Source organism: Bubalus kerabau, chromosome 5 (assembly GCF_029407905.1).
Source record: "Bubalus kerabau isolate K-KA32 ecotype Philippines breed swamp buffalo chromosome 5, PCC_UOA_SB_1v2, whole genome shotgun sequence".
Taxonomy (NCBI): Eukaryota; Metazoa; Chordata; class Mammalia; order Artiodactyla; family Bovidae; genus Bubalus; species Bubalus kerabau.
This window is the reverse complement of record NC_073628.1, coordinates 63,316,843-63,377,790: the sequence shown is the minus strand read 5'-3', so window position 1 is coordinate 63,377,790 and position 60,948 is coordinate 63,316,843. Positions and strand designations below refer to the sequence as shown.

Sequence of the window (60,948 nt, the reverse complement as noted above, 5' to 3'; positions counted from 1 at the left end):
TAGTGCTTTTCTAGATATGAAGAGATGCAAGGATCTCTTCATATCTCATGAAATCAGTTCCTGTAAATCATATCCAAAGACCCATTCTACCAGATCCGCTGGAGCACAGACTGCCTCACTCCACCCTGAACTCCCTCAGGTGATGTTGAAGGTCAACGGCTGCAGCGGCACAGGGCCCAATCTCCCCAGAGGCAGATGGCTAAGGCCCTTGTCATTGTATTGTTCAGCTGTTGGCAAGTGCTTTGTTCTCTCACCTAAGAGCAGGAGACCCCGGACTCCACTCTGAGAAACACTGATGAAAGTTGCAGATCAAACTGAGATCTAATCATAAGACTGTAGTATACTCTCCTCTCCATGTTTTACCACCACATCAATAGGGCTCCCTTGTGATAATGGTGAACACAAGTGAAGAACTGCAGGATAAACACTTACCATAGCACCACATGGACCTGAGGATGCAGCCTTGGGTACAGACGGCCAGCTATAGAACTATAGTCAGATCTTCTACACAAAAAAAGGACGTGAGTTAGAGAAGAAATAGAAATATTTCTCTATATCATCTCCTACAAATTGCTCAGGCTTACATTTTATTCTTATATCTGTTATCCATTTAAGTTAATTTGTGAAGAGTGTAAAGTATATGTCTAGATTAATTATTTTGTATATGGATGACCAGTTGTTTCAGCACCATTTGTTTGTTGAAAACACTGTCCTTTCTTTATTGAATTGTCTTTACTGCTATGTTGTATAGCAGTGGTGAGAGAGAACTGTTTGTGTTCTTCCTGATCTTAGTGGGAAAATACATAGTTTCTCACCCTAAGTATGATGTTATTTGTAGACTTTTGAGATGTCATTTATCCAGTTCAGGAAATTCCATTCTAGTCCTATTTTTTTCTGAGAGTGTTTAAAATCAATAGGTCAAGTGCATTTCCTGCATCTCTCTGTAGGACTGTATGATTTTCTTGTCTGTTGGCATGATGGACTATGTTAATTAATTGTTGAATATTGAACCAGCCTTGTATACTTGGAATAAACTCTACCTGATCATGATATATAATTATTTTTATGGCTTGGTTTTATGATTTGGTTTGCCAATACTCTGTTGTCTGTAAAGAAACAAAACAATTAACAGTGTGTATTTTGTTAAAAGGAAGATGCCTTATATCTAGAAACCTAAAATATCATTTAAGTAAGCATGAAAATATAATATTAATATTGCTATATCTAAATGTTTTGTATTGGGCAGATTGAAATTATTTATAGATCCTAACTTTTTGCACACTGACTTTTTACACTTTTGTAAATCTATATTGCACACATTTTACTGACATATACACACCACTATATATAAAATTGTTGTTGCTATTTAGTCACCTAGTCATGTCCAACTATTTTGTGACCCCATGAACAGTAACCCACGGGGCTCCTTGGCCCATGGGATTTCCCCAGCAAAAATACAGGAGTGGGTTGCCATTTCCTTCTCCAGGGGATCTTCCCAGCACAGGGATTGGACCCCTGTCTCCTACTCACATTTCCTGCACTGAAGGTGGATACTTTACTGCTGAGCCACCAGAGAAGCCCTCATATATAAAATAGATAACTAATAGGGACCTATTTTATAGCAAAAATGAACTCTACTGAATATTCTGTAATGACCTCCATGGTAAAATAATCTAAAAAGAGTAGATATATGTATTGTTATTGTTCAGTTGCTAAGTTTTGTCCCACTCTTTGTGACCCCATGTACTATAGCATGCCAGGCTTCCTTGTCCTTCACTATCTCCTGGAGTTTACTCTAACTCATGTCCATTGAGTTGGTGGTGCCATCCAACCATCTTATCCTCTGTCATCCCCTTTTCCTGCTGCCTTCCATCTTTCCCAGTATCAGGGCCTTTTCCAATGAGGTGGCTCTTAACATCAGGTAGCCAAGGTATCAGAGCTTCAGCTTCAGCATCAGCCCTTCCAATTAATATTCAGTGTTGATTTCATTCAGAATGCATTGGTTTAATTTCCTAGCAGTCCAAGGGCTCTCAAGAGTATTCTTCAGCAACACAATTCAAAAACATCAATTCTTTGCACCTAGCCTTCTTTACGGTCCAAATCTCACATCTGTACTGGAAAAAGTATAACTTTGGACACCATGGACCTTTGTGGGCAAAGTGACATCTCTGCTTTTGTAAATAATCTGTCTATGTTTGTCATAGCTTTTCTTCCAAGGAGCAAGTGCTTATGAATTTCATTGCTGCAGTCACTGTCTTCTATGATTTTGGACCCCAAGAAAATAAAATCTGCTACTGTTTTCACTTTTTCCCCATCTATTTGCCATGAAGTGATGGGATCGGTTGTCATGATGTTCATTTTTTGAATGTTGAGTTCTATGCTAGAATTTTCACTCTCCTCTTTCACCCTCATCAAGAGGTTCTTTGTGTGCTGTGCTTAGTCGCCCCGTCATGTCCAACCCTTTCAAACACCATGGACTGTAGCCCACCAGGCTCTCTGTCCATGGGGATTCTCCACTCAGGAATACTGGAGTGGGTTTCCATGACCATCTTCCCAGCCCAGGGATCAAACCCAGGCCTCTTACATTGCAGGCAGATTCTTTACTGTCTGAGCCACCGGAGCTGACCAAGAGGCTCTTTCATTCCTCTTTACTTTCAGTCTTTGGGGTGATATCATCTGCATAGCTGAGGTTGTTGATATTCCTCCAGGCAATCTTGATTCCAGCTTGGGATTCATCCAGGCTGGCTTCTCATGATGTACTCTGCATACAAGTTAAATAATCAGGGTGACAATATTCAACCTTGATGTACTCCTTTCCCAACTTGGAATCAGTCTGTTGTTACATGTCTAGTTCTAACTGTTGCTTCTTGACCTGAACACAGATTTCTCAGGAGGCAGGTAAGGTGGCCTGATGTTCCCATTTCTTTGAAAGGTTTCTACATTTTGTTGTTTTCCACACAGTCAAAATTCTTAGCATACTCAATGAAGCAGAAATAGATGTTTTTCTGGAACTCCCTTGCTTTTTCTATGATCCAATGGATGTTGGCAATGTTATCTCTAATCATTCTGCCTTTTCTAACTCCAGCTTGTACATCTGGAATTTCTTAGCTTTCATGCTGCTTAAGGGTAGCTTGAAGGATTTTGAGCATTATCTTGCTAGCATGTGAAATTAATACAATTGTACAGTAGTTTGAACATTCTTTGGAATTGTCTTTCTTGGGATTGGAATGAAAACTGATCTTTTCCAGGCCTGTGGTTATTGCTAAATTTTCCAAATCTGCTGACATATTCAGTGCAGCACTTTAACAGCATCATCTTTTAGGATTTTAAATATCTCAGTTGGAATTCCATCCAGCTGATCTTTGTACATGTATAACTAAATCACTTTACTGTACACTTTGCTGTACAGGTGAAACTAATACAACATTTTAAATCAAATATTTGATTTGCAAGATATTTATGAAAACAGATAAAAACAAATATAAACTGTTTCAAAATCTAGAAGCAAACATTACAAAAGAGACAGCATCACATTTATAAACCAGGTCTAACTTCTTTAAGTTAATCTTTTCTTCTGTGACTTCGTTCATACTCTTAAACTGTAACAAATATTTTCTTGTCCTTACAAGGCAATGGCTACTATTACATATATGGAAGTAAAATACAACACTATGTTCATCTCCTCTTATGACAAAAATTGTTTCGCTCAACAAGGGGCAGCAGACAAATTGTTATCTTTTCTTGACTTAATTGATAAATTGTGGCAGCCAGCACAGCTGTTCTAAGCTCACACTTATAGAGTGCCAAGATCAACTAGGAAATCCTATCATGTACTCAAAAAGATGTATCAGTTCAGCTCAGTTCTGTCACTCTGTCGTGTCCAACTCTTTGCAACCCCATGGACCGCAGCACACCAGGCCTCCCTGTCCATCATCAACTTCAGGAGTTTACCCAAACTCATGTCCATTGAATTGGTGATGCATCCAACCATCTCCTCCTCTATTGTCCCCTTCTCCTCCTTCCCTCAGTCTTTCCCAGCATCAGGGTCTTTTCAAATGAGTCAGCTCTTCACATCAGGTGGTCATAGTATTGGAGTTTCAGCTTCAACATGAGTCCTTCCAATGAACAACCAGGACTGATCTCCTTTAGGATGAACTGGTTGGATCTCCTTGCAGTCCAAGGGACTCTCAAGAGTCTTTTCCAACACCACAGTTCAAAAGTATCAGTTCTTCAGCGCTCAGCTTTCTTTATAGTCCAACTCTCACATCCATACTTGAATACTGGAAAAACCATAGCCTTGACTAGATTGACCTTTGTTGGCAAAGTAATGTCTCTGCTTTTTAATATGCTGTCTAGGTTGGTCATAACTTTCCTCCCAAGAAGTAAGTATCTTTTAATTTCATGGCTGCAGTCACCATCTGCAGTGGTTTTGGACATGTCACATTATTTTGCAGATCCTAAAATAAATGGCATCCACATTTCAAGGTTCCAACATTCTATAAGTCTATATATTTAGTATCAGCTTTCAATCACAAATACAAAAATCTCAAACAAAATGATGCTGAGGGCATGTATATTCAGTGGCAGCCATAATTCCAAGCATGCTTCATGATTTTATTTTTCCACCATCCCTCAGTACATTTGTGTGGAGTGGGAATTATTCTAATTCTCCATTTTGAAGACAAGAAAACTAAGTCATGGCTTAAAAATTGTAGGGTGGCAGTAATATATGTGACTTAAGTGAAATGAATGATGTGAGTCAGACTGAGTTTGACACCTTGCAACCAACACATTTGACTCATTGCAACCAACTTCTCTGTTCTGAGAAGTACATTCTTGATCAAAGTGCTGAAGTACTGTTATGTCTTTGGTACAACAGTGCATTCTCAAGAAATCAAATTACATATTTAAAACCCATTCTGTTATAAAAGCAATATTCTATAATTCTACATTACCCTCCAGGTGTTTTTACAACACAAGCAAGACAAGGGTATATTTAGCCTGCTGAGCACACCAAACTTTACAAAATAACCATGCTCTTGCCAAAGTCATCTTGTTGCCTGACTCTCATTTCTGCTATTGAGATAGGAGAGAGTGGGCCTCTGGGATGGACACCTAGTATTTGTCAAGTGGAGTAAAATTCAAGTTTTGCTCTTACCCAGATACTCTGAGGACAAAGCTAGTGGTAAAGCTGAGCTCTTCTAAAGCAAAGAGATAATGTGCCCACTCCTGAGGTCAAGGACTATTTTCCTGTCTGCACATGCACAGGAAGGCTTCTTGGGAGTTTAAAAGGGAGGGGACTCCACCCCATAATAAGTGTAGACATGCATCCATAGGCCTCTCCAGTGGGATCCATCTTGGTAAAAGCTTGAGCATGCATCTTGGGAAGGATCCATGGATGAGTCAGGTGTGAAGAAAGAATCAAGATAATTGACCAGAGGTTAACAAAGACCCAGAAGGGCTCTCTTATATAAGTGGTTGACGTTGCCTCTGTACCGTGCTCCTCCTTGCTAAGTCACGTCAGTCGTGTCCGACTCTGTGTGACCCCATAAACAGCAGCCCACCAGACTCCCTCGTCCCTGGGATTCTCCAGGCAAGAACACTACTGGAGTGGGTTGCCATTTCCTTTTCCAATGCATGAAAGTGAAAAGTGAAAGTGAAGTCGCTCAGTTGTGTCCAACCCTCAGCGACTCCATGGACTGCAGCCCTCCAGGCTCCTCCGTCCATGGGATTTTCCAGGCAAGAGTACTGGAGTGGGGTGCCATTGCCTTCTCCATGCTCCTCCTTACTCCTCCCCAAGTGTGTACTCTGCCTAGTTTCTGATGGACTGTGCTCCTTGTCATTCAGGATGCTTGCACTCCTCTCCAGGTATGTGTCTCTGCCTAGTGTCTGACTTACTGCCCTCCTCCTCTTTTTTTTTTTTTTATTGTTTTTTTTTAATTTTTTTTTTATCTCCTCCTCTTTAGAGAGGATGTCCATACCCTTCTGAGTGTGTATTTCTGCCCTGCTTTTGAGTTGGATTAACAAACTATCTTCATCCATGCTGTCCTGTACATTGCTCTGTGTCTCTGATAATCACCTTTGTACCTGTTCGTATAGTGTTGGCCTCCTTGAAATATTCTTGCTTTCAACTAGGTGAAAGATACAGGATCACTTTGCTTCCAGCCTCTAGCTACTGGTGTTCTAGTGGTTAGGATTCTTGGTTTTCATCCAGGTTACCTAGGTTTAATTCCCAGACAGGGAGCTGAGATGTCCCTTCAGGACTGCTCACTGCTCTCTCTCTCCAAGATCATTATCGTCTATGTGGCAGATTTTTATTTTTCACATCTGATTGGTTTTGGATATGCCAAAATCTTCTTATTTTTATGATTGTCTCTGACCCTCTGAAAGTCACTTTAAGATGTGAGATCATGGTTTAAGTGTTTCATCTCTGGCATCTTGTGTAAGTTATAGCAATGTATAAATATAAACCAATCTTCTTTTATATGTTTACTGAACATAAAGATTCCTAGTGAGACGTAGAATCAGAATAAGAAAATGGTTTTAAGAAGTTTTTTTCGAAATGTGGTTCTAGAATCACTCACCCTAGAAATATGTATTTTTAAAAGGTACAGATTCATGTGTTACAAGACATGCTTTCTATAACAAAGTCTCCTTTTGTGAAGAGATACCATTTATTCTTGGCAAGCTCCCCAGTGATTCTAGTGCATATTATTTGTAGTTTGATTCCTAAATCATCAGACATGTTCTCTTATCAGTTGTGCTGAACACTAGACTATGAATAAATTGAACGCTAGTGTAGTTTAATATATCATTAATATAGTGTAGGTTAATATATCATCTCCATCCATTACTTGATATATTTGATATTGCTTTTTTAAAAATAGCATTTATTGCTTTCATTTAAAGATCCTAAATGTATGGATGTGAAAGTTGGACTATGAAGAAGGCTGAGCATCGAAGAATTGATGATTTTGAGCTGTGGTGTTAGAGAAGACTCTTGAGAGTCCCTTGGACTGCAAGATCAAACCAATCAATTCTAAAGGAAATCAATTCTGAATGTTCATTAGAAGGACTGCTGCTAAAACTGAAGCTCTGAAACTTTGGCCACCTGATGTGAAGAGCTGACTCATTAGAAAAGACCCTGATGCTGGGAAAGATTGAAGGCAAGAGGAGAGGGGGACCACAGAGGATGAAATGGTTGGATGTCGTCTCTGACTCAATGGACATGAGTTTGAGCAAACTCTGGGGGATGGTGAAGGACAGGAAAGCCTAGTGTGCTTCAGTTCATGGAATCATAAAACATCAGACACAACTGAGTGACTGAAGACAGTGAAGACCCTAAAAAGTTTATTTATTTAATTTTCAGTGAAAGTCACTCAGTTGTGTCCAACTCTTTGCGACTCCATGGACTAGACAGTCCGTGTAATTCTCTAGGCCAGAACAGTGGAGTGGGTAGACTTTCCCTTCTCCAGGGGATCTTCCCAACCCAGGGATTGCCCAGGTCTCCCAAATTGCAGGCAGACTTTTTACCAGCTGAACCACAAGGGAAGCCCATTTTCAATTTTACTTAATTTTTTAAAAATTAAAATAGAACGACTACTCACTCCAGTATTCTGGCCTAGAGAATTCCATGGACGGTATAGTCCATGGGGTCACAAAGAGTCCGATAGACTGAGCAACTTTCACTTTCACTTCATAGTTGATTTGCAGTGTTGTCTTAGGTTTGGCTGTATAGCAAAGTGATTCGGTTATACATATATACATCAGATCAGATCAGATCAGTCGCTCAGTCATGTCCGACTCTTTGTGACCCCATGAATCGCAGCACGCCAGGCCTCCCTGTCCATCACCAACTTCCGGAGTTCACTCAGACTCACGTCTATCGAGTCAGTGATGCCATCCAGCCATCTCATCCTCTGGCGTCCCCTTCTCCTCCTGCCCCCAATCCCTCCCAGCATCAGAGTCTTTTCCAATGAGTCAACTCTTTGCATGAGGTGGCCAAAGTACTGGAGTTTCAGCTTTAGCATCATTCCTTCCAAAGAAATCCCAGGGCTGATCTCCTTCAGAATGGACTGGTTGGATCTCCTTGCAGTTCAAGGGACTCTCAAGAGTCTTCTCCATACATACATAATATATATGGATAATGTTTCCAATTCTTTTCTATTATAGGCTATTATAAGATACTGCATTTATTTTCTGTACTACAGTAGAACCTTGTTGTTTATCTATTTTACATATATGTACTGTGTATCTGTTAATCCCCCAAACATAATGTACTCCCCACTTTGGTAACCGTAAATTTTTTTCTATGTCTGTGAGTCTATTTCTATTTTGTAAATAAGTTCATTTGTGTCAATATTTTAGATTCCACATATAAGTGATATGTATGTGTGTGCATGTGTTTGTGTTAGTCACTCAGTCGTGTCCAATTTTTTGTGATCCTATGGACTCTAGCCTGCCAGGCTCCTCTGTCCATGGAATTCTCCAGGCACAATTATGGGATTGGGCTGCCATTGCCTTCTCCAGGGGATCTTCCTGACCAGGGGTCGAACCTGTATCTCCTGCATTGCAGGCAAATTCTTTACTGTCTGAGCCACTGGGGAAGTCCCTGTAAGTGACATCATAAGATATCTGTCTGACTTACTTCACTTAATATGATAATCTCTAGATCCATCCATGTTGCTGATCTCTTAAGTGTCTTCTCTCATCACTCTCCCTTATTGCCATTTTCTCCCCAAAATCACACTTCCACATCTTCTGTTCCCATGCCTAAGCCTTCCTCAATTGCTTTTATTGCTCTTTAATGACAATTCCATATGGCTGTACATTTTTTTTTTTGCTGCAAACAGACTTCTAGTGTAAAGCATAATGAAAGTTAGCTCTCTTTGCTAAACCAAGTCTGTTAACTAAAAGTTAGATTAGTCTGAAGGAGGGGAAACTTCTCTAAATTCTTTATTGAGATAGGCAGTTTTTCTGTCCAAACATGGATTTTTTTTTTTTAACCTGCAAGTTTTGTGTGTGCTCACTCAGACCCTGTTAATTGAAATCTAGTATTAGTTACTGTCCTGAAATCTTTAATTGTGCTTTCTTTTTCAATCCTCAAAATATCCTTCACATGTTGGCTTTGTTTATTATATAGCAGTCATAATGAAAACCACCAAAAATAAAGCTTTTCCAACAGAAATGAAATGTTTCTTTTTCCTGTAACACAGACCAAAGTGATCTGAAATTTCTGTATGCAGATTACATAGGATGGTCATCCACAGGGTTGTTTAGGGGAAAAGGCATTTGAAGACTCAGTTTTTTAAACATTGTAAATGGATTTCATATTTACCTTGGGCTTTGACATCCAACCGAAAGATGAAGAAAGGGCATGAAGAGTTGTGTATAGGTTTTTTCTTTGTTTTGTTAGTGCATGACTCAGTCTTAGAAGCTCTGCACATCACTTTGGCATGCTGCGTAACCGTTAGAAGTCATGTCAGTGCCTCGTGTAACTGTGAGAAGGTCTGAAAAGTTTTGTGATTATGTTTGTGGGAGGAAGAAATGGGGTTGATAAATATCTGGCCGACTCTGCTTCATAGGTAGGATGCTTTTGGCAACTGAGTAAACAGAAGCTTAACAAATTTAAGATACTGGATTATCTTTATCTGCTTAACAAATTTTGACATTGGGCTTTGATGACTCTTCTGATTTTCAAAGCAAGAATTATTAAGCATATTTCAATTGATGCTTCAAGATTTAGCTTTAAATATCCTCCATGAAGTTATTCCTGAATAAGTTAATTCATAGAAGACATGCAATATGATAGACTGTGGAATAAACTCTAAAAACTCGATGGAAGTTGAAAAGAAATCATCAATGTAATTTTAGCACCATATGCCTCTTTGACTTGTAAATTCAATGCGTTACCTGGAGGTAGTCCCAATTATGCCAGCATTTTAATAAAATAAAGGATAATTAAAGTTTTCTTTGGGAAAAATTAAATCACCAAATGGTGATACTTTTATTTATATACTGTAACCGCACTATTGACATGAGATAGATGCTTACAATATATTTTTCAAATTTTATCAAGGTAAGTGTTTCATGCAACCATGATTCACTGATGTGAATATTTAAAGTTTGTGAGGGATAATTTGTAAAAATGTAACACAGTTCATCCAGAGGATTCAAATTGGTGCTGATCCTAGTATAACAGTACTTCTTTAATCTTGAGAGCTTCAAACTATCACTGAAGGAAAAACTCTTTTTCTTCTGTGAATACTCTATACTCTTCAGCTCATGGCAAAGCATACACACAAATCTTGATGAATTTTAAAGTAGGAAAACTTAACAGAGTGTTTTATTACAGCATGCAAAGCACTACGAATCCTCTTACTTTTAAAATAATTTAATGTGGTTGAAAACTAAAATATTTTATCATGAAAAAAGTGAAAAACTAGTATTTTATTTGGTTCAAATAATTATTAGCACAATCTTATAATTGCTTAAAAAGAAAGATGATATGGTTTGGGAAAAACATGCACAAACACACACACACACACACACACACACACAAAAGCTGGTTAATGTTTGCCATTGTTTTCTTTAAAAATAGTTCAGAGTTTGTGTATTTTTACTTGTGCATTTATTTATAAAAATATATATTTATGTATATATGTGTGCATATATATGTTTATGTATATATATATATTACATATATGTACATATGCATATGAAGAAGTGAAGTCACTCAGTCGTGTCCGACTCTTTGCGACCCCATCGACTGTAGCCTACTACGCTCCTCTGTCCATGGGATTTTCCAGGCAAGAGTACTGGAGTGGGTTGCCATTTCCTTCTCCAGAGGATCTTCCTGACCCAGGGATTGAATCCAGGTCTCCCGCACTGTAGGCAGATGCTTTACTGTCTGAGCCACCTATATTGTGTATATATATATTATATAGATATTTATCTTTATAAACTTTGTAATGACATTTCAAGTAATAATAATAGTACAAGAGAGGTGAATATTCTAATTTTCTAGTAAAAGTGGCAGTGACATTTCCTTTGCTTTATATATCATATTGGGACTAGACTCAGTCAGGATCCATGTGCTTTTCAACAATGTCTTCACATCTAATTGTATAATATTAAATAGTCCTCTATTATTCTGGACTCAAGTTTCCTCAGTGTTATATGAAATATTTTCTTTAGGACTAGGCTACTCTCTAAAGTTTATTCTGAACCAAATAATTTTAGTTTTCTATTAATTTTTATCCATGGGTTTCTTTCTGGAGAAGGAAATAGCAACCCACTCCAGTACTCTTGCCTGGAAAATCCCATGGATGGATAGAGGAGCCAGCTAGGCTACAGTCCATGGAGTTGCAAAGTGTCAGACATGACTAAGTGACTTCACTTTCACGTGGGTTTCTTTTAATACTTAAAAAAATGTTTTATTTTATGTTGGAGGATAGTAATTTCAATGTTTTACTAGTTTCAGGTGTACAGCAAAATGGATTCAGTTAAACATATACATATATCTATTCTTCATCAGATTCTTTTTGCATATAAGTTATTACATAATATTGAGTAGAGGTTCCTGTGCTATACAACAAGTCCATGTTGATTATCTATTTTATATATAGTAGTGTGGGCATGCTCAGTTGCTCAGTTGTGTCTGATCCTTTGCAACCCCATGGACTGTAGCCCACCAGGTTCCTCTGTCCATGGGATTTCCCAGGCAAGAATACTGGAATGGCCTGCCATTTCCTCTTCCAGGGGATATATAGTAGTATGCATATGTTAATCCCAACCCCTTAATTTATCCCTCCTCCCCAGTTCTCCCCTTTGGTAGACATGAGTTTGTTTTCTAAGTTTGTGAATCTGTTTCTGTTTTGGAAATAAGTTCATTATATCACATTTAGATTCCATATATAAGTAATATCATGTGATACATATCTTTCTCTGTCTGTTTGCACTTAGTATGATAATATTTAGGTCCATCCCTGTTGATACAAATGGAATTGATTCTTTTTTAATCACTGAGTTATATTCCATTGTATACTTGTTGTATATATGTACCACATCTTCTTTATCTATTCATCTGTTGATGGACATTTAGGTTGGCTCCATGTCCTGGCTGTTGTAAATAGTGCTGTAATGAAAACTGGGGTGAATGTATATTTTCAAAGTATGATTTTTCTCTGGATATATGCCCAGGATTGGGATTGCTGAGTCATATGGGAGTTTTTTTTGTTTTTTTTTTTTTTAAGAAATTTCCATACTGTTCTCCATAGTGGCTGCACCAATTTATATACCCACCAAAAATGTAATGCAACTCTTTTTTTTCCACACCCTTCCCAGCATTTATTGTTTGTAGAACTTTTGATGATGGCCATTCTAACTTTGTATGAGGTGATACCTCATTGTAATTTTGATTTGCATAGTCGTGTCCGACTCTGTGCGACCCCATAGACGGCAGCCTACCAGGCTCCTCTGTCCCTGGATTTCTCCAAGCAAGAATACTGGAGTGGGTTTCCATTTCCTTCTCCAATGCATGAAAGTGAAAAGTGAAAGTGAAGTCGCTCAGTCATGTCCAACTTTTAGCGACCCCATGGACTGCAGCCTACCAAGCTCCTCCGTCCATGGGATTTTCCAGGCAAGAGTACTGGAGTAGGGGTGCCATTGCCTTCTCCAATAATTAGTAATGCTGATCATTTTTTCATGTGTTTGTTGACCATCTGTATGTCTTTGGATAAATGTCTATTTAGATCTTTTGCACATTATTTGCTTGGGCTTTTCTTTCTTTTTTTTTTTTTTTTTTTTTCTAATTGAGCTGCATGAGCTGCTGGTATATTTTGAAGTTTAATCCCTGGTTGGTGCATTGTTTGCAAATATTTTCTCCTATGCTGTGGATTGTCTTTTCATTTTGCTTATGGTTTCCTTTGCTATGCAAAAGTTTTACATTTCTTTTCTGCCTAGAGAAATTCTTTTAGCTTTTGTTGTAAAGCTGTTTTGGGTTGTGCTGAATTCTCTCAGCTTTTGTCTGTAAAGAAAGTGAAAACCTAGATGTCCATCAGCAGATGAATGGGTAAGAAAGCTGTGGTACATATACACAATGGAGTATTATTCAGCCATTAAAAAGAATACATTTGAATCAGTTCTAATGAGGTGGATGAAACTGGAGCCTATTATACAGAGTGAAGTAAGCCAGAAAGAAAAACACCAATACAGTATACTAACGCATATATATGGAATTTAGAAAGATGGTAACAATAACCCTGTGTACGAGACAGCAAAAGAGTCACTGATGTATAGAACAGTCTTATGGACTCTGCGGGAGAGGGAGAGGGTGGGAAGATTTGGGAGAATGGCATTGAAACATGTAAAATATCATGTATGAAATGAGTTGCCAGTCCAGGTTCGATGCACGATACTGGATGCTTGGGGCTGGTGCACTGGGATGACCCAGAGGGATGGAATGGGGAGGGAGGAGGGAGGAGGGTTCAGGATGGGGAACACATGTATACCTGTGGCAGATTCATTTTGATATTTGGCAAAATTAATACAGTTATGTAAAGTCTAAAAATAAAATAAAATTAAAAAAAAAAGTCTCCCAGTCCTGTCTGACTCTTTGTGACTCCTATGGACTGCAGTCCACCAAGCTCCTCTGTCCATGGAATTCTCCAGGCAAGAATACTGGAGTGGGTAGCCATTCTCTTCTCTGGGGAACCTTCCTGACCCAGGATAGAACCCAGGCCTGCCACACTGCATGTGGATTCTTTACCATCTGAGCCACTAGGGAAACTTGTCTGTAAAACTCTCTCAAATCTGAATGAGAGCCTCAATGGGTAGAGTATTCTTGGTTGAATGTTTACCACTTTCATTGCTTTACATATATCATGCCACTCCCTTCTGGCCTACAGAATTTCTTCTGAAAAATCAGCTGCTAAACTTATGGAAATTCCCTTGAATGCTGTTTTTTGCTCTCTCCTTTATTCTTTTAATATCTTCCCTTTGTTTTTAATTTTTGTGAATTTGATTAATATGTGTCTCAATGTGTTCCTCCTTGGGTTTATCCTGTATGGGGCGCTGCACTTCCTGGACTTGGGTGACTATTTCCTTTCCCAGTGTTAGGGAAATTTTCAGCTATTATCTTTTCAAATGTTTTCTTGGGCCCTCTCTCTGTCTCTTCTTCTCCTGAGGCCCCTATAAGTGAATGTTGGTGCATTTAATGTTGTCCCAGCAGTCTCTTAAGCTCTCCTCATTTCTTTTCATTCTTTTTTTCTGTATTCTGTTCTGTGATGGTGATTTCCTCCATTCTGTCTTTCAGTTCACTTAAATATTTTCCAGTGATTCTGCTATTCATTCCTTTAATGTATTTTTCATTTCCGTTATTGTATTATGCAACTGTGTTTGTTTGTTCTTTATATCATCTAGCTCTTTGTTAAAAAATTCTTATATCTTCTTGGTCTGCACCTCCTTTCTCTTTTTCTGAGATCTTGGGTCATCTTTACTAATATCACCCTGAATTCTTTTCAGGTAGGTTGCCTATTTCCACCTCACTTAATTTTTTTTTTTTCTGAGTATTTATCATTTATTTGTCTGGAACATATTCCTCTGCTGTCTCATTTGGTTTAACTTTGTGTTTGCAGTGTTTGTTGCCCAGGTGGCGGGATTGTAGTTCCTCTGGCTTCTGGTGTTTGGCCCCTGATGGATGAGACTGGTCTAGGAGGCTCATGCAGGCTCTCTTTGTAGGAAGGACTGGTGCCTACCCACTGCTAGGTGGATCTTGTTCTTTTCCCTCTGATGGGCACTGTCATGTTAAGGGGTGTGCTTAGAAGCAGATATGGGTGCAGGAAGATTTTAAGCAGCCTTCTATTGATGTGTGTGGCTATGTTCCCTCTCCTGTTGTTTGTTTCATTTAAGGTATCCCAGCACCTAAACCTATATATAGGCTGTTGGATGGGGTCAGGTATTGATGTGAAAATGGCAGTGTCTAGGAGAGCTCACACTAATGAGTACTCCCTAGTACATCCTCTACCAGTGTCTTTGTTCCCACAAGAGTCACAGCCAACTCCTACCTCCCCAGGAGATCCTCCAAGACCATGTCTGGCCTGAGATCCTATGAAGTCACTGCTATTTCCCTGGGTCCCAGTGTACATGAGAACTTATGAGGACCCTCCAATGCCAGAGTTTCTATTTCTTCCAATCCCATGGAACTCTTTCAATCAAGCCCCACTCACCTTCAAAGCCAGATGCTCTGGGGCTCCCTCTTTGCCTGTAAGACCCTAAGGCTGGGAGCCTGATGTGGAGCTCAGAACTTTAACTCCTGTGAGAGAATCCCTGGAATACAATTATTTCCCAGTTTTTGAGTCATCTGCCCATCATGTATAGGATTTGATTGTATATTGAGCACAATGATGTTCCTTTCTAGCATCTTGTTATGGCTGCTTCTTTGTCTTTGGACTTAGAATATCTTTTCCAATAGGATCCAGTCTTTTTTGTTAATGGTTGTCCAGGAGTTAGCTGTGATTTTGGTGTTTTTCTAAGAGGAGATGAGCTCAAGTCCTTCAAATCTGCCATCTTGTCTCCAACCTTTTAGTTGTGTTTTAAGTAATTTCCATTACTTATTTAAATTAATCTTATTTTAAACTACTGTCTTATAAGAAAAGGTTTGAATATCTTAATCTTTTTATACTATAGGTTAGTATACCTTGCTTCTCCTTTTCAGGGGATACTGAACATATATTTTGTTAACAAAAGAATGTATTCTTTTGAATAATCACTTTAGGAATATCATTTTCATTTTATGGTATTATAAAAAATAGAATATTTAATTTGAGGTAATGATCATTGTTTTCAGTACTAAAGGTTAAGTAGCCTTTCTGAACTTTAGGTTTCTTATTTACAAAAAGTAATGCCTCCATCTTAAGGATATGGGGTATGTAAATGTGTGAATGTATTTTTATTATGTAATCTGCATATATTTTTAATAATAAAGTTTACTTATATAACATAAGATGGAAATTATTTTTAAAATCAGTTATATTATAACAGTTTAGACTTAATAGAATATTGCTAACAACACATAGGAATATTCCACTTAATTCCTACACAGCTCCCCCCATTGTACCTTATATTAGTGTCATGCATTTGTTACTGTTAATGAACTGGCAGTGATAATGTATCATTAGCCAATATCATTTTTCTGTTAAAATGTTCTGCCACACAATACTGCATTACATTTAGTTTTCCATCTTCTTCTGTCTCCCCTTGGCTATGTCAGGGTTTCTGATTTGCCTTGATCTTCATGATCTTAACAATTTTAAAGAGTGCTGGTCAAATATTCTAAAAATAGTATCTCTCAGTTGATATTTGCTTGGTAATTAGTTTGGTAATTGATGCTTTTGAACTATGGTATTGGAGAAGACTCTTGAGAGTCCCTTGGACTGCAAGGAGATCCAAAAAGTCCATCCTAAAGGAGATCAGTCCTGGGTGTTCACTGGAAGGACTGATGCTGAAGCTGAAACTCCAATACTTTGGCCACCTCATGCAAAAAGTTGACTCATTGGAAAAGACCCTGATGCTGGGAGGGATTGGGGGCAGGAGGAGAAGGGGATGAGATGGCTGGATGGCATCACCGACTCAATGGACATGAGTTTGGGCAAACTCCAGGAGTTGGTGATGGACAGGGAGGCTTGGCATGCTGCGATTCATGGGGTCCCAAAGAGTCGGACATGACTGAGTGACTGAACTGAACTGAACTGGTAATTAGTTTTATTTTCTTGATTAGACTAGTTTGTGTGTTTTGGAGTGAAAGAACACAGAGGTAAAACTCTATTTTGATCACTTCATATCAAACGGCACACGTTCAATGATTATCAATATTATTAAGAACCTTCATTTAGCAGGATGAGGTAAGTTGTCAAGTTTCTTTTACACTGTGAAGTTTGTTTTTTGCCCCCACTTTTCAGGCTGTACTCTTTATAAGGAAGTTCCACTGTGCAGTCTCCACTTAAGGAGTGATGAGCTATGCTTCAATTTATTAAGGGAGGACTATCTATATAACTATTTGTGGTTATTCTACACAAGGGATTGGGTTTCCCAGGTGGCACTAGTGGTAAAGGACCTGCCGGCCAATGCCAGAGATGCAAGAAATGTGGGTTTTATCACAGGTGAGAAAGATCCCCTGGAGGAGGGCATGACAACCCATTTCAGTATTCTTGCCTGGAGAATCCCACAAACAGAGGAGCCTGGCAGGCTACAGTCCATAGGGTCAAAAAGAGCTGGACGTGAGTGAAGCAACTTAGCATGCAGACATGCACAAAGTAGATTCGTCTGTCTCTTCTCCCCCATTTATTTATTATTGTAGCTATTTATGTAAGTACCAACTCATGGAGGTACTTTGGTTATAATCCAATTTTTCTTTATTAACTTTAGAACTTTTTCCAGTTGCTCCTGTATCCTATTGGCATACCCCAAACATTGATGATTGTTTTGCTTTTTTGTATTTTTAAAATACTTTACTTCCTGTCACTATAAGATGCAGTGGTATCATATTCTGTATTTCTGTTCCAGTCCTAGAATCTGCCTTTCTCCAGTTATACGGGCGAATTTTACTGGGGAATAGCGTCAGAAAAAAAGATTGGGCATGAAATGTGCTCCTTATTCCTGTGGAGCAATGCTGTAGATTCTGATAAGAAAACATTGACATGTATGTGTACATAACAAAAAGAGTCTACACCTATTCAGTTCAGTTCAGTTCAGTCGCTCAGTCATGTACAACTCATGAAGCTTCAGCTTCAGCATCAGTCCTGCCAATGAGTATTCAGCACTGATTTCCTTCAGGATGGATTGGTTGGATCTCCATGCAGTCGAAGAGATGCTCAAGAGTTTTCTCCAACACCAGAGTTCAAAAGCATCAATTCTTCGGCACTCAGCTTTCTTTATAGTCCAACTCTCACATCCATACTTGACTACTGGAAAACCATAGGTTTAACTAGATGGACCTTGTTGGTAAAGTAATGTTTCTGGTTTTTAATATGCTGTCTAAGTTGGTCAAAACTTTTTTTCCAAGGAGTGTCTTTTAATTTCATGGCTGCACTCACCATCTTCAGTGATTTTGGAGCCCCCTAAAATAAATCTCTCACTGTTTCCATTGTTTCCCCATCTATTTGCCATGAAGTGATGGGACTGGATGCCAAGATCTTAGTCCCTGAATGTTGTGTTTTAAGACAACTTTTTCACTCTCCTCTTTCACTGTCATCAAAAGGCTTTTTAGTTCCTCTTCACTTTCTGCCATAAGGGTGTTGTCATCTGCATATCTGAGGTCATTGATATTTCTCTCGGCACTCTTTATTCCAGCTTGTGCTTCATCCTGCCCGGTATGTTGAATGATGTACTCTGCATATAAGTTAAATAAGCAAGGTGACAGTCTACAGCCTTTCCTGATTTGGAACCAGTCTGTTGTTCCACATATAATCTATATCCATATCCATATGTATTTCCATTTGTAGTCATCCATGTCTATATCAAGCTGATCATGAATTCATACTGATGCTTCTGTCTCTTACTCTTTATCATTTGGATGATTCTAGTTTTCCCTCATTGTTTATCTGTAAATTCACTCTCCAAAATTGAAAAATCTTTTTCTTATCCTCCACCATCCATTTATACCTAATTGTTCAGTTCAGAATGCTTGCATAGCCCTAACAGAATCATCAACCTGTTCTCTTGTGGGAAACAGCTCTATTTGTTAAATAGATTACAGGGCTTGCATAACATTTATTTTATTTTTAGTTTTATAGAGTCTACTCATTTCTAGAGTTACTTGAGTGAGTACTATTTTTTCATTTCCTTTAGTGAGGTTGTTTCATACTGTTTGATCACTTTCTACATTGAGTCCTAGAATAGATATTTTATATGTGTACATTAAGTTTCATGCTGTAAATAGACGACTACATGTATTGATGAATTTACAATGTGGTATATCCATGAGTGCAGTATCATAGATAATTATTTCACTGCTTTAAAAAGGTCCATTTGCTTCAAGTATTCAACCCTTCTCCTTAACATTAAACACCTACAATCACCAACTGTTTTACATTCACTGTATACTGTCTTCTGGGAGTTATTTTTCAAGACAAATTCTTGCTATGATACTCCCTTTGTATACTTCATCTATTTAATTAGAAATATAAGTATATGCTATAGCACTGATGAAAAACAGGACTAGATCTGCCTGTAATCTCAAAGACAAAGCATTGATGTTAAAAAACAAAACAAAATTCACTAGTAAATTCACAGAGCAGAATAAATAAATCCTAGCTTGTAATAAAATTGAGCAAGTTCATACACACACACACACACACACACAAACACACACACACACATGTGCTTGTGTGCCAAATCATGTCAGAGTTTTTGCAACTCCACAAACTGTAGCCTGCCAGGCTCCTCTGTTCATGGGATTTTCCAAGCAAGAATACTGGAATAGGTTGCCATTTCCTTCTCCAGGGGATCTTCCCCACCAGGGATCAAACCCACATCTTCTACTTGGCAGGCAGATTCTTTAACACTGGGTGACCAGGGAAGCCCTAAACCTGCAGTAGGCACAAAGATTTTCCTCCTAGGTGATGAGAGACCTAGTGATAGGACTATTAACTACCTTCCTCCAAAGTCACATATCTCACCAACCCAAATGATTAGCTTCAGTGTCTTTATCCTTAAATCACCTCACTTATTTTTTCTTTCCCCCAGGTAATTTTCTTTTTCATTTTATATTTGTTGTTGTTGTTCATTTGCTTATTCATATACAACTCTGTGACCCCGTGGACTGCAGCATGTCAGGCTTCCCTGTCCTTCACCATCTTCCAGAGCTTGCTCAAACTCATGTCCATTGAATCAATGATGCTATCCAGTCATCTCATCCTCTGTCATCCCCTTCTCTTCCTGCCTTCAATCTTTCCCAGCATCAGAGTCTTTTCCAATGAGTCAGTTCTTTGCATCAGGTGGCCAAAATATTGGAGTTTCAGCTTCAGCATCAGTCCTTCCGATGAATATTCAGGACTGATTTCCTTTAGCATGGACTGGTTAGATCTCCTTGTAGTCCAAGGGACTCTCAAGTTCAAAAATATAAATTCTTCAGAGCTCAACCTTATTTATGGTCCAACTTTCACATCCATACATGACTACTGGAAAAACTATAACTTTGACTAGATGGACATTTGTTGGCAAAGTAATGTCTCTGCTTTTTTATATTTAAATGTCATTAATGATAGTTTCAGTGTTTCCAATATTATCTGATAACCCTTATGATTGTTAGTACTTATAAGTATTATTATTGCTGTTATAATTTAAACATTTTGGCTAATTTATCTTTCAATCTAAGCTACTTTCACTCATATAAATAAACAATAATGGCTTTCAAAAGTAATAATGGTTTCTTTTGAAGACTATAGGAATACTTAAATGTTACAGCATTCATTAAAAATCACTATTTGCTTTGAAACACTAGTTGTATTATAAAGTTACAGGTATTTTAAGGGAAAAAATGATATACTACATTTATAGCCAATTTGGATTTTAAAAATGGTTTTGATTAACCTTTCATTTTATTCATTGTGATATATATATAGATAAATTTTCTTGATTTTCAAATAATAGGTAATCTTCCCTATTTCTAGATTATAATGAAAGATACTCAAATATGGTACATAATTAAGAGTCCATAGGGAATCAAATAGATGAAGGACCACTCTATATGGGAAAATGGTACCAATCAAGAGAATCCTTAAAAAATACATAATTCATATTCTGAAGACCTCTGACAATTTTTAAATAAGAGAGGTTGTAATTCCAGGTGGATAAATGTGATACTACTGCTATTAAGATAAAGGAGCAAGAATGCTTCCTTGGTGACTCAGCAGTAAAGAATCTGCCTGCCTCACTGGGTCCAGATGATCCCCTAGAGAAGGAAATGACAATCTACTTCTGTATTTTTGCCTGGGAAATCCCATGGACAAAGGAGCCTGCTAGGCTAAAGTCCATGGAGTCAGAAAGTGTCAGACACAACTTAGTGACTAAAAAGCAAGAAAACAATTATTAGTAAGAGAGAGGATAATGAAACCAAAGCTCCAATACTTTGTTCACATCATGTGAAGAGCCAACGAGTTGGAAAAGCCCCTGATGGTGGGAAAGACTGAGGGCAGGAAGAGAAGGGAGCAACAGAGGATGAGATGGTTGGATGGCATCACCGATTCAATGGAGATGAGTTTGAGCAAACTCTGGGAGATAGTGAAGAACAGGGAAGCCTGGTGTACTGTAGTCCATGGGGTCACAAAGAGTTGGACACAGATGAGTGAACAACAACAATGAAACCACTATAATTTAGAAGTTATATTCATTACATAATAAAAGAGCATCATAACATATAAAGGGATGGTTCCAATGCTTGCTTGCCATTAATTTGAGTGTTACTTAAAAATTCTTTTAATTCATAGATTCATAATCAAAGTAACAATATCAGTGTGCTCAGCCTTTCTGTCATCAGTATTGTTGAGTACTGCAAGACTTTAAAAAAAAATCCTGATACCTAAGATTATAAATGCTCCTAAAATAATCCTGTATCAGTGAGATGAGTTCATTCAAAGTTGTCACTTACTTTATTTATTTATTTATTTATTTGGCCATACCATGTGGCCTTTGGGCTCTTAGTTCCCTGGCAACAGACTGAACCTGCACTCCCTGCAGTGGAAGCATGGAATCTTAACCACTGGACTGCCAGGGAAGTCCCCAGTTAATGTGGGCATAATTTATCATTTATTTACTCAGAGTTCTTCACTTTCAGGGTTATAGCTTAATGGATTTAGAATTGTGCTAAATTTTAAAATAAATATAGATAATTTAAGAGGAGACAATTTTGAAAGTACATTTCTTATTTACTAGTGTGCTGAATTTTCTCTGTTTGAGACACCCTCTTGACTTAGCTCCTTAGACACATTTTATTCCTGCATTCACCCTGTTCCGTATTCAGGAAGACCCATCCCTGATGGTTGTCTCCTGCCTCTAATTCTGCAGAGGACTTTGGGTTCGGTTAGGACAATGGGAGGGAAAAAACGGGTGGGGGCAAAACTGAAATAATCTGGAGAAATTCTCTTGCATTCCCTTCAGCTCCACACCTCTCCCAGGACAGGCATCATATCTCTGTGTGGAGAATACTCTCCAGGCTCCAGTAAAACATTTATTGCCTTTGTCTTGTCAGCAAAAGGTCATGATCGTTTGCCATGGTAGTACTTTTGTAGGATGTTCTCTTTGCTCGTTTTGTTCTCTTTACCCCTAACAGTGTATCCTGACTCACCACTCAAGTCTCATCATTTGAAAAGTTTAGGGTGAATTCTAATTCATGCCCAAAACTCAGCCTAAAATGTCTAGAAATAGTTACTTTATAAAATTTTATTTAAAATTGAAAGATAATTTCTTTACAATATTGTGTTGGTTTTTGTCATACACCAACATGAGTCAACCATTGGTATACATATGCCCCTTCACCCTTGAATCTCCCATCTCCCGCCTCTCTAAAATAGCTAGTGGGAATTTGCTGTATGACACAGGGAGCTCAACATGGTGCTCTGGAAATAACTGACTATTCTCTATTCATATGTAAACTCTAGATCTACATCTATAACCTTACATAGATGAATCACCTGCTTTTGCACTTTTAATTCAATTTGACTTTTCCTTAGTGTGGTATAGTGGTTAACACTATACCGCAGTTGCTTTGGAGTTAGAAGTTGCTTTGGAGTCAGAATGCCCAGACTAATGTCTCATTTCTATTATTTACTAGTTATGTGATGTTACCAAAGCATGTTCAGACATTTCTGTCTTAAATTCCTAGTGTTCAGCATGGAGACTTTAAGAGCACTTAGCATATCAAGTGTTTCTGAGTGAGCTAATAAAGTGCTGGGAGCTCTGACTAGTGCATAAGTCTTCAACAAGTTATAGGTTTGGTTGTTGCTACTGCTTTTTTCTTTCTATTGTCACTAAAATGACTAACATTACCATCACCTTCACATGATAAAAATAATGACAAAATGCTCAAAAAAGATAAATTTACACACCTACCAAGAATGCATAAGAATGTACATTCTAATATTCGACAAGAAATACTGGTAATTTTCAATATTTAAAATTTTGGTTTATCTTTTAGGAGAAAATGGGCTTCCCAGTAGGTGGTGCTACTGGTAAAGAATCTGCCTGCCAGTGTAGGAGATATAAGAGATGGTGGCTCAATCCCTGGATTGGAAAGATCCCCTGGAGAAAGGCAGTATTCTTGCCTGGAGAATCCCCATGGACAGAGGAGCCTGGTGGCCTACAGTCCATAGGGTTGCAAAGAGTTGAACACAACTGAAGCAACTTAGCATGCATACATGTATAGGAAAAAATATCTTATTTGTACTATGTGGTAATTAGTGAGTGTAAATATATTTTCTCATAGGTATGAGTTGCATTTCTTCTTTTGATTTGCCTTAAAAGTTTCTAATATTTGCTTTAAAAAACTCCCAATGAAATTATATTTTTATATATTTGATAATTTTTATCTTTTGCTGTAATAAAAGGGAAATAAGATCCTCTGTTATTATTGTTGTACTTACTTTTGATATTTAATTCTGTCACCTTTACTAATGGTGTATTTTGTGTTATGCAAAATTTGTTTTGGCTGTGCCTTGTGGCTTATAGGAACTCAGTTCTTGAACAGATTGAACCTGGGCCTCTGCAGTGAAAGCCTGGAATCTTGACCACTAGGCCACCAGAGAATTCCCCATAATTTTATATTTTTTAATAAATCATTCATGTTCTCATGGCTTCTGTTGTATATGGTATATTTAGAAAAATGTTTGAATGGAAAATTATGTATAATTATAATGCTTTCTTTTACCCATTGTACATCTAGTAATTTTTGTATCATTTTTAATTTTGGTCTTATTGTATACTTTTCATATGAGATATATATTTACATAACAAGGAAATAAAAGATGACATTTTCATGTCACTTTTCTCAGTTTCTTCTTTCTTTCAGTGATTTGAAATGCCATCCAAAAATTTCATGTGAATCGATGAGTCATATGAGTCTATACCTGTGTTGTCTATTTTAGTATCTTTATCTGACAGATTTAGAAATATATATATAATCCGGTTCTTTGCTTTAGGGTGGAAATTTTTTCTTAATTTATGATGAGGATATAAAATCATTATTGTTTCATTCACATTCAGTGTTTTTATACATCATTTTATGATAGTAAATATATCCAGAGTACATTCCCATATCAGTTTCTGATAACTACTCTTAGGAGGAGTCTTGTTAAATTTCTTCATTTCTACACTTTTATATTCTTGCTTCTCTCTTCTTGTGAAGTTTTACTTTTTTATCATGTTTCTTACCATCTTCAACATTTTAGTAACCAGGGTAATCAATCAGTTCACAGTAATCGTTGTACTGTCACTACTTATAGAACAACATTAATACAAAATAAATGCTCAATAAAGATTTGGAGAATTAATGTGCAGTCAAAAGCAACAGCATTATTAACAATGATTTCTATTAAATGATAATAATTCCTATTATGAAAACCATGCCTTATTTCTGATATTAACCATCTCTAAAATGGTGACTCTGAGTTCCAAAATAAAAAAATCATATCCTTTAAATATATATATGTATATGTGTATACATATAAAAACACTTTTAAAGTACTGAAAGTAAGTGATTGGTGTGTTTTCCTCAATAAGTTAAAGACTTGAAGGCAATTCATTTTAAAACATTTTCTTAGAGATGCAAAGATGTTTTTCTGCAGGTAAATTTATTGTAAGGAAAGAAAGCTTCAAGGGATGATGCAGATAGTTTACATTGAAGACATTTATATATTTAGGAAAATGCAGAGTATTATATAAAATTCAAAATAAATAGATATTTATATATATGAATTGATCTATCTAGAAATTTTTGTCTCTAATTCTATTAAAACTGGCTGCCAGACAATAGATATATTAATGCATAGTCAAGTTATATTCATAAGAATTTATTTTTTAAGAGGGACTATATTTCTCATTATAATTCAAGTCTGCTCTAGCATCAGGTTCATTGCCTTTTCAATACTTTTTGCTGTGAACCCTAACAATAAATTTCATTCATAATTTTAGCAAGGTCTCTGAATTCTTATTAGAGGTGATGATTTTAGGAGATATGTGTTTTTCAGCTACATCACACTGTTTAATTGTCCAAAGGTGTTAAATTTTAAGTACCTCAATGATATCTTAACAAATTGGATAATAACTTTAACAGGTACTAAAAATCTCCTGTTTTCAGTCACATGACACCTAACCACTTTTTTTAGTACTATTCTGTTAAAGAACTATGGGGTAGACTGTTAGTTGCTAAGGAAACCATCTTCTATGAAATTTAATATAAAATAGAAACCTTTGGAAGAGATATTCAAAATGCACACTGAATCTTTTGTATTAGTCTCTTTTGATTTTGTAGTTGGCATTTGTGTCTTTTTGAATATATATTTTAATAGCAGATACAGTAAAACATATTTAGGGCTCTAAATGTATGCAGTAAATTTCATTGTTTGCTAATATAGTGAATATAAAACTTGGAGAATTTTATGAAGCAAATGCCTTTAAAAATTATGAATTTAGCTGTACCAGAGCAAGCTCCAGCAAAGTCATAGAACAGTTTACAATATTTGTGCATGTCTGCTTTCTTAAATATAGATGTTTGAAATTAATAGTCTTTTAAAAATATATATATTCTGAATTTAATGTTTCAATAAGTTTAAATAAATAACAATTATTTAAGTGTAGATGAGGTTAACATTAAAGAGAGAGCATTTTTAGGGCATCAGAGGGCAAACACACTGAAACCATACTCACAGAAAACTAGTCAGTCTAATCACACTAGGACCACAGCCTTGTCTAACTTAATGAAACTAAGCCATGCCCGTGGGGCAACCCAAGATGGGTGGGTCATGGTGGAGAGATCTGACAGAATGTGGTCCACTGGAGAAGAGAATGACAAACCGCTTCAGTATTCTTGCCTTGAGAACCCCATGGACAGTATGAAAAGGCAAAATGATAGGATACTGAAAGAGAAACTCCCCAGGTCAGTAGGTGCCCAAATATGCTACTGGAGATCAGTGGAGAAATAACTCCAGAAAGAATGAAGGGATGGAGCCAAGCAAAAACAATACCCAGCTGTGGATGTGACTGGTGATAGAAGTAAGGTCCGAGGCTGTAAAGAGCAATATTGCATAGGAACCTGGAATGTCAGGTCCATGAATCAAGGCAAACTGGAAGTGGTCAAACAAGAGATGGCAAGAGTGAATGTCGACATTCTAGGAATCAGTGAACTGAAATGGGCTGGAATGGGTGAATTTAACTCAGATGACCATTATATTTACTACTGCGGGCAGGAATCCCTCAGAAGAAATGGAGTAGCCATTGTCAACAAAAGAGTCCGAAATGCAATACTTGGATGCAATCTCTAAAATGACAGAATGATCTCTGTTCGTTTCTAAGGCAAATCATTCAACATCACAGTAATCCAAGTCTATGCCCCAACCAGTAATGCTGAAGAAGCTGAAGTTGAACAGTTCTATGAAGACCTACATTACCTTTTAGAACTAACACCCAAAAAAGATGTCCTTTTCATTATAGGGGACTGGAACTAAAGTAGGAAGTCAAGAAACACCTGGAGTAAGAGGCAAATTTGGCCTTGGAATACAGAATGAAGCAGGGCAAAGACTGATAGAGTTTTGCCAAGAAAATGCACTGGTCATAGCAAACACCCTCTTCCAACAACACAAGAGAAGACTCTATACATGGACATCACCAGATGGTCAACACCGAAATCAGATCGATTATATTCTTTGCAGCCAAAGATGGAGAAGCTCTATACAGTCAGCAAAAACAAGACCAGGAGCTGACTGTGGCTCAGACCATGAACTCCTTATTGCCAAATTCAGACTTAAATTGAAGAAAGAAGGGAAAACCACTAGACCATTCAGGTATGACCTAAATCAAATCCCTTATGATTATACAGTGGAAGTGAGAAATAGATTTAAGGGCCTAGATCTGATAGATAGAGTGCCTGAAGAACTATGGAATGAGGTTCGTGACATTGTACAGGAGACAGGGATCAAGACCATCCCCCTGGAAAAGAAATGCAAAAAAGCAAAATGGCTGTCTGGGGAGGCCTTACAAATAGCTGTGAAAAGAAGAGAAGCGAAAAGTAAAGGAGAAAAGGAAAGATATAAACATCTGAATGCAGAGTTCCAAAGAATAGTAAGAAGAGATAAGAAAGCCTTCTTCAGCGACCAATGCAAAGAAATAGAGGAAAACAACAGAATGGGAAAGACTAGAGATCTCTTCAAGAAAATCAGAGATACCAAAGGAACATTTCATGCAAAGATGGGCTCGATAAAGGACAGAAATGGTATGGACCTAACAGAAGCAGAAGATATTAAGAAGAGGTGGCAAGAATACAAGGAGAACTGTACAAAAAAGATCTTCACGACCCAGATAATCACGATGGTGTGATCACTCACCTAGAGCCAGACATCCTGGAATGTGAAGTCAAGTGGGCTTTTGAAAGCATCACTAAGAACAAAGCTAGTGGAGGTGATAGAATTCCAGTTGAGCTATTCCAAACGCTGAAAGATGATGCTGTGAAAGGGCTGCACTCAATATGCCAGGAAATTTGGAAAACTCAGCAGTGGCCACAGGACTGGAAAAGGTCAGTTTTCATTCCAATCCCAAAGAAAGGCAATGCCAAAGAATGCTCAAACTACTGCACAATTGCACTCATCTCACACGCTAGTAAAGTCATGCTCAAAATTCTCCAAGCCAGGCTTCAGCAATATGTGAACCATGAACTTCCTGATGTCAAGCTGGTTTTAGAAAAGGCAGAGGAATCAGAGATCAAATTGCCAACATCCACTGTATCATGGAAAAAGCAAGAGAGCTCCAGAAAAACATCTATTTCTGCTTTATTGACTATGCCAAAGCCTTTGACTGTGTGGATCACAATAAACTGTGGAAAATTCTGAAAGAGATGGGAATACCAGACCACCTAATCTGCCTCTTGAGAAATTTGTATGCAGGTCAGGAAGCAACAGTTAGAACTGGACATGGAACAACAGACTGGTTCCAAATAGGAAAAGGAGTACGTCAAGGCTGTATATTGTCACCCTGTTTATTTAACCTATACGCAGAGTACACCATGAGAAACGCTGGACTGGAAGAAGCACAAGATGGAATCAAGATTGCCAGGAGAAATAACAATAACCTCAGATATGCAGATGACACCACGCTTATGGCAGAAAGTGAAGAGGAACTCAAAAGCCTCTTGATGAAAGTGAAAGAGGAGAGTGAAAAAGTTGGCTTAAAGCTCAACATTCAGAAAACGAAGATCATGGCATCGGATCCCATCACTTCATGGGAAATAGATGGGGAAACAGTGGAAACAGGGTCAGACTTTATATTTCGGGGCTCCAAAATCACGGCAGATGGTGACTGTAGCAATGAAATTAAAAGACGCTTACTCCTTGGAAGGAAAGTTATGACCAACCTAGATAGAATATTCAAAAGCAGAGGCATTACTTTGCCAACAAGGGTTCGTCTAGTCAAGGCTATGGTTTTTCCTGTGGTCATGTATGGATGTGAGAGCTAGACTGTGAAGAAGGCTGAGCACCGAAGAATTGATGCTTTTGAACTGTGGTGTTGGAGAGGACCCTTGAGAGTCCCTTGGACTGCAAGGAGATCCAACCAGTCCATTCTGAGATCAGTCCTGGGTGTTCTTTGGAAGGAATGATGCTAGAGCTGAAACTCCAGTACTTTGGCCACCTCATGTGAAGAGTTGACTCATTGGAAAAGACTCTGATGCTGGGAGGGATTGGGGTTAGGAGGAGAAGGGGACGACAGAGGATGAGATGGCTGGAGGGCAACACTGACTCGTTGAACATGAATCTCAGTGAACTCCGGGAGTTGGTGATGGACAGGGAGGCCTGGTGTGCTGCGATTCATGGGATCGCAAAGATTCGGACTTGACTGAGCGACTGATCTGATCTGATCTGATTTTTAGCCTTAGACTTTTATTATAGTCTCATTCTCCTTGAAAGACAGAACATTACAATGTTTACAAATCAATTGAATTTCCCACAAGATTAATGCCTAAATTCTGATGGAACATACAACTTTGTTTACACTTTTGTAAATATCTGAAATAATTCAGTATAGATGTCCATAATGTTTTTGCTTATACATGACACAAGTGATATAAAATACATTATTTTGTAAAATACCAGAACAATGTAAATGAAGAAACATTGATCTTTGACTGCCCTAGTGTTGTAAAAGCAGAGGTATTAGTAGCAAAATGATTGTGTCTCTTATAACTAGGCTCTCTTCTAAGTGTTTTACATATAGTTTACACTTTTTCTCACCAAATTTCTGGGATAGGTCCTATTAGCACTACCATTTTAGAGAAAAGGAAGTGGAAATATGGAGAGTTTGTAGTTTGTATAATTTATCCAATACAATATGTCTAAAGAGTAGAAGCAAGATTTCAAATCAGACAATCTAACATTCCCTCTCAGAGGAAACCTTACTTGTCATTATAGCATTTTAGATCATACATTATACATAAAAATAGTCATGTTCTTATAAAACCTGAATTATAATCAAAATCAAGAGAAAATATAATTTCAACGCTGAGCTTTCTTTGATCAATGCTCTAAATATCCCAGACTTTATGTTAAGTTCTTGGAATACAAGGACAGAATAATCATGCCATGGACTATACACACTTAAGCTTATAATATAGTTTAAAAGATAGATATTAAAGACATATTGATGGTATATGACACAGGAATCTAAAAAAGTACATTAATCAGTTGTTGCCTATGATCATTTGAAGTAATACAACTGAGCAAACTAACCTAGTCAGAAAACAATTTTTTCAGGGTATTCGATGCAGATGTTTCCATGTCAGTATTTTCTTATGTACCTGGTAGCTTAGAATAATGGTTCCTTAAAATGTCTTCATCCTAATTTATGAAACTGAGTGTGTTAATTTACATGGCCAAAGGGACTTTGCAGAGGTGATTGAGTTAAGGATCTAGAGATGGGAAGATTATCCTGGACTGTGGATATAGGAGAAGTGCAGGCACTATACAGATAAGTCTTTACTAGAGGAAGGCAGGAGGTCAGATTCCAACAAGACATGATGACTGAAGTCGAGATTGGGGTGATGCGGCCATGAGGCCGGGGTTACAAGCAGCTTCTAGAAGCTGGAATAATGAAGAAATTTATTCTCCCATAGAGCCTGCAGAGAGAACACAGCTGTGCTTACACCTTACCCAGTGACATTAATCAGAGAATACTGACAACCAGGACTATTAGGTAATGCATTTATATTGCTTTAATCCACTAACTATGTGATGGTTTATTACAACAGTGAATGGACTCTAATGTAGTACACTTAATATTGTTGCATTATGTTTCACAATTCAGAAGCCCTATGTAATATTTCTTAAAAGTTGTGAAAGTCTAGTTAAAGCTTTATAATTACTAGAGTTGGAAAAAATAAAATGGGTACTTCTTTTACTATGCATGGATTAGAAAATTTAAATAATAATAGAATGATGCTTTCTTTGGAAATTGAGTGGAAACTTGTTTAAGCATTTAGACTTGGTGTCCTTTGAGGAACATGAAATTTTTATTCAGTTCAGTTCAGTTCAGTCACTCAGTCGTGTCCGACTCTTTGCAACCCTATGAATCACAGCACGCCAGGCCTCCCTGTCTATCACCAACTCCCGGAGTTCACTCAAACTCACATTCATCGAGTCGGTGATGCCATCCAGCCATCTCATCCTCTGGTGTCCCCTTTTCCTCCTGCCCCCAAATCCCTCCCAGGATCAAAGTCTTTTCCAATGAGTCAACTCTTCCCATGAGGTGGCCAAAGTACTGAAGCTTCAGCTTTAGCATAATTCCCTCCAAAGAACACCCAGGACTGATCTTCAGAATGGACTGGTTAGATCTCCTTGCAGTCCAAGGGACTCTCAAGAGTCTTCTCCAACACTACAGTTCAAAAACATCAATTCTTCAGTGCTCAGCTTTCTTCACAGTCCAACTCTCACATCCATACATGACCACTGGAAAAACCATAGCCTTGACTAAACGAACCTTTGTTGGCAAAGTAATGTCTGCTTTTGAATATGCTATCTAGGTTGGTCATAACTTTTCTTCCAAGGAGTGTCTTTTAATTTCATGGCTGCAATCACCATCTGCAGTGATTTTGGAGCCCAAAAAATAAAGTCTGACACTGTTTCCACTGTTTCTCCATCTATTCCCCATGAAGTGATGGGACTGGATGCCATGATCTTAGTTTTCTGAATGTTGAGCTTTAAGCCAACTTTTTCACTCTCCACTTTCACTTTCATCAAGAGGCTTTTGAGTTCCTCTTCACTTTCTGCCATAAGAGTGGTGTCATCTGCATATCTGAGGTTATTGGTATTTCTCCTGGCAATCTTGATTCCATCTTGTGCTTCTTCCAGTCCAGCGTTTCTCATGATGTACTCTGCATATAAGTTAAATAAACAGGGTGACAATATACAGCCTTGACGAACTCCTTTTCCTATTTGGAACCAGTCTGTTGTTCCATGTCCAGTTCTAACTGTTGCTTCCTGACCTGAATATAGGTTTCTCAAGAGGCAGGTCAGGTGGTCTGGTATTCCCATCTCTTGAAGAATTTTCCACAGTTGATTGTGATCCACACAGTCAAAGGCTTGGCATAGTCAATAAAGCAGAAATAGATGTTTTTCTGGAACTCTCTTGCTTTTTTGATGATCCTCTCCTTCAATAAAAAATAAATTAATTTTTTACAAAATGAGGAAAAAAAAAGTATTCTAGCTTTACTTATTGGAAGCTCTTTCAGATACCCCTTGAGCCTTTGATATACTCCCATCACTGTGGGTTATTTCTTGTTGTTTTATACTTTTTGTTGTAAGCACTTTTGTAGTTTTTGACATTACAAGATGCTCTGGGCTCATCTATATTTCAAGGCACTAGAAAGCTATTTGTGTCAGGAGTTTTGATTTCTTTCATTGGAAAATAGATTAAAAAGCCAAGATCTGGGTACTCAGTGCCACTGAGGTGTTGTTGCTTCTAAATTAACTTAGGACCCAACAGGTGTCTATTGCTGAGCTTTCTGTTCCACTGATCTTTGTGAAAACATTTATGCTTTATCACTTATTATTTTATGTATAACATTATTTTACTAATTCAAATAACTATTATATTATCTTGTGATGTTCAAATATATGTATTCTATATAAAGGGGTTTGCACTTCCGTATTAAATGCAATACCTATAATGTCTGAAATATCTTAAATACAATATTATATATATTCAAGTATTTTCCTTATACTCATTGACATACTATTATTTTTTTCTTAATTTTTTTTCATAATTCATTTTTTTACTGCTTTCATAATTTTTACTGCTCCTTTCCCTTTTTTGTATTTTATTATGTAAAACATTGAAACATCAGAAAAATTTGAAAATTTCCCAGTGAATATCCATATATCTATTATCAAGATATTGCAAAAACTAATTTACTATACTGAATTCATATACCTATCCATCTATTCAGTTCTTTATCCCTACGTTAATCAATTCATCTTCTATTTAGAAGCATTTCAACATAAACTGATGATCAGTAAATTTTATCCCTAAACATATCAGCTGACATATCACTAATAGAAATGTCATGTTTATTTACAATTTTCTTATGTAAAGTTTACATAGAGTGAAATTCAGCAAAATTACATACTCTACTTAATGCATTTTGACAGATGTGTATACATCATCTGTTACTCCAAATTCCTAACAGGATAGATAAGATAGCATTACCCTAGAAATTTCCTGCATGCCTTTTCCCAGATAACCCATGTTCCTCTAAGGCAATATGTGTGCATGCATGCTAAGTCATCTAAGTCAGGTCTGACTCTTTGCGACTGTATGGACTATAGCCCACCAGGCTCCTCTGTCCATTGGATTTTCCAGGCAAGAATACTGGAGTGGATTTCCAAGCCTTCTTCGAGGGGATCTTCCAGAAGCAGGGATCCAAGCTGAATCTCTTATGTCTCCCACATTGACAAGTGGTTTCTTTACCACTAGCACAACCTGGGAAGCCCCCTAAGGCAGCACGGTTATACTTTATTTTTCCATCATGGATTATTTTGCCTTCTTTGAAGTTTCACAAAATTAGTAATAATATACTTTACTTTGTATTTTAGAAGTATCCACTTTGTTTCATGACTCAATTTCTATTAATATCTGTTGTGCTTGTTTTGTAGTTGTCTAGACTTGTATTTTATGATTCTGTCACAGTTTGATTACCTAGTCTCCTATTAATGAACTTTTGGATCATTTCCAGATTGTGTATATTATAAATTAAGCTGATAAGAACTTTCTTGTGAATATATTTTTATGATCATATGTTTTCATTTCTTTTCCATGGGCATTTATTTTAATTTATTTTTGTTAAACACCTAGAGTTGGAATAATTTGGTCATAGATCAGGTGTAAAAGAAACTGTCAGATATTTTTTAAATGATTTGTATAAAATATATACAAGTTACAATTGTCCTATAGTATCACAAACAATGTTGTGAGATTTTAAAGATTTCAGCTATCATCATTTGCATGTGATATCTCATTATAGCTTAAAACTGCACTTTTCTGGGGATTAGTGATACTCCCATGTCCATTTAGGTCATTTGTATATAATTTTTGTGAACTATTAGCTCAAGTCTTAAAATCTTCTACCATTCTTTTTTGAAATTGGTTTGTATCATTTTATCTCGCTATTCTGACTTACTTTATGCAGTTTTATATAGATTTGATGCAAATAGTTTGTCAAATTCATATAATAAATACTTTATTCCTATCTAAGTCAGTATTTTCAAATCCTAGTGACTTTGTTCAATGAGCCCAGTTTGTCAGGTTGATTGTATATTTTGGTTTAGTGTGGGCTTGTGGTTTTGTCTTAGTGCTTTTTTGCCTGCTCTATGTAAGAAATACTCTATCTCCAGGTGATTAAAATATTTTCTCATGGTTTTTTTAGTCTCCTTTGCATAATTTTATTTTATATTTGGAGTGATCCTTCCTGAATTAGTTCTTGTGTGTTATATGAGATAAGAGTCCTAGTTCATTTTATTCAACAAATACTTTAATATTGCAAGCACTACTTAATTGAAAAGTTGATCTCCCCCTATTTTATTTCCTTTAGACCTTTATTGAACATCAGGATAGTATATGTTTGGATCTATATATGATTATTCTGTTTCATTGATCTAATTTGTATTCCTCTGTGTTAATGTGATTGTCATTATTTATACCAATCCCTTATTATTTACTGCAATTTTAAAGCGGGTGTTGAAATCCTAGATTTTACTGGCTCTTATAACTTCTTTGTATTTCCATATAATTTTATGACTAGACTGTAACTGTTTATAAATTTGATTATAATTATGATTGAATCTGTAGATTAGGTAAGGATGGACATCTTTAAAATACTGAGAAATTTTAATTCCATGAATAATGATATATTTAACACTGTTTCATTTCCCTTAAAATATTTTATAATTGTCAGAATATATGTCATAGACAATATTTATTAAATTGATTTTAAATGTTCTATGTTACTTTAAATGGTATTATTTTCTTTTTTATTTTGTTTTCCCCTGATTCGGTGCTCATATGTGGAAATAGTTATTTATGTATATTGACCTTGTTCTTATGACACTGGTAAATTTACTTATTAATTATAGTCATTTTACTGCAGATGATTTTAGGTTTTCTGCTTATCACTATCCTCTCCAACCCTAATGGGTTATTTCCTTATACTATGTTCAGTAGCTATAGTATTGACTGTAATGTTAAAAGGGATTCCCAGATGGCACAGTGATAAAGAATCAGCCTGCCGGTGCAGGAGGCACAGGAGACTTGAGTTTGATCCTTGGGTTAGGAAGATCCCCCTAGAGAAAGAAATGGCAACCCCACTCTAGTTTTCTTACCTGGAAACTACCAAGGACAGTGGAGCTTGGTGAGCTACAGTCCATGAGGCCACAAAGAGTCGGACATGACCTAGCAGTTGAACATACATATAATACTAAAAAGAGGTAGTGAGAATAGACATCCTGATCTTTGGAGAAAATATCCAATATCTCACACTCAAATATAATCTTATTTACAGACTTTTAAAATATATTCATTGAATTAAGAAAGTACTTTTATGTTGCAAAATTTCTGATATGTATTTTTATCATAAATATGTATTGAATTTTGCCAATACTCTCCCTGTGTCTACTGGTTGATTATATACTTTTCTTCTCCATTATTCTATTAATGTGGTAATTTACATTGATTTTTTTAACATTAAATAAACATTACTATATTACCATAAAATAATTGCATTGTCAAAGCAGACTCACATAAATCACAGATTTTCTCCAACAACAAACTTTGGGACTTATCCAGAAGTTTCCAACACAAAACCAACTTATTTCTAGAGAGACCAAAACCATCAGAAGCAATCTCTAACATTCCTTTCTCCCCCGTTGTATGTATAGGTGCTCAGTTGTGTTCAATACTTTTCAACCCCATGGACTGTAGCCCATCAAGCTCCTCTGTCCTTTGTGTTTTCCAGACAAGAATACTGGAGTGCATTGATTGCTCTTTCGTACTCCAGGAATGATGTAAACATGGACACCTAACCTTGTGTCCGTAAAATTAATGTTAAAGTTTGTTGTTTTTTTTTAAAGCATTTTTGTACTCTATGCACTGGACTAACTTATTCTTCAGCTGATCATGTTCTATCGTGTCTGACTCTTACCGACCCCATGGACTGCAGCCCACCAGGCTCCTCCATCCGTGGGATTTTCCAGGCAAGAGTACTGGAGTGGGGTGCCATTGCCTTCTCCCTATAAATTCTTAAATTCTGTATTTATTTACAATGAGTCAAATAGACAAATCATGCTTGTCAAAATGCATTTATTTAAAAGAACTCTCAAGTATATTCTCACTGATAATTGCCATCAGCTTATGTATAGAGAAGTCTGATCTAAGTCATAGCCCATTTTTAGCTTTACTGCACTGTTCACCCTCTGATCTTGAGCAATACTGCCTTGTCAAATATTTCTATGTTTCTTTACATAATTTGTCTAAATATAAATTTTATGAAAATATTTCCCCACAAGAATTTATACATATAAGTCTGTAAAACTCCAATGGCTTGTGAGATTTTACCTACCTAATGGAAAATGGAAATTATTTTTACATATATCATTTTAGTAATGGCTTTATTCCTTCACAGGAATTTTGATATTTTTATCAGATTGAGTATACCCTTTCTCTGCCATCAAGTGTTATTTGGCTATTTCTTGTATATTAGTGAAGGCACGTCTGATATTTCTTAAGCCTCTTTCAGACTAATCTACAATGATATGCATGACATTGATCAAGAGTTTCAGGTAAATTCCTCATTATTTTTTCATTTTGATTAGGATGAGAAGTTGGTTTTAATGCCAAACTAAAGTTAATAGAGTATAGACGTCAACATAATATTTGACATTCAACACATAAGTTAAAATTACAGTATAAATTTCCTTTTCACATGCTTAACCTGTATACCCATAATTACAACACCTTTGCAGTTACTAGGGTCCATTATTTAAAATCCCTCTAGATGCCACTTGGTGTTTGGACATAACCATGATTGAGAGGGTAACAGGCAGGAAGACCAGGGGTCTCCAAACGGAGGAAATAGCCTGAAAGTGTCAGACATTTTTATCTCTCTTAAGCGGCAGGAGGAAAACAAACTAGCAATATTTTTTTCCTTTTCTATACAAATTTAAAAGGAGGTGTCTGTTAAAATACTGTGTTGCCATAATGACACCTGGTTTCACCTAAAGTTAGCTATTCTCAAACCTTGAGATAACCAATGCATTTTTTATGGAAATGTTTGTCTTAAGCTATGCTAATGTACTATGCATTTACCCAAAACTCTGTCTTCAAGTCCGTTCTGCCTAATGGCTCAGAACCTACTTGACAAACCAGTATGTTATACTCAGATATTGTTCCCCTAATCTGTGTAAACGAAATTATTTGTATGGTGATCTGCCCTTCTTCAAGATTCAAGTTAATCATTTTATGGCCCAGGGTGAACCACTTGGTGCCAAGATTATCCCAAAATGCATCTTATGGGTGAGGGGCCTGGTGCCATTCTGAGTTTTAAGACGTTCCTTTCTTTCATTAACAGACTGCTAGTGACTATATAGACTCAGAGGTTAAAGCGTCTGCCTGCAATGCAGGAGACCTGGGTTTGATCCCTGGGTCAGGAAGATCCCCTGGAGAAGGAAATGGCAACCCACTCCAGTATTCTTGCCTGGAGAATTCCCATGGGCAGAGGAGCCTGGTGGGCTACAGTCCAAGGGGTCGCAAAGAGTCAGACACGACTGAGCGACTTCACTTTCACTTTCAGTGACTATATAACATCCAGCTGAAAACTAGCAGAGGGGTACTCTTTCTGCCCCCTTCTGATGCCTATGTCAGAAGCTTTCTCTATCTCCTTTATACTTTAATAAAACTTTATTACACAAAGCTCTGAGCGATCAAGCCTCTCCTCTGGCCCTGGATTGAATTCTTCTCCTCGGGGGCCAAGAATCCCGGCGTCTTTGTGTGATTCAGCAACAACCTTACAATGATCATATATCATGGCACCTGTTCCTACTAATACAGGTCTTCAGGTAAGATAACACTACCCATTTTCTCCCCAGTTACACTGACATGGTGTTGAATTTTAATATTATTCTTTTAATCCTGACAATTTGAACCACCAGTGATTTGAACCAAAGTGATTTCACTGGTGAGGTGGATGACCTGGATACATAGAGAAATAGAGAATGGAACAAAGATCACATGGTATAATGTCGTTCTGCCTCAGCTTAAAGTTGTAATATTGTCCTCATAAGTCCTCATAGAGATCTCTGGCACAGATCTCTAACACACCTCACCTGGACACTGAAACTTTAAGGAGATGAGATTTCCCAGTAATTATATTATCCAATCACCTTCCTTGGGAAATGAAACAGACCTTCTCTCCCATCTTTGATAATGCCTGTGATATTCCATCAGGGATTTGGTTTCTCTGGTCCATTCACAAATCCTTCATTATCCTCCTGAAATGGCTTCCTCATGCAAACAGTCTCCTGGAAAAATACTTCTTTTATCATCCACATTTGTTATAATTACTCTTCTCATCATGTATCACACACATAATGTAGCAATTTTGACACTGGTAAATTTAGTTATAGAGTATTGATCAAAATTTATGATAAGTTCCTTGAAACTCTTTATCATAATCTACAATCTTAGTATCAAACAACTTCCTCTAAGTGTCCCCTAAAGGACCATCACTGGTAAATGGGAATTAACATTGCACTTTCTAAGACCATTTGAGTAACATTTCCGCTTTACTTGAAAGCATTATAACTATAATAAAATTTTTAATTCAGACATCATATTTCCCTCATGTTACTTAAAAAAATAGTAGCAATGACCAAAAATCATACAAAAAGTTATCATACCAATTGGCTACCAGTCAACTAAGTCATCAGACTTAGCAAGTCATGCCTTTCTCTAGATTATTTGTTTTTTTTTTTTTTAATATGAATTTATTTTAATTGGAGGCTAATTACTTTACCATATTGTATTGGTTTTGTCACATCAACATGAATCCGCCACGGGTGTACATGTGTTCCCCATTCTGAACTCCCTCCCACCTCCCTCCCCATACCATCCCTCTGGGTCATCCCAGTACACCAGCCCCGAACATCCTGTATCAGGCATCGAATCTGGACTGGCAATCCATTTTACATATGATATTATACATGTTTCAATGCCATTCTTCCAAATCAACCCACCCCCACCATCTCCCACAGAGTGCAAAAGACTGTTCTATACATCTGTGTCTCTTTTGCTGTCTTACATACAGGATTATCATTACCATCTTTCTAAATTCCACATATATGCGTTAGTATACTGTATTGGTGTTTTTCTTTCTGGCTTACTTCACTCTGTATAATAGGCTCCAGTTTCATCCACCTCATTAGAACTGATTAAAATGTATTCATTTTAATGGCTGAGTAATACTTCATTGTGTATATGTACCATGGCTTTCTTATCCATTCATCTGCTGATGGACATCTAGGTTCCTTCCATGTCCTGGATATTATAAACAGTGCTGTGATGAACATGTTGTGGGTACATGTGTCTCTTTCAATTCTGGTTTCCTTGGTTGTGTATGCCCAGCAGTGGGATTGCTGGGTCATATAAATCAGCACAGTTCAGTTTCCCAATTTTGGGGTAAAATCAGTAGTGGCTTTATTAGCATCAGTTAAAAGTTAATAACAATTCTGAGCAAATGCAATGTGTGTTAGCAAATGCAGTACACTTAGTTTCACTTTTAAGTGCTCTCATGATTGCATCCTTCCTAGGAATTAAGCATCATTCCCTGGTGGCTCATATGGTAAAGAATCTACCTATAGTGCAGGAGACCCAGGTTCAGTGTCTGAGTCTGGTAGATCCCCTGGAGGACGAAATGGCAACCCACTCCAATATTCTTGCCTGGAAAATTCCATGGACATAGAAGCCTGGTAGGCTACAGTCAATGGGGTCGCAAAGAGTCAGATACACTGAGCAACTAACACACACACACACATATACACCTCATTAACATTTGCCATGATTTCTTTTGGTTTCAACTGAGGTTCCTTCTTAACTCAGATTTTCCCCCCATTTGTATGGTGTTTAGCTTTGACTATATGGTGTGCCAAAAAAGCAAGGACTATAATCAGTATTACATGGACCTCTCTTTGAGCCATCCTTGGAAGATATTGAAAGATCTGGTGGATAAAGAATTACAGGATTCTCCCTGACTTTACATGACTGGGATGCATTCACTGTTAGTACAAATCTGGATACACAAGGGGAGGTTTGACCCAACACATGATGCCTTCAGGAATACATCATATTTAATACATATTAAGTTCATTGATGTCTCCTTTGATTTACACACACATCCATCCTTATGGCAGAAAGTGAAGAGGAACTAAAAAGCCTCTTGATGAATGTGAAAGAGGAAAGTGAAAAAGTTGGCTTAAAGCTCAACATTCAGAAAACGAAGATCATGGCATCCCATCAGTTCATGGGAAATAGATGGGGAAACAGTGGAAACAGTCTCATACTTTATTTTTGGGGGTTCCAAAATCACTGCAGATGGTGATTGCAGCCATGAAATTAAAAGACACTTACTTCTTGGAAGGAAATTATGACAAACCTAGAGGGCATATTAAAAACCAGAGACATTATTTTGCCAACAAAGGTTCATCTAGTCAAGGCTATGGTTTTTCCAGTGGTCATGTATGGATGTGAGGGTTGGACTGTGAAGAAAGCTGAGTGCCGAAGAATTGATGCTTCTGAGCTGTGGTATCGGAGAAGATTCTTGAGAGTCCCTTGGACTGCAAGGAGATCCAACCAGTCCATTCTAAAGGAGATCAGTTCTGGGTGTTCTTTGGAAGGACTGATGCTAAAGCTGAAACTCCAAGACTTTGGCCACCTCATGCGAAGAGTTGACTCATTGGAAAAGACTCTGATGCTAGGAGGGATTGGTCACAGGAGGAGAAGGGGACAACAGAGGATGAGATGGCTGGATGGCATCACTGACTCGATGGACATGAATTTGGGTGAACTCCGGAAGTTGGTGATGGACAGGGAGGCCTGGCGTGGTGCAATTCATGGGTTATTAAAGAGTCAGACACGACTAAGCAACTGAACTGAGCTGAACTGAAGTACAAACCCTTAATATGGAACATTCAGATCAGTCAAGATAAGTAAAACCTTTGTGAGATGGGAAAGATATAAAAAACCTCAGTCACTCCTTCTTGCATCCCAGTCCTAGAGATCTAACTCTTTGGACCCCAACCACAGACTGCACTATGTCATATTTTTTAAAAATGTGTATTCATTTGACTCATTCAGTCTGTTGAACAATTTTTAACATGTGTTTTCAGCAACATATATTTTAAATTTTTTTTTTAATTAAGTCTATTAATTTAAAAAAATTGTCTATTTTTGGCTGTGCTGGGTCTTTGCTGCTGTGTGAGCTTTTCTGTCATTGTGGAAAGTGGGGACTACTCTGTAGTTGTGGTGCTTGGTATTCCTATTGGTGTGCCTCCTCTCGTTGTGGAGCACAGGCTCTAGGGTTAGGGCTTCAGTAGTCATGGCATGTGGACTCAGTAGTTGCAGTTCGCAGGCTCTAGTGCATGGGCTAATAGTTGTGGCATATAGGCCTAGTTGTTCTGCAGCAGGTGGGATCTTCTCAGAATCGTAATGGTGTCTCCTGTATTGGCAGGCAGATTCTTTACCACTGAGCCATGAGTAAAGCCCAGCAACAGATATTTTAAATTGTCCATTTTATTTTTTAGGACAACCACAACTCTGAGGTTGATAAGAGATGCAGTATCTACTTTATTATATTATTTCTTTGCTGGTATTTAAACACCAACAGCAATAACATGTGGACCTTAATAAATAGAAACATTTATTTAGTTAATAACTTGAGTTACGGGTGTACAATATAAGTCATTCACACTTGTGAAAAAGTCATAATTCATTTATGTTAGCTATAAAATAATGGCTACATTCTCCATATTGTTTGATATATTTTATAGCTTACTTTTTACCTAATAGTTTGTACATCCTAATTCCTTACCCCTATATTTCACCTCCTCCCTCTATCTCTCCACTAATAGTTGGTTCTCTATATCTTTGAGTCTGCCTATTTTTTTTTTTTTTTGCTATATTCACTAGTTATAGCATTGTAAATTGTACCATACAGTATGTGTCTTTCTCTAATTTATTTCATTAGGAAAATACCCTCAAAGCATGGTGCTGCAAATGGCAAAATTTTATTCTGTTTTGTTTATGATATTTTGTTTTGCCTGGTATTTCATTGTATACATGTACCACTTTTTTTTATCCATTTACCTGTTGATGGACACTTAGGTTGTATCCAATTCTTCACAATTATAAATAATACTGCTATAAACATTTGGATGTATGTTTATTTTTTAAATAGAGCTTAAAGTTTTATGGATATATAACAAGGAGTGGAATTGATTTATCATATGGTAATTTGATTGTTAATTTTTTGACAAAACTCCATACTACTTTTCACCCTGGCTATACCAGTTTACATTCCCATCAACAGTGTACAGGGTTCCTTTTGCCCACATCCTAGCCAACACATGTTATTTATTTTATTTTTGATGATAGTCATCCGGTTAAGTGTGAGGTCATGCCTCATGGCAATTTTGATTTGAATTTCCCTGAAGACTAGCAATGCTGAGCATTTTCTCGTATGCCTGTTGCTGTTCACTGGCTAAGTTATGTCCGAATCTCTGTGATTTCATGGACTGCAGCACGCCAGGCTTCCCTGTCCTTCAGCATCTCCTGGAGTTTGCTCAAACTCATGTCCATTGAGTCGCTGATGCCATCCAACCATCTCATCCTCTGTTGTCCCCTTCCCCTCCTGCCCTCAGTCTTTCTCAGCATCATGGTCTTTTCCAGTGAGTTGGCTCTTTGCTTCAGGTAGCCAAAATATTGAAGGTTCAGCTTCAGCATCCATCCTTTCAAAGAATATTCAGGATTGATTTCCTTTAAGACTGACTGATTTAATCTCTTTGCAGTCCAAGGGATTCTCAAGAGTCTTTTCCAGGACCGCAGTTCAAAAGCATCGGTTCTTTGGCACTCAGACTTCTTTATGGTCCAATTCTCACATCCATGCATGATTACTGGAAAAACCATAGTGCTGAATATATGGACCTTGGTTGAAAAAGTGATGTCTCTGTTTTTTAATACACTGTCTATATTTGTTGTAGGTTTTCTTCCAAAGAGCAAGTGTCTTTAATTTTATGGCTACAGTTACTACCCACTGTAGTGACTTTAAGCCAGCTTTTTCAGCCTCCTTTCGAGTCTCTAGTTCCTCTTTGCTTTCTGCCATTAGAGTGGTATCATCTACATCAGATCAGATCAGATTAGTCGCTCAGTCAAGTCTGACTCTTTGTGACACCATGAATCGCAGCATGCCAGGCCTCCCTGTCCATCACCAACTCCCGGAGTTCACTCAGACTCACGTCCATCGAGTCAGTGATGCCATGCAGCCACCTCATCCTCTGTCGTCCCCTTCTCCTCTTGCCCCCAATTCCTTCTAGCATCAGAGTCTTTTCCAGTGAGTCAACTCTTCGCATGAGGTGGCCAAAGTACTGGAGTTTCAGCTTTAGCATCATTCCTTCCAAAGAACACCCAGGACTGATCTCCTTCAGAATAGATTGGTTGAATCTCCTTGCAGTCCAAGGGACTCTCAAGAGTCTTCTCCAACACCACAGTTCAAAAGCATCAATTCTTCAGCACTCAGCTTTCTTCACAGTCCAACTCTCACATCCATACATGACCATAGGAAAAACCATAGCCTTGACTAGACAGACCTTTGTTGGCAAAGTAATGTCTCTGCTTTTCAATATGCTATCTAGGTTGGTCATAACTTTCCTTCCAAGGAGGAAGCATCTTTTAATTTCATGGCTGCAGTCACCATCTGCAGTGATTTTGGAGCCCAGAAAAATAAAGTCTGACACTGTTTCCAATGCTTCCCCATCTATTTCCCATGAAGTGATGGGACCGGATGCCATGATCTTTGTTTTCTGAATGTTGAGATTTAAGCCAACTTTTTCACTCTTCACTTTCACTTTCATCAAGAGGTCTTTTAGTTCCTCTTCACTTTCTGCCATAAGGGTGGTATCATCTGCATATCTGAGGTTATTGGTATTTCTCCCGGCAATCTTGATTCCAGCTTGTATTTCTTCCAGTCCAGCATTTCTCATGATGTACTCTGCATATAAGTTAAATAAACAGGGTGACAATATACAGCCTTGATGAACTTGTTTTCCTATTTAGAACCAGTCTGTTGTTCCATGTCCAGTTCTAACTGTTGCTTCCTGACCTGCATACAAATTTCTCAAGAGGCAGATCAGGTGGTCTGCTATTCCCATCTCTTGAAGAATTTTCCACAGTTTATTGTGACCCACACAGTCAAAGGCTTTGGCATAGTCAATAAAGCAGAAATAGATGTTTTTCTGGAGCTCTCTTGCTTTTTCCATGATACAGCAGATGTTGGCAATTTGATCTCTGGTTCCTCTGCCTTTTCTAAAACCAGCTTGAACATCAGGAAGTTCACGGTTCACATATTGCTGAAGCCTGGATTGGAGAATTTTGAGCATGACTTTACTAGCGTGTGAGATGAGTGCAATTGTGCAGTAGTTTGAGCATTCTTTGGCATTGCCTTTCTTTGGGATGGGAATGAAAACTGACCTTTTCCAGTCCTGTGGCCACTGCTGAGTTTTCCAAATTTGCTGGCATATTGAGTGCAGCACTTTCACAGCATCATCTTTCAGGATTTGGGATAGCTCAACTGGAATTCTATCACCTCCACTAGCTTTGTTCGTAGTGATGCTTTCTCAGGCCCCCTTGACTTCACATTCCAGGATGTCTGGCTCTAGGTCGGATTATCTGCATATCTGAGGTTGTTAATATTTCTCCTGGTAATCTTGATTCCAGCTTGTGATCCAGCTCAGCATTTCACATGATGTACTCTGCATATAAGTTAAAATAACAGGGTGAAAATATACAGCCTTGATGTACTTCTTTCCCAATTTTGAACCACTCCATTATTCCATGTCAGATTCTAACTGTTGCTTCCTGTCCTGCATGAAAGTTTTCCAGGAGACTGATAAGGTGGTATGGTATTCCCATCTCTTTTAGAATTTTCCACAGTGTGTTGTGATCCACACAGTCAAAGGCTTTTAGCATAGTCAATGAATTAGAAATAGATGTTTTTTTTGGAATTATTCTATGATCCAGAGGATGCTGTCAATTTGATTCCTCTGCCTTCTGTTAATGTACCTGCTGGCCATCTGCATTTCTTGTTTGGAAAAAAACAAAAAACAAAAAACAAAAAAACAAAGTCTATTCTGATATTATTCCCATTTTTTAATCAGGTTGTTTGTTGTTGTTGTTGTTTTTTATATTGAGTTATATGAGCTCTTTATCAGTCATATATAATTTGAAAATATCTTCTCTCATTCAGCAGGCTGTCTTCATTTTGTGTATGGTTTCCTTTGCTACACAAAAGATTTTTAGTTTAATTATGGTCCCATTTGTTTACTTTTGCTTTTATTTTCTTTGCATTTTTTATTTTCTAAACTTTTACTTGCATTATCCATAATTGCTTTTGGTACAAAATAGATCAATGAAGTTCTAGGGTTCGATGAGTTTTAATTCTAATCGATCAATTAATATTTATTTGTAGCCACCACACTGCATAATGCCAGTAAGAAGGATCAATTATGAGCAAGTTCTTCATTTTGTGGAATTTAAAGTCTGAATATTCATTGGAAAGACTGATGCTGATGCAATACTTTGGCACCTGATGCAAGAGCTGACTCATTGGGAAAGACCTTGATGCTGGAAAATATTGAAGGCAAGAGGAAAAGGGGATGACAGAGAATGAGATTGTTGGATGGCATCAGTGACACAGTGGACATGAATTTGAGCAAACTCCAGGAGACAGTGAAAGACAGAGAAGCCTGGCATGCTGCAGTTCTTGGGAATGAAATGAGTCAGACGTGACTTAGCAACTGAACAACAACAACAAAATCATTGAATGAGTTGTTTTGTATTCTTACTAAATAAAATTCCTTACCATTTTTAGAGACTTCAGTGAGTGAGAAGGAAAAGTGCCATTTTTTTTTTTTTCATTTTTCCCTCTGTGCATGCTTCCTCCTCATTCTTAGTTTAAAGAATTTCTATAAGATTGTTAGTACATTTCCTTACATGTTTTGTAGATTTCACTCATTAAATAATCTACACATAGAGTTGTGTTTGTGAAAACATCTTAATTTGAGAATTTTGCTTTTTGTAGGATACAAGCAAGACATTTTGCCAAAATTTTTATGTAGTAATTTTGAATTGGTCTATTTTGTCTAAGTTTATAGAATTAATTAACATAAATTTTCATTATAGCATCTTATTATATTCATATTATGAGTAGCATTCTCAGTGATGCCTCTTCTATCTCTATTATTGATTAATTGTATATTATTCATTATTATTTTTTTAAACTCAGATTACCAATTATATTAATCATTTCAAAGAAAACTTTTTGGCTTCTTGATATACTTCCATTTCTGTTTTTTATTTCTATTTTAATTATTTCATTTCTTCTTTCTTGATGTGGAAACTTATAGCTTTTAATTTATATTCTTTTCTAATATGTACACATGAGTTTTTTCATTTCTAACTACTGCTTTAGGTGCAGTCCACAAATATTGATATGGTGAACATTTAAAATATTATAATTCTAATTATAATGGACATGAGTTTAAGTGAGCTCTGGGAGGGGGTGATGGACAGGGAAGTCTGGTGTGCTGCAGTCCATGGGGTCACAATAAGTCAGACATGACTGAGTGACTGAACAACAACAATTCTATCTACCTGTCTAGTCCATAAACTTCAAAAATTGGTAATAAGACAATTATTGCTGTTTCATACATGTTAAAATATGTAGTATATCCAGTGTTTTTCGTTGCTTAAATTATATCCAGGTCTACATCTGGTACTGTTTTTCTTTATCCTCATTAACATTGTTTGTCAGTTCTTTAAATGTATTTTAGAGTGGATGGAAGGAGGAGTCTTACAGAGCAAATTCCCTCAGTTATTCTTTTTCAGAAAGAATCTTTTTTTCCCATTTATTATAAAATCTTTTTTTTCCTACTGGGTATAGAATTTTCTTTATTTTAAAATTTATTTATATTTTCAATAAATTTTAAATGTTGCTTTCCATTTACAGTCATTACAAAATATTAGCTATGCTCCCTGTGTTGTACAATCATTACTGAGCCTATCTTACACCCAGTTGTCTGCACCTCCCTTGCCCCCAGCCTTATATTGCCTGCCCCCATGGTAAACCACCAGTTTACTCTCTATATCTGTGAGTCTGCTTCTTTTTTTGTTATATTCACTACTTTGGTGTACTTTGTAGATTCCACATATAAGGTATATTACAGTATTTGTCTTACTTGGTCTGACTTATTTCACTTAGCATAATACCATCCAAGTCCACCCGTGTCACTGCAAATGGCAAAAGGTCACTTTTTATGGCTGAGTAGTAGTCTATTATATATGTGTGTGTGTGTGTGTGTGTGTGTGTTGTTGTTGTTGTTGTTGTTGTTCAGTCACTCAGTCATATCTGACTCTTTGTGGCACCATGGATGGCAGCATGCCAGGTTTCCTTGTCCTTCACCATCTCCCAGAGCTTGCTCAAACTTATGCGCATCAAGTTGGTGATGCCATCCAATCATTTCATCCTATGTTGTCCCCTTCTCCTCCTCCCTTCAATCTTTCCCAGCATCAGGGTCTTTTCTAAGGAGTCAGTTCTGTGCATCAGATGGCCAAAGTATTGGAGATTCAGCTTCAGCATCAGTCCTTCCAATGAATATCAAGGACTGATTTCCTTTAGGATGGACTGGCTTGATCTCCTTGAGCCCAAGGGACTCTCAAAAGTCTTCTCCAACACCACAATTTCAAAGCATCAATTCTTTGGTGCTCAACTTTCTTTATGGTCCAACTCTCATATCCAAACATGAGTACTGGAAAAACCAAAGCTTTGTATATATGGATCTTTGTCAGCAAAGTAATGTCTCTGCTTTTCAATATGCTGTCTATGTTTATCAGAGCTTTTCTTCCAATAAGCAAGCATCGTTTAAATTCATGGCTGCAGTCACCATCTTCAGTGATTTGGGGACCCAAGAAAATAAAGTCTGTCACTGTTTCCATTGTTTCCCCATCTATTGGCCATGAAATGATGGGACCAAATGACATCATCTTTGTTCTTAGAATGTTAAGTTTTAGGCCAGCTTTTTCACTCTCCTCTTTCACCTTATCAAGAGTCTCTTTAATTCCTCTTAGCTTCCTACCATAAGGATGGTGTCATCTGCATATCTGAGTTTATTGGTATTTCTTCTGGCAGTCTTGTTTCCAGTTTGGGCTTCATCCAGCCTGACCTTTCTCATCATGTACTCTACATATAAGTTAAATAAGCAGGGTACATGATACAGCCTTGACGTACTCCTTTCCTAATTTGGAACCATTCCATTGTTCCAAGTCTGGTTCTCACTGTTACTTCTTGACTTCTATACAGATTTCACAGGAGGCAGGTAAGGTGTTCTGGTATATAAATATATATATTTATATTTATATACCAGCTCTTAGTTATCCATTTACCTCTTGTTGGACACTTTAAGTTGCTTCCACATCTTGACAATTGTAAATAATGCAGCTATGAATGATGAAGTGCATGAATCTTTTCAAATTACTATTTTTATTTTATTCAGATATATACCCAGGAGTGGAATCACTAGATCATATGGCAGTTCTACTTTTAGGTTTTTTTAGAAAGTTCCATACAGTTTTCCACAGTGGCTGATTCAATCTTCATTTCCACCAACAGTGTACAAAAGTTCCCTTTTATCCACATCCTTGCTTAAATTTATTGTTTGTGTTCTTTTTGATGATAGTTATTCTGACAGGTGCGAGGTGACGCCTCATGGTCATTTTGTTTTACATTTCCCTAGAGATAAGCAATGCTGAGCAACTATTCATGTGCCTGTTGACCATCTGCATTTCCTCTTAGGAAAAGTGTCTATTCAATTCTTCTTCCCATTTTTCAATTGGATTGCTTTTTAGATACTAAGTTGTATGAACTGGTTATATACATTGGCTATTAATCCCTTATTGGTCATATCATATGCAGATATTTTCTCTCATCCAATAGGTTGTCTTTTAATTTTGCCAATAGTTTCCTCTGCTGAGCAAAAGCTTTTAAGTTTAACCAGGTCCCATTTGTTTATATTTGTTTTTATTTCCTTTAGTAGAGAGAACCAAAATAATATTATTGCAAATATACATCAAAGAATGTTCTACCTATATTTTCATCTAGGAGTTTTATAGTATCCAGTTTTACATTTGGCTTTTTAATATATTTTTAGTTTATGTTTGTGTATGATGTTAGAAAATGTTCTAATTTCATGCTTTTACAAGTAACTTCCAGTTATCCCAGCACCACTTATTGAAGAGACTGTCCTTTCTCCATTGCATATTCTTGCCTCCTTTCTCATAGATTAATTTACCATAAAGTGGGTGTGCAATCCTGTTGCATTGATCTAAAATGTGTTTGTGCCAGTATAACACTGCTCTGATTAATGTAACTTTGTAGTATAGTCTGAAATCTGGGAGTGATTCTTCTATCTCTGTTCTTTCTCAAGATTGATTTGGCCATTCAGGGTCTTTTGCACTTGCATAAAAATTTAAATTTCTTTTTTTCTAGTTCTGTGAAAATTGCCATTGGTTACTTTGATAGAAATTGCATGGAATCTGTAGATTGCCTTGATAGTATGGTCATTTTAATAATAGTGATTCTTCTAATCCTAGAACACAATATAGCTTTCAGTGTGTTTGTGTGTCTTTAGTTTCCTTCATCAGTATCTTAGAGGTTTCAGAAACAGGTCTTTTGTCTCCTTAGGTAGGCTTATTCCAAGATATTTCATTCTATTTCAGGCGGTGGTAAATGGAATTTTTCCTTTAATTTCTATTTCTAATAGTTCATTGTTAGTGTATTGTAATGGAACAAGTTATTGTGTATTAATTTTGTATCCTGCAACTTTACCTAATGCATTGATGAGTTCTGGTAATTTTCAGGTGGTATCTTTTAAGATTTTCTATGCATAGTATCATGTCATCTGGAAACAGTGAGAGCATACCAGGCTTCTCTGTCCTTCACTATCTCCTGGAGTTTGATCAGACATGTCCACTGAGATGCTAATGCAATCCAACCATTGCATCCTCTGTTGCCCCCTTTTTCTTTTGCCTTCAATCTTCCCAGCAATAGGGTCTTTTTCAATGAGTCAGGACTTTGCATCAGGTGGCCAAAGTATTGGAGCTTCAGTCAGTCCTTACAATGAATATTCAGAATTTATTTTCTTTTGGATTCACTGGTTTAATCTCCTTGCAGTCCAAGGGACTCTCAAGAGTCTACTCCAACACCACAGTTCAACAGCAGTAATTCTTTGGAGCTTGGCCTTTTTTATGGACGAATTCTCACATCCGTACATGACTACTAGAAATACCGTAGCTTTGAGCATACTGACCTTTGTCTGCAAAGTGATGCCTCTGCTTTTTAGTACTCTATCTAGGCTTTTCTTTCAAGGAGCAAGCATCTTTTTATTTCATGATTGCAGTCACCATCTGCAGTGATTTTGGAGGCCCCCCAAATAAAGTTTCTCACTGTTTCCATTGTTCCCCATCTATTTGCCATGAAGTGATGGGACTGGATGCCATGATCTTTGACTTTTGAATGTTGTGTTTTAAGCCAGCTTTTTCACTCTTCTCTTTCATTTTCATCAAGAGGCTCTTTAGTCCCTCTTCACTTTCTGCCATAAGGGTGGTGTCATCTGCATATCTGAGTATGATATTTCTGAGTATGGTATTTCTAATATGGTATTATTGGTATTTATCCTGGCAATCCTGATTCCAGCTTGGGCTTATCCAGCCCAGGATTTTGCATGATGTACTCTGAATATAAACTAAACAAGCACGGTGATAATATACAGCCTTAACATATTCTTTTCCCAATTTTGAACTATCTGTTGTTTCATATCCTTTTCTAACAGTTGCTTCTTGATCTGCATACACATTTCTTAGGAGGCAGGTAAGGTAGTCTGGCATTTCCATCTCTTTAAGGAATTTCCAGTTTTTTTGTGATCCACTCAGTCAAAGGCTTTAGTGTAGTCAATGAAGCAGAAGTACATGTTTTTTCTGAAATCCCCTGTTTTTTTTTTCTATGATCCAATGGATATTGGTAATATGATTTCTGATTCCTCCACCTTTTATAAGTCCAGCTTGAACATCTGGAAGTTCTCAATTCGCATATTGTTTAAGGGTACCTTGAAGGATTTGAGCATTATGAAATCCTTTCTAGCATATGAATGAATGCAAGTGTGTGATAGTTTGAACATTTTTTGGCATTGTCCTTCTTTGTGGTTGAAATGAAAACTCACCTTTTCCTGTTGTGTTTTCCAAATTTGCTGATATACTGAATACAGCACTTTAGTAGCAGCATATTTTAGAATTTGAAATAGCTCAGCTGAAATTCCATCACCTCCACTAACTTTGTTCATAGTGATGCTTCTTAAGACCCACTTGAGTTTACACTCTAGGTAGTCTGGCTTTAAGTGGGTAATCACACCAAGGGTCATTAAGATCTTTTTTGCATAGTTCTTCTGTGTATTCTGGCCACTTCTTCTTTATATATTTTGCTTCTTTTAGGTCCATACTATTTCTGTCCTTTATTGTGCCCACCTTTGTGTGAAAGTTTCCCTTGGTATCTCTAATTTTCTTGAATAAATAGCTAGTGTTTCTCATTCTATTGTTTTCCTCCACTGCTTTGCATGTTCACTTAGGAAGGTTTTCTTATCTCTTCTTGGTATTCTTTGGAACTCTGCTTTCAGATGGGTATATCTTTCCTCTCCTCCTTTGCCTTTTGCTTCTCTTCTCAGCTATTTGTAAGGCTTCTTCAGACAACCATTTTGCCTTTTTGCCTTTCTGTTTCTTGGGGGATGATTTTGATCACTGCCTCCTGTACAACGTTATGAACCTCCATCCATAGTTGTTCCGACACTTTGACTACCAGATCTAATCCCTTGAATCTATTTGCCATTTCCAGTGTATAATCATAAGGGATTTGATTTAGGTCATACCTGAATTGCCTAGTGGTTTTCTCTACTTTCTTCAATTTAAGTCTTTATTTTGCACTAATAAGACTTTCCTAATAAGACTATTTAATTGACAGTTGTCTCATCAGTAATCATATACAACCATTTCAAGGTCAGTAACCTATATGTTTATTTTTTAAATGTGTATTTGTACAAAAAATAGCAAGCAAGGGAAACCAATAGAATATATTGATAAATGACAAATATTAGAGTTTAAACTGAAGGCAGTCCTCCCTTGTGACTTAAGGTCACACTGATTTTGCTGGTCTCTGGCTCACATTGCCTTCATATTCCCTTCCAAACAGCCCAGAACTCTATCCCATTGTCTTTCCTTTCCATTGTTTGAGTCTAATTCTTATCTTTTCAAAAAGATTATAATCTCCTTGAGAAGTAAAATATATTTTATGCATTTTTATACCCCTCACACTAGCTTGCACATAATAGGTTATTTCATTGGTTGATTAAAATACAACTAGTAAAAATATTTGAAAGTGAAAGAAAATAGTGTTTTCTGGAAAATCAATTATTATTAAGTTTATTATTCAAGATATTTGAAATTATGCTTACTCCAACTATATAACTAAGTTTATCATTCAGTTTTTTCTTTTATTCACTAAAAAATGTTTGCTATTTTTTAATATCTTATATTTGCATATTATAATAAAACATATTTTTCCTATTCTCATGTATGCCCACAAAACTATAAAGTGAGAATAGTTGCCTTATAGGAATGAAAGAATTTGCATATTTCTAAACTCATCAAGGGAGTTGGTGATGGACAGGGAGGCCTGGCGTGCTGCAATTCATGGGGTTGCAAAGAGTCGGACACAACTGAGCGACTGATCTGAACTGAACTGAAACTCATCAAGGGTCTACCCTGATAGCTCAGTTGGTAAAGAATCTGCCTGCAATACAGGAGACCCTGGCTTGATTCCTGGATCTGGAAGGTCTGCTGGAGAAGGGATAGGCTGCCCAGTCCAGTATTCTTGGGTTTCCCTTGTGGCTCAGCTGGAAATGAATTGGCCTGTGATGCAGAATACCTGGGTTTTATCCCTGGGTTGGGAAGATCCCCTGGAGAAAGGAATGGCTACCCACTCCAGTATTCTGGCCTGGAGAATTCCATGGATTGTTTAATCCATGGGGGGGTCACAAAGAGTTCGTCAGGACTGAGTGACTTTCACTTTCAAACTCATCAAAATGTATACTTCAAATATATGCAATTTTATATAACAATTACATCTCAACAAATCTATTTTTAAAAGTAGATAATTAAGGCTTGAAAGAAGTGAAAAGTGAAAGTGTTAGTAGCTCAGTCTTTTCTGTCTCTGTGACCCCATGGACTATAGCCCACCAGGCTCCTCTGTCCATGGAATTCTTCTCTGGAGTCAGTTGCCGTTCCCTTCTCCAGGGATCTTCCTGACACAGGGATTGATCTCTAATCTCCTGCATTGAAGGCAGATTCTTTACCATCTTAACCACCAGGGAAGCCCAATTAAGGCTTGTAAAAGGTAAATAACTTGTCAAATTATAAATATCTAATAAGTATCTATGCCAGGTTTATCCAGTTCTAAAGCACACATGATTCTCTATGAATCTTTAATAAAAATGTTTAATAAGAATAATGTAATATTATCCACTCTTGAGTACATTAAACAAATTAAATTATTTTGCCACATTCTTTCTTGTATAGATTCAGTATTCTTGATCTTAACACATAAACACCAAAGTGTTTTCCTAGGTACCATAGACTGGAATCAACTCAGTTGAAAGTTTTAGAAATTCTAAAAAAAAAAACAAACCCAAAATTTCACCAAGGCAATGTTTAAAAGAGAAATGTCATCTGGGATTCATTCAGTGCCTATGAGGAACATTTTTAATTATTTAGAGCTTGCTGCACATTTTTAAAATTGGAAATCAAGCAGATTTCCATTCGTTTTTGCTCAACCAATGCTTTTATTTTTCCTCACAAACACATACCAGGTTGGTGCTTTGGCTAGAATTAAACAAACACAGGTGCTAAAATTATCAGTTTCCTCATTTTTTTTTATATGTACTTGTGCTATGGAAAGTCATTAAGCCTCTGTAAAATACACATTTTCCCAATTCATTACACCTAAAGAAACTGCCAGGCAAAATGTACTGCCAACATATGAGCCACTGAAGACTTCCCATATGTATTTTGCAAGCAGGTGTTTCATGTGCAGTTTGCCAGAAACAAACTGTTTTTCAGGTGCATAGAGAATATCATCTTTGTACAAAAAAGGAACAATAATAACCACTCCTAGTAGAGTTTTTTAATAATGGGTAAGCATTTTAGAATTGTTACACAAAGGACCGAATTGAACATTTAATATTTGACATCAGATGACACCACCCTTATGGCAGAAAGTGAAGAGGAACTAAAAGACCTCTTGATGAAAGTGAAAGATGAGAGTGAAAAATTTGGCTTAAAGCTCAACATTCAGAAAACTAAGATCATGGCATCTGGTCTCATCACTTCATGGGAAATAGATGCATAAACAGTGGAAACAGTGTCAGACTTTATTTTTGGGGGGCTCCAAAATTACTGCAGATGGTGATTGCAGCCACAAAATTAAAAGAAGCTTACTCCTTGAAAGGAAAGTTATAACCAACCTAGATAGCATATTCAGAAGCAGAGACATTACTTTGCCAACAAAAGTCCATCTAGTTAAGGATATGATATTTCCAGTGGTCATGTATGGATGTGAGAGTTGGACTGTGAAGAAAGATGAGCGCCAAAGAATAGATGCTTTTGAACTGTGGTGTTGGAGAAAACTCTTGAGAGTCCCTTGGACTGCAAGGACATCCAACCAGTCCATCCTAAAGGAGATCAGTCCTGGGTGTTCATTGAAAGGACTGATGCTAAAGCTGAAACTCCAATACTTTGGCCACCACATGCAAAAAATTGACTCATTTGAAAAGACCCTGATGCTGGGAGGGATTGGGGGCAGGAGGAGAAGGGGACAACAGAAGATGGGATGGCTGGATGGCATCACTGACTCGATGGACATTAGTTTGGGTGAACTCTGGGAGTTGGTGATGGACAGGGGAGGCCTGGCGGGATGCAATCCATGGGGTCGCAAAGAGTCAAACATGATTGAGCGACTGAACTGAACTGAACTGAACTGAAGTTCACCCATCCAATCGAGTTCCAAGTTTGTTACTCATCCCAGATGGATGGAGATAGAATGCCAGAAGATAAGGATAAACATGGTCAAAGTACCTTTTATGTAAAATACAGTGCTTTTTCCATACCCCTGTGTGTGAAGTGCTATTTTATCTACTTGATAAATGGCAAAAGTGTGGCTCAGATTTTATCCGGCTTTCCCCAAATCACACAGTTCATCAAGGTGTATCAGACTTCATACTAATGTCAGCGTGACTGGAAACCCTAATTTAGGTGATTTGAATACTGCTTTGGTCTCTATTCTCTTATTCTTGGAACCTGAGATTGGAATACTTCATATGACTTGAAGTAAAGTGACAGTTTTAGCCCCCTGTGTTTGCTTAATTCTAGTCAAAGCAACCTGATATGTCTTTGTGAGTAAAAGTAGAAACATTGATAGTGAACAAGATTCTTTTATGGAAATACTGGCAAAAATGACCTATAACATTTCTACTTTCCCAATATTTGAGTTTAGAGATCAAATTACCATTGAGGTACTGTTTATTTGATTCATTTTTTTTCTTTCTTCTCTGGTGAACATGTACTATCGCTAGGCTTGATTCACAGTCCCTGTGTTAACATATAGTCTAATAGAAATTTCTATTAGATTTTTGTCTTAAAGTTATACATATATCCATTAATAATCATTATATCTTACATAGTATCTCAAAACACAAGAGGTACCATCTCACCCAAAGCTGAAGCATTCCTGTGCCAGCTCACATTAAGGAGTCAGAAAAGAAGAGCATTTTAGCACAGGATATCAGCTGATTGGATTTAATTACCAACCCAACGGTTTCACTTACCAACTATGACAATAAGTGTGTATTTTCTACTTCGTGAGCTTCAAATTTCTACCTTAGTAGATTGTTTTCAACATTAATGAGATAATAAATCTAAATAGCTAATGATAATAGACTTCTTATTGTCAAATACATTATGATGCTAATAAATGCTTGTCTTTTTGATTGCCATGAGAATCTATATGTCTAGATTTCATCTGCATTCTGAAACAATATGAGAATGAAAATATAGCAAACTGAAAAAAATTAAACATTAAGACTCTCAATTCACACATATGAATATTCAATTTTTCAAAAAATAAGACACAAGTTTCTATGCACCAAGTGACACTGATGAGCTTTTTATGCAAGCAATGCTGGCAGCCTCTGCCTCATTTTTAGGCTTATATTTTGGAGGATCACAGAGCTGAATCTAGTGACCCAGGATCAAGCCCGATGTAGGACCTGAGGGCAGTTTTGTTTTAGGTTAAAGATTATGCAAATTCCCATGGAATATGAGAAACTTGACAGTACATAGTCCCATATAATGCTCTAAATCCTCTGTATTTTTTTATACATTCTATTTCTAAATATTTTATATAGTCCATAATATAAAGTCCATTTATGATGTTATAAATTTTATAAAGTTCAAAATTTATTAAAAATAAATACTTGTATACATATGTATACCCATATGGCAAAACCAATACAATATTATAAATTTGAAAAATTAAATTAAAAAAATAAAAATAAATAAATACTTGAATTTCATATTCACATTAGAAACCAATAGTTATTTAAATAAGTTAAAAGCATAACCATGTGGGTTATATTAACCCACAGCTTTACTTTTTCCTTTACTTTTCATCTCTTTCAACTGGTATGGGCTTTCATCTGGAATAAATTTCTTTCATGTCTCAATAAATAGCTTTAGTCAATTTTTCATTTTATCTTTTGCATTATTTAGTTCCAGAGTTGCCTTTGGTTCTTACTTGAAAATATCTTCCTTCTTTCTACTGAAATTTTCCTTCTGTTCATCCACCTTGTTCATCTTGACCTCTTCCAAATCAATGGCCAATTTTTAAAAATTTATGATAGTTAAAATTTGTGTTTTTAGTCCAACCTATGGATTGTTTCTGGTCAGCTATTTTTGACTCTTATTTATGTTGATTATGGATCATATTTTCTTGCTTCTTTGTACATGTTGATTTGTTTTTAAATTTTATTTATGTTAAAGTAAAGAGGCAGATTCTTTACTGTCTGAACCAGCATGGAAGTCTATTATATCTATGTAGGTTAATTTAAATTAAATGGTAAGTGCAATTGACACACACTTCTGGATGATGCTTTCAAAATCACTAATACAAATTGAAGTTTTAAGATATTTCTATTAGATTTTACTTAAATTTAATAATATTTTAAATTTTAAAAAGAAATTTGAGAATGTATTCTGGTTGAGAGCTTTGTTTATATCCATGACATCAACCTTCTCCTCTCATGAAAACACCTTAGCTTAAAATTATAGTATCTTTCTGGCTCTTTAACCTTATGGAATCTGTCAGAATTTGGTACAAGAAACAGAAATTACTCTAGATATTTTCAAATATAAAAGTCTCTAGTACAGAGTTTGGATATTTATACTATTTTTGAAATGAGGAAGAATAAAAATTTTAGGTTTTTCCTAATTCTGCTTCAAGGTTCTTACCACAGTAGCTTCACTCAAGAGATTTGGAAAAACTACCTTTGCCTTTTCTAAACCCAGCTTGAACATCTGGGTTTAGATCCCTAGCCCTAGTCAGTTGAATTGGGAATAATTAAAATTTATACTCCTAGATAGCTTTTTAGATTTATAATGATGATTAAAAATAAAACTAAAGAGACACTGATGTATAGAACAGTCTTATGGAATCTGTGGGAGAGGGAGAGGGGGGGAAGATTTGGGAGAATGGCATTGAAACATGTAAAATATCATGTATGAAATGAGTTGCCAGTCCAGGTTCGATGCACGATACTGGATGCTTGGGGCTGGTGCACTGGGACGACCCAGAGGGATGGAATGGGGAGGGAGGAGCGAGGAGGGTTCAGGATGGGGAACACATGTATACCTGTGGCGGATTCATTTTGATATTTGGCAAAACTAATACAGTTATGTAAAGTTTAAAAATAAAATAAAATTAAAAAAAAATATATTTAACCTACTCCAAATTTTAATTTGTTTTTAATGGTACATATTCCACCTGAGTAGTTTTTAAATTTTCATATCTTCAAAGTTTCTACTTATTCTTTATTTTGCTATAGTGGCATACTGGAGTGTAAAATGGCTTGTTCTTTGTATATGACCTTTTCCATTTACTCTCATGGATCAACCTCTGGCTCTCCTTGGGCAAATATACAACCACCTAAATTTTCAGGGTATATTTCCTTTAATTTTGTGAATAATCATTTCTCTCACACACAAAAATAATTTATGAACAATAAAAATAATTCATGATTCTGGAGATCATTTAATCAGGAATTCACAATCTAGAGGAAAGCCATTCCAATAAGAATCTCTGTTTCATGTTTTTACTGTAAAGGAATAAATTGTACTAAAATTGTACTTCTGGCCATGACTGAAGGAAGAGGTCAAGGATACATAGCCCAGTCATATTAATGCAAATTTAAAAATGCAAGTTCTAATGGATAAAGAATATATGGCATATGTGTGTGTGTGTGTGTGTGTGTGTGTGAGTGCATGCTAAGTCATGCTTGACTCTTTGAAACCCCAGGTACTGCAACCTGCCAGGCTCTTCTGTCCATGGAATTTCCCTGGCAAGACTACTGGAATGGGATGCCATTTCCTTCTCTAGGAGATCTTCTTGACCCAGGGATTAAACCCACATCTCTTGCATTGACAGGTGGATTCTTCACCACCGAGCCACCAAGGAAGCCATTACTTACTTGGCCATAAAAAAGAGCAAAATAATGCAATTTTCAACAATATGAATGTATCCTAGAGATTATCATACTAAGCAAAGTAAGTCAGAAGGAGAAAGACAAATACCTTATATATCACTTATATGTGGAATATAAAATACAACACAAATGAATATATTTATGAGACAGAAACAGACTCACAGACATAGAGAATAGTGAGAGGGGTAGGCAGGGGATGGACTGGGAATTTGGGGTTAATACATGAAAACTATTATATATGATAAATAAACAGTAAGATTCTACTGTATAGCACAAGGAACTACATTTAATATTCTAATAAGTCATAATGAAAAATAAAATAAAAAATATGTATAACTATCACTTTGTTGTGCAGCACAAATTAAAACATTATCAATCAACTATATTTCAATAAGTTTTTTTTTTAAATGCAAGTTTTCAGAGTAACAAGACACATTTTACAAGTATAAAAAATGAAGATTAAAATTTATCTCAAAACAAACTTTTGATAGGGAAGGAAATTAGTGTTTGATTGTATTAAATGTGAATGTATTAGGAAACAAAATCACACATGGGCTTGTCCAGGACCAAATATGAAATGTTCACAGAAAATAATCAAAACAATTGAGTTTATTTCACCATTATTACAGTTTATTATCATGGATGCCCACTTTATTTCTGAGTTAGTACTTATTGAATTTCTATATGTGCACAACATTTTGCTTTAAAAGTAACCGAATAACCAGTCCTTTTACTGTAAAAATGTTATGCATATTATTGTTCATTTTGGTTCCATTGACTAGAAAACTCAGTAGCTCAAATGTTACTGTTTTTAAATGAATATAAGTTTTCAAATAAACACAATTTAAATTACTTTCATAATTTGATAATAAAGAGAAGCATATTTTAAATGTTTATACTGAAAATGAAAAATTTATTTGAACAACAAATATGACTACCATAACCAAGGAAAAAATTTATACTGCAACCATATACACTCTTAACAAAATTTTGGTGAAGAATGATTTACAAAAAATGTATTCCTGGCATTTATAACTTGGAAACAGTTATTAAGTTGAAGCATTTAGAATTACATTTAAAGTTCAAAAACAGTTGAGTATGGCAATCTCATACGGTTTACTACTTTTAGTAGGAATTCTGCTGAGTCAACACACACCAAGTGAGAAAGGCAAATAGCACAAAGATGTCAGAAACACAGTAAAATACTATCTGAACTACTAGTGGGAGAAGGCAATGGCAGCCCACTCCAGTACTCTTGCCTGGAAAATCCCATGGGCAGAGAAGCCTGGTAGGCTGCCGTCTATGGGGTCACTAAGAGTCGGACACGACTGAGGGACTTCACTTTCACTTTTCACTTCATGCATTGGAGAAGGAAATGGCAACCCACTCTAGTGTTCTTGCCTGGAGAATCCCAAGGACGGGGGAGCCTGGTGGGCTGCCGTCTATGGGGTCACACAGAGTCGGACACGACTGAAGTGACTTAGCAGCAGCATCAGTAGCAGCAGAACTACTAGTGATGAGTACTTATTCAATATCCACATTAACAGAGGAGACAACAATTAAGCTGTTACTCTTATAATCTTGAATAGTCAGATCCTTAAAAAAGGTCAAATGCATATGCTCTATTTCTATAATGTATATCCTGACTCCATATTAAAATGATTTTATTCAATTGCAACGAGGTATGATATTGTTGACCTTATAAAATTAAACCATTGGTAAGTTAAAAATAAGTATTCAGATAGTTTGTAAGACATTAGATAAACTTATTATTGCCCTGAATATTTATTTTAGAATTTACTGAACTTTTTCCCTTGAAGCTCTTTTGAAATGTACTTTGAATGCCACTCTTAAACTCATAGCTACTATTTTTGTTGCATGTTTATCTTCTTAAGAATAGAATCTAGAAAGATGACCTACATTTACAAGATACTCAATAAAAGATAAACCATTTAATTCAAGTCTATAATCATCACAT

General features: G+C 36.8%; 1 long non-coding RNA gene across 1 annotated transcript; it reads left to right on the top strand.

Annotated features, from left to right (window-relative positions):
• The first annotated feature begins 384 nt into the window (after nt 1-384).
• Nucleotides 385-45,687, top strand: LOC129652814 (uncharacterized). The gene is made up of 3 exons (XR_008714755.1): nt 385-521; nt 30,365-30,444; nt 45,530-45,687. It is a non-coding gene; the product is annotated as an uncharacterized LOC129652814 (long non-coding RNA).
• Nucleotides 45,688-60,948: the final 15,261 nt, after the last annotated feature.